The 72,089-nt window shown below is 35.1% G+C and overlaps 1 protein-coding gene across 2 annotated transcripts; it reads left to right on the plus strand.

Annotated features, from left to right (window-relative positions):
• The first annotated feature begins 1,709 nt into the window (after positions 1-1,709).
• Positions 1,710-39,180, plus strand: LOC145975978 (uncharacterized). Of its 2 annotated transcripts, XR_014440144.1 has the most exons (4): positions 1,710-3,670; positions 18,134-18,353; positions 35,345-36,576; positions 36,661-39,180. XR_014440144.1 is itself a non-coding variant. In XM_083106769.1 (3 exons), the coding sequence occupies exons 1-3, from the start codon at positions 3,193-3,195 to the stop codon at positions 36,231-36,233; spliced, it is 1,587 nt and encodes a 528-aa protein (XP_082962895.1). In that variant the 5' UTR covers positions 1,710-3,192; the 3' UTR covers positions 36,234-39,180. The 2 variants fall into 2 exon arrangements, 1 of the variants encoding a protein (XP_082962895.1); XM_083106769.1 differs by having other exon boundaries at positions 35,345-39,180.
• Positions 39,181-72,089: the final 32,909 nt, after the last annotated feature.

Here is a 72,089-nt window from a genome sequence, read left to right on the forward strand (position 1 = left end):
CATATTATATAATTATTATACAAATATATACTATAAAAATTAAGTTACATTCTGCTACTCAACTATAAAACTTATATTGCAAAATGTTTAATAATCTGGTATTTAAATTTATAGTACATCATATAGGAACAACATATGTAAGCACAGTCTTCTATAATTAAATGATGTCATCACACACATTCTTAATTTCTATACTTTTATTATTTTTGTATTTGTATGTGCGTACCAACTCGTCATATCTAATTCTTTATTTCGATTCGATTTTGCTAATATCAGAATAATTGTTCGTTTCAATGTACTATCAGAAATTACATTTGTATTATAGGCAGTTTTTTCTAAACTTAATACTTCTGAAAAACTTTTGTATTGTAATTTTACATATTTTCGCCAAAATAGTTTTTTGTTAATATTTAGGAGAATTGAAAAGATATAATTCAGACCGTTTCGAATAAAGCAAATAGCTCTTTTTTTATTTTCAATCTATTAGTTTTTAATTGAGCCAATTTAACTGAAAAAAGATAATTTTAGGTTTGCTAATAATTATTTATTATATAAAAACGTAATGTTATTTCTTTAATGTAAATTCCTTTATTTGTTCATAAGCATAAGATTGTAAACACTTAAAGTAAAACTCTTTAAGATAAACTGCTCTTTAAGAATCACAGCGATATTGTTTTTTATATCGATATTTTTTTATAGATTTAAAATAGTTATTGTATATGTCATGCAAATTTATTCAAATCAATTACATGTTATGCTATCAATTACAATGATTATCATTTATGAATCATAAAAATTTTACAATACTTATTATAAAAGTAGTTATCATTTCTCATTAGATAATAATTGTTACTATCAGGTTTAACCATTCAAAAATATTCTAATGTCACAATTATTCTGATTGACCCTATCATGACACAATTTAACGCTCAACGTCACTCTGCGACGACATTGGTAACACAGGCAAGTTAATCAACGCGTTTCTTTGATATGCTTAACGAGCCTCTTCTTGAGTCTCGACGACAGGGGAGGAAAGAAAAAGTTCACGTAGCAAAAAACTCACTCGCTCGCTCGCTTGCTCGCCCAGACTTCCAAGCTCTGCTCGTCGCTTCGTCTCCTGAATTCGTAAATTTGCGGAGTAACTTCGTCGGAGCTGGAACCACCCTTCTCCGTTTCGATGGCACTTCACCCCTTCCAGATGGTCTCGCCGGACCTTCTGTCCCCCCTTCCCCTCTTATTCTGCACGCTCCGCGATGATCCATCGCTGTTCCATCTCTCGAAGAGAGCTCTCGGAGGAGAGCAAACTGGAAGTGGGAGTATCATCGCCCGCTCCACCCTTCGCTCTTGCTCTATCCTTCCTTCTACTTTATCCAATCTCCCACCGTTGCTCCCACCATCGTCGTCTTTCGCGCGAGGAACCTGGACACCCCCTATTCCCCTTCACCCACCCGGACTATAATGAAAGATATTAACTACAATTTTATATCGAATTACCGCTGAAACACATTTCAAATTACTTGGGCGTAGCCGAGCCACGTAACGGAGGCGCCGTGGTTGCTTTAGTTGGGATTGGCGGGATGCTTAACGGCGACATGCAGGATTGGCCCGGATTGATCGGTGGTGGGGTGATTACGGGGCGTGCCAGACTGGCGATATGGCCGCCCAGGAATGAGCAGAGGTGCCCGTCGTCCTCAGTACAGACAGACCAGTCGTGGCAATTCGATGCACACGCACGCACGCACGCACACCTCGCGTCAGGACTACGTTTCCATTTGAAACAGACCGATCGGAGCGGTTCTTCTTCCACCAAAGTGTCACTCGCGCAACAGATTGATCTCTATATCGAAATTGCACGTTCGCGAAGCTGAACCGCGAAATTGCTATTGATCGATCAATCAAATTGCTTCTTAATAAGCTTTGTATATAGTTCGTCATAAATTGATCCAGAAATTAAAGCAGACTAATAGAAATCTTTGTCAAAATTTGACTCGAATAATCGAAATGATTTAACGCGACAACCAAGTGACAGTGCGACTTAAAAAAAAACAGTGTAAATAGGCTGACGATATATTGACAATTCAAAATTAGTAAAACGCTAATAAAAATCTCGTCGCGAAAGTGATCAATTATGCAACGTGTGACGGGCAATCGCAATAAGCCTATTTAAAGACAAACTTTTGGAACAAACACGAATCGAAACGGACCAATCGAGTGAATGATTATTGAACTGATAGTGAGTTGATAAATGTGATTACTTGTGGTCGTTTATGCGACATGTAATTGTGATAGGATAAAGGTGGAGGTGCGTGCCAATGTCTGGGAATTCTTCCTTAAAACTTTCGTCACATCGTTTTATTGAACGACCAATCAGCAAAAAATATAAGTTTTCAAGATTATTTGTTCAAACTCAAAGTCTTCAAACTCATTTCAACGAATAATTCATCAATTTACCATCGCATATTTGTGCAAAAGTGAGAGGGACGGAATCTTATATAAAAATAATTACTAATTAAAGGTGCAAAAAGAAAAGGAAAAAAAGGAAAGCGGAAGTGGTCGGCGGCTTCGCTCTTACGCGCGGCAATTATGTTAAGTGGCCAATTAGCAATTAACCGGGGAGCCGAGCCGAGCGGCCCCTTAATTGCTTGGGAAGAAGGTGGAGCGACCGAGTAAACGGGAGGAAGTGCAAGGTGTACACGCATCTCGACGCGAATATCGGTTTCACGTACCATTTATGCCAGATTTTCCCGGGATGATTTTCGCTAGTCGATTCTCTAAATTGTAAATTTAAACGTTTGCGCGATTTAAAGGTTCCAATGCCTTTGTAAATTGAATGAACCTTTGAAATCTGGTTTATTAAAACGATAAGCGTATTCATGTCCTGGACACGAACGAGCGAAGTTTCTTGACATTATCAACGAAAACTCAACATAGTGGATTCAAGATAAACGTCAAGAATGTTAGGCAACAACGTATTCGTTGCACATGTAGAAGAGGAAAAGTGATCCAGAAATCGAGTCTATCTGGAATTACAGTGAAGTGAAATTGAATTAGTAAGGGCACGATCTTTTTGGCGTAGACTACGTCGTCATCGTCGGCAAGATTCTGTCTCCCAGGTACCGGGCAAGTCCTGGGGTGGCGACAGAGGCACCTACAGGTGCCCGTAGCCCGAAGGAACCACCTGCGTCTAGCGTGATGACGGTCCATCACCAGCAGAACCACCACGTGGCCGCTCTCAGTGGCGTTGCCGTGGCCAATAACGGCCTGAATCTTAGTAGGATGTCTGGCCTGGAGGCGCATCGGCTGGAAAACATGGTCGATCGAAACGGCATTGGCATCGAACGTCTCTCCAATGGACTGGACTCGCGCAATAATAATCTAAACAACAATAATAACAATCTAAACAACAACGATAACAATAACGGGTTGGAAAGAGGCGACGCCTCGACAACGATGCCACAAAGATCGAGATTTATGATCACTGACATTCTGGGCGGCGCGTCCAGCAAGATGCATCAGTCCGGTCTGCCTAGCCAGGAGCCACCCGGAAGTCCACCCTCGACTCCGCGAGATCTCAGTGTCAGGCATCAGTCCAGAACGTCCTTGAGCACCAGTAATCTAGATGAGGACAGCGACGCTAGCCATCACGACGGTGCTTCCGTTACGTCCAATGGTAAATCACAGTTTATTACATGCACTGAAAAAAAGGCTTGGTTATAATAATCCAAACTTGATAAATGTTACCCACCGCTGTGGTGAAATAGTTTCAACTAAACGTATAGGTGATTAAGACGAAATTATTTAATTATTTTTAATATTTAGTGAACTCAATTAAACGTAAAATATTTATAACTATTTTTGGAAAATGTTTATAACTATTACTAAATATTTTGTTATTATTATCATACTTGATGATAAAAACTAAATATTTCAAAAAATGCATTACTAAATGCATCTCATAGATTTACCCAGAATTTTTTTTTCAGTGTGCTTTCAAAACTGCTCGTCGTTTGCTACAACTAATATAAAGCTACAACAATATCGGTATATATGGCCTTTTCTAACGATATTTACATATCAGTAATAGAATCTTTTAAGCAGAAAAAAAGATGATATTTTCGATACAGTTATATCAGAAACGTGTTGGCTAAATTCTTGAAAAATAGTCATAGAGTCATAAAAGAAATAAAGTACAATACACAAGCCAATTGATTCAAGTTGCGTATTTTTGTAACGCATTTTAGATAAAATTTAACACGTCCAACAATTACTTTAGGAGATTTTCTATTAAGCATTAGTTATTTAGTTTTATTTCTGATTCTTTACTGAATTTTTTACATTTCTCACAAAATTAAACTTTGCATGTCTATCCAATAGTTTGATAAACTTAATTTTCTTTTCTCATAGATAATGGAAAAATAGTAAAAATATTACAATGATTTTCAACCTCTAAAATAATTATTTGGATAGTTTAAATATTAGTTTGATTGAAGGAGACGCTCAAATGAATCAAGAGATGCTCTTTTACGAAAATAAAAATATGCGAACATTGTGTTTTGAAATTTCATCTATTTGTCTGATCGCTTGCGTGGACTTTTACGAAAGTATCAAGGATATTTACGGGGTACATGGTCCTTCTCGCGACCGGATGTCCTAATCGGTGAGATCACGTCGACCGTCGCTGATTGTGATTGTATAGAGTGCCTCTCTTTCGAGAATCAGATACATCTTTCTCTGCGTAGAAAGGTAAACGTTTCTCTTTTTCTCTCTCTCTTTCTCATCTCAAGTTGTTGGGTCTATTCGATCGACAACGTTTAGGAATTCTAATGGTTCTAAATTGGAGCTCGGCATTTTCGAAAGCTTTAATTATGTTACCCTCATTTGCTTCATTCATCTTTTCTACCTGTGCCGTTGTATCCTCCAGCTGAACAAGTGCTAAGTCGTCATTAACTTCTCTAATCGGATGACGCCGAATTTCGTAAGATGTCGAGAATACTCGTATTATGCAGAAATTCGTACATACATGATAAAAATGCAATGAAACGAATAAAACTGATTCTTTATCATGGATCAATTACATTATTAATTCCTCGAAGAAAGTAAATATGCAAATTATTAGCCTTACGATATACGTAAAACTAAACACAAATATAACAATTGCCTGGAAAATGAAACTTGAATGAAACAAAAACTTGCTACTCGATTTTTATTACGTTCACATTTCAACAACAAAAATGTTGCGTTACTACGAATCAAGTAGCCATCATAAAAGTCGTATTTATCCGACGAAGATGCTATTAAGATGACTTATACCAAGCGTATCACAATCTCTGTTAATTCACAGTTTCTCTTGCAAATCCGTCCTTCTTTTCGCCCGAAATGGTTGTTTTTAAATGCGAAGCCGCTGGCTACAACGGCTGTTTGTTTCGTAATTGGCTTATTTCTTCAAAGAAGCGCATTATCAACAATTATGCGGATGATGGCAATGTGATTAGAAGCGGTGATACTAATACTGCTTCTCGCTCTCGGTGCTAAATTTGATGCTGCTTCGTTGCAAATACGAAAACAAGCCGTTTCGGTCGCGAAGACGCCAATTTTTCCACGACATTGACTCGTCGCGACGGCTCGCACCTTGCGCCGCATCGCTATTTATAACGCCCCTTAAGTGTTTCACGAACAAGACCAATGACCAAAGCCCCGGCGCAACGACAGTGTGGCGTTTGAAAATCTCAAGTCACGTCATGGTAATCGATAATCGTCGTCCTTGTCTCGGCTACGGTGACACGAGAAATAAAAAAAAGTGCCTGCGCGTGCGATAAAGAGACATAGTATGCTGAGCTAAAATCGACACGATCGCATATTTTATTACATTTTCGTTATAAACTTGAACTAAATATGCAATAACTTGTAAAAAATATCAAGTAAAAAGATGTTATAAATAAAATTTAAAAATATATATATATATTTCAAAATTTTATTTATAACTTACCTTTAGATTATTGTTTGAATTACAGTTTGGAAAGTAGCATTCCATATTTATAAGATACTATTAACACTACATATTTTTTTGTAAAATATCTATATTAATATTGTTATTTTATTTATTTTAATTTTTTAAATATAATTCACATACAAATAACTTTTTATATAAGCTCCACATTGATATGTTTATCAACATATTATTAGCACATTATATTTAATCATACTTACAGATGTGAAGAATATATATCGGTAAAAGGTATTTTTATGATATCGATAAGAAAAAAATTAAAAACAAGATATTCAAGCATTTCAAAAATCACATAAAATTCATTAAAAAGTCAATTATTATAGTGTGCTATACATATATTAAATGTTTAAATGTTTACATGCTCAAAATGCACCTTTCATTTGTATACACATATTAGCTCTGCAAGTAAGATTTTCTTGTGCTCGTTGGAGCATTTCCAATGTGACAGTTGCCATTGCACAATGAAGTTGTTCCTCCAAATCTCTTCTAATGTTTCTATAGGATTTCGATAAATAAAGATAAAATAGCATACACGCTCAAACGTCACACATGCCGTGCGCGCGCCGCCCCTGATTGAAGCATAATCTAAGATAATATCACATAAATCATAAGACGCTTATTCGTTAGCTTAAAGTTGCTCTCACTTAAAAAGTAATACTCAGACGCAATTTTGCCAGAGGGAAAAGTTGTTTGTTTTGATATGAACAATCGCACTGTGGAGTCCGTATCCGCGAATTCTGAAACACCCTGTATACTCATTATATTATACATTATATTTTACAAGTTTGCCCCATTTTCAAACAATGAAACGATTTCGTAAAATTCCTTACATTGCAATCGAGAGTCAATTCCTTATAGATAAACGGAGCTCTAATTCACATCGCGAGTTATATTAAGGCAGAGATATTTTGTAAAAGTTTGTAACGCTTCTAATTAAAAAAAGCGCGAGGACAAATGATATTAAAATTTTTTTTTCATTTAAGCTAATAACATTCATTACTGGTGTTATCAGACAATGGCTGACGCGCGCGACCATAAGCGTAAATGGTAGCCACCTTCCGTAGTACGCCATCCATGCAGCGGAAGATCGCGGAATTATTAATGAAGGACAATTAGGAGGAGTAACGCCGATGTAATTGCCGCGCCGCACGCTTTCACGTAGATTGGCCCAGGCGATTTTTTTCTTTTTTTTTTTACAGAGGGACGTTCATTCCAATTTCCCGTCTAGATTATTACATTCCGCTATCATCGTAGCCAGCAGCAGAGCGTCACGGTACAAATACGATCGATTCTTCACGCGGCGTTGATTAGAAAATTATTAACGTCGGACTAACAGCTAGATGTAATTGTCGACGGATTTACGCATCAATCATATACGCAGTTGATCGCTCGTTAGCTGTTTACTTCTCGCTGAGATCTCGAACCCCTAATTATCGTATCCCCAAGTATGTCCTTATGAAAATTATACCGGGTGTTGATGAGCGAGGAAATATTAGCGCAATAAGGGCAATTTAATGTAGTGACGCCATTCTAATCACAGAGCGGAACACATATATGTGCGTATAAAGAAAGATATTTTAAATTCAATTTTATTTTTACATTTGTGTGTGTGTGTGTGTGTGTATTATATATACACGTGTGCCTTACAATATCACGATAAAATTAGAATTTCTTTTGATTGTTTTCTTTAATCACGTATATAATTGATTTTTTCTACGCATTATTATTTATTTACAGCATAGGACTCAAAACTTGAATTAAAAATGTGGATTAAAAACTTATGTGACAGTTGTATATATTACTACTTAACATCAATTAATTTTTTTATGAGTCAAGAGAGAAAATAAGGTTGTAAGAAAGAAATTTCTTAATCCGATAAGTTTCTCCAAATTTAACAGAATCTGAAATTCCAATCATTTCAGAAAAAATATTAAAATTATGAATAAAAATATTAAAATTATGAATAAAAATATTAAAATTATGAATAAAAATATTAAAATTATGAATAAAAATATTAAAATTATGAATAAAAATATTGAATATAAAATTATGAATTTATATATTTATATCATTGCTTATATATTTCTGTGTATGTGTATGTGTGTTGAATTCAAAATTAAACATGTACATATGTTTGAAACACAATTGATGGGAATTTACCTGTAAATTATAATAGTCTGCACACACATAAACAATGTAAACTATGTTTACATGTCATTTATAACGATAATGAGTAATCAATGAAATATGGCTTATCGAAGATATTTCGTTTACGTTGTAGATGGTGTAAATATACGAATAAACAAATTTTAATACCTTATTTTGTCACAAAAAATCAATAAATTTCAACGATTCAACGAACTGGATTTCATATTGATAAAAAAATAAATATTATATAAAACATTAATACTAGTTTATAATATAGTTATTGTCTTTTGTATTTTAAAATTTAATTTATAATAGTTTAAGTGAAATGTGTTTACACAGAAAAGTCCATGTAAACACGATATAAACGATGTAAACAATTCATGCAAGTGTAATTTTGAAATCTACGTCACAATCCTGATAATAGATATTTCTCATTTCTACTTTCAATTTCTAATTTCTACATGTACTTCTCTTTTTAATACGAATCTTACCATCGGATCAATGCACTGGCGTTCTATCCAATTGAAAAAGGTGTGAAAAAAAGTGTCTTTCTCCACGCGAGAATATCATTTCTCGGACGCGTGTGCGAGTCGTTTGTAATCCGCTTAAGAAGCCGACATTCGTCCCCACGGATCCACATTGTTGTCATCTCCGTATCATGGGTCTCCGGAAAGTTCTGGCAGAAGCCGTTTCACGCCCTTACGGACGAGCTCGCTGACTTTTCGACGCGCGACTAATCCGAGAACCGGAAATGATTGGCAACCGTTTAGATCCCGGCGGATTAGCAGTTCTATCCGAGGGACTTTCGCGAGACGAAAGCAATTTCGGATGCCGAAGGTGCCTTTTTACGAGCCGGCTGTCGGACTTTTTGACGATACAATCTACGTGGAATTAATCCCGCGATCTGAATATCAAGCTCAGAAGAAAGATTCAACGGTGACAATGTCGACAGCGAGGACTTTGAATGACTCGTACATAAAGAAGACCGATTATCTGAATATCAAATAAGAAACGATAATACAAATTTACAAAATGAATGCGCATTGAATGAATCTTGTGCGAAAATATTTCTCGAAATGGAAATTAAAGAGCTATTTTATTTAAGAAGTAAAAATATATAAGGTGTTCTTAAAAGTGACTGTCTATTTTGTAAAATAATAAAAATTGTAAAAAAATATCTTTAAGACGTGAAAATATATGTATATATTTAAACAAAATACTTTTTATGAGCATAATTTAATTATTCTTGCACATTCATAAACAACATAAGTTTATAAAGAGAAAATAAAAAAATTAACTGAAGATCGTGTAAAGCAATTGAACTTTTATAAATACTAGAATTTACGCAATAATAGACATTGCCACATTTTGCCCCAGTATAACAATTTTTTAAAATACCTCCAATTTCACCAAAATAGATAGTCACCTTAGGAACACCTTATAGATTATATAAAAATATAAAATAATTTCATAAATAAAATATAAAATAGAATAATTTTACAAAAAAATTCTTTTGAAAATATGAGGCTTTTAAAATATAAAAGATTCAATCACATCTCGCAACGTATTGATAAATGTTTATGTAAATTATTTTACACGTCTTCAACATATTTAAGATTTGGCAATTATGATTTGGTTCTACACAGAATATCGTGATAAATCTAATCGCAAACAGTGATCGCGAGATTAGCTCACAACGCGTAGGAAGGGTATATCGTGTTTACAAAGCGGGTGATCTTAGATTACGCGCAGGTGATTAATTATTCCGTCGGAGGCAAACGTTTACGTAGGTAACAATGCGCAGAAGCGTATTGTCTGTATGATGATGAAGAATTTCGCGATATCCAAAACGAAGCAATCATTTAAACTTCGCAACAATCATTTTCAAATTTGCTCCACATTAAAGCGGCTCAATCGATCAAATTAATCATTCTCGCTATAATTCTTGATAATTGCCTGTCGGAGATACCGTGATTTCGAAGTCGGTATCGATTTCGAGAAAGCGAGGTCAAGTCTGTCAACGCGGATGTATTGGGCGCTTAAGAGGATTTGAAAATCTCGTTAGGCGAACACTGGAAAACAACCGCGCGAATCCCGACAATGACGGTAAACATCTGTCGGCGAGGAAGTTTTTAGTGAAGTCCGACCGTATAATGTGACTCGAATCGTGTTCGCTCAAAATAACAAGGCAATTATTGCTAATACTTACTGCAGTCGATCCAAAACTTTCCAATTATGTCAGTAATTGTAACATTCTTTCGTTCTAAAGGAAATTGGTCAAAACTGCTCCTCATCAATTTTAATTTTTTTAACTTATATAAATACTAACATCATTCAAGAGAGAGAAAAACGCACATTCGCTCTCTCTCTACAAACTTTCACTAATATTTTAACAAATGCAAAATTCTGTAAATAATTAAGAATAAAAAATTGATAGAATTCACAAACAATATGAACATGATATTAGTCATAATTATACAATAAATAAATAAATATACATAATTAAATAGTTTCTTAATTATTACAGTCATTAAGAGTTTTAAATTATTTCAGATTATTTAACTATTTAAGGCAAAAGGTTACAAAACAGGTATAATATATTTAAAAAATAAATATTAATATTTATAGATAGAGTTACATGGCAATAATCTTAATTTTAAATTACCCAACAAGCTTGATCGATCTATATAAAACGGAGAACTCACATTCGTAATTTCGCAAGTAACCGTGAGTTGTTGTAACCGTTGCATTTCTATTCGCCGCATGCGCGGAATGCGCTCGTGAAATTCGAGAAACACGGGCGTTACGCACCCCGTGGAAACCTTAGGCTCAAGTATAATATGATCTGACAGTAACACTCGATTGCATTTTTCCCTATAATGTTTCCGTGCTGCGATAGTTGGTATCGTGTAAACCGACACCTCGCAATCCTTATTCTGCTATGAGATCCTTAAACAAATTACGAAGCGATAGCTATCGAAGAATTATTACGATCGCGCAAGATAATGCAGATCTTATAACATCATGATAGGAAAACTATATCATTTATGTATGACGTAATGATGCTATTATTGTGTTTTCCGCAAATATTACATAATATATATTTTTATGTACAAGTTCCTTATTTACATATTTTTTACGTTTTATCCGCACAAATGTTACATAATATCTATAAATTCCTTTTTTATATATTTTTTTACGTTCTGTATAATTTGATAATATTTTATTTGTTTGTTTCGCACACGAAATTAAAGCGTTAATAAGAATATTGAAAATATAATATAGTTTTAAAGAATACAATATCAAAAGTCGACTATGCAATGTATGGGATACTAATTTGGTTCAATCCCGTAAGTTTGTTTTTAAAATTCTCGCCGACAGTTTGTCCCCCGTGGGATCGTTGCAAATAGAGTGGGCAGGCAATAAAACGTTGCCCCCATAACATTATCCCTAGTGTTTTCTCCCCCAAAGGTGGCGACGCGGTAACACAATACAGAAGAGGGTCAGATTCTGTCCCGTCGAGGGCCACCGCCTTTGTATACGATACGAGGGGTTGTAGGTGGTGATGGTAAGAGAACATCCCGTACGACACGGGGCCAAGCGAAGAGGTGTGACTCGCATTTGTAAGCAAAATTCCACAGCAGCTTCCCTAAATGTTTTTTATGGAAAAATACCCTCAAAACTTTACCACTAATTTCGCTGACAAATTTAATTTTAACTCGTACAAAAGATAGATGCAATATAAGAGTCCGATATTGTTTATTGAAACAAATAATTTTATTGTTTAAGGAAATTAGAGATTATACAATATGAATAAAACTTTTGTATAATTTTGTATATTGTAGATCTATACCTGAGAAATATTTCTTATTGTTAGTAAAAAATTATTTGTGTGTACGGCATAATGTAATTTTAGGGATTGTCGCGATGAATATTTGAAGAAGAAAGCATTATTAGAAGCTCATTAACTCTATAATTAAGAAATAAGAAATCCATGCATCTTTATGTTTGTTTCAATTCGTCTTTTTCAATTTTTTTTAATAATTACATAATTCACGTATCAAGATATCATCGTATGATTCACATTTATATTTCTCTTATGTATTAATAAAAATTTCATATATAAAAATGTAAATGTGCAGCTTCTTAACTCTCTTCCGCAAATTACTTACGCGACGTACTCGGCGTGAAATAAAACAATAAGCAAATAAAATCGCGCAACACACAATGGAAACTCCGGGCTTTTTCCCGCTCCCTCTCTTTCCCATTCTCATCTAGCAAGATCATAAAGTGCGAGAGGCAACGTTTCGCGAAAGTTTTATTATTCTCATTTTTACGATCCATCCGGCTGATTCTTCCTCTTTAGCTGCAGCTACTAGCGCTGCACTTTCCGCATCCTTCGTCGCAGTGTCTGCGAGTTTTGCATAGAGTCCTTGGCCCAGTAACAATATCGAAGAGCGCGATTGCTTGGGAAGTTGCATTCAATGTATGATATAGTTCCTTTGTGAAAGAAAATCTATACGAATTACGCTTACGCGAGACATCTATTGTCAATAATCACTCGAGTATTTATTAAAAATAAAAGCCATTGCTTTCGATATGTTGTATATTGAATTTGATAAAAATGTGCATCATTAAGGATTTTTAAAAATATGTAGTAATAGTAAAGGAGGACTGTCCAAAGGGAAGGGGGTAGCGATATCGCAGAAAATTTTTATGCTGTATCGTGACTTGGACCCGAGATTCTTTAATATGGCAAGCAATCACTTTGCCACCTCAGCCATTCGCTGCTCTAAAAATATGTAACTATTCATTACAAATTCATATTTTTTTTCTCAAAAACATTATATGTTTTCTTTGTATCAATCTCGTAAACTATTCAATTTTTGGTTATAATTTTTCATATATATAACTTTTCTAAATGACCTTAATTAAAATTTAAAATTATCAACCTTTCCTTTTTTCAAAACCCTATTTTGTTTTGTACGATGTCAAGTTTCGAACAGAATACTTTATAATTATGTGAAACACGTGTGTATTATTAATTTCAATTTGGTTACATATTATTTAGATTTGAAAGTTATAAGAAAAATAAATGCAATTTTTTAAATAATTTTTCAAGATTTGATTTTTTATTTGAATTTGATTATTCCATTAAAATTTGCGGACCTTTCGTTTATATAATAAATCCCACAATATTGCGGAGACTATTACCATTAATGACGTGAACGATTTGACCGCGACGTGGACGACGGCAACATGCTGGCACTAATTGCAGCGGCGCATAATTGCTCGATAAACATCCTGTTAATCTCACTTTTATGTGCCATACATTGTACCGCGGCGATGCTTGCAGCACGCAAGTCGTCCCTTCCTCTTCACTCATTTCCTCCCTCTTCCTCTGTTTTTCTCCCTCGTTCTTTCTCCTTAATACGACGTAATACGACTTGAGAACACGTCATGATTTTCACTGGCGCGTATATGCGACGCATCCGTTGCGGTCGCTATGTTTGCGAGCTCACTTTTAAAATACATTTTGCCCCCTGGACAATGGAAACGAAATCCTTATCATCGTGACTTATGGAAATACACTTTAGCGTTAGTGTCATTCATGTAAAAATAAGAACGGGAAAACGCGTGTTTAAAACATTAATTTTTCACCTGAAAGATTAAGACTCGAAAACGTTAATTATAATCTTGATACCATAAGTATGGGAAAATACATTAAATATTAATTGTTTTGTTTTTCGTTACGGAAAAAATAAAAATTACCTTTATTATGTGTTTTACACATCAAAATTTTCGAAATTATGTCAATTTCAAAATATGCTTAGGAATTTTTGGAATCGATACTGAAATCTAGGACAAGGAAGAAGAAATTATTAACAATCCATGATTAATGTGTATAAATAAAAAGATACTTAAAAATTGACTTTATGAACTAAAAATAAAGAAAGCTAAAAAGTTATATTTAAAGTATTATTTTATAATCACGCAGACGAGGCTATAAACCCGGTAATTATCTAATTATTGGCCTTATTGACGAAAACTAGGGAGATACAGGAAAAACCTGATTTTAAATGCCAAAAAAAAGCTGCTCAAGTTCCTTTAACATCCAGATAAATTATCTTCTCGCTAACTTTCTTGAAAGTATATTTTGAGAACTTTTTTTTATCGAAATTTCAGAGAGAAAAATTTTTTGTGAGAGAAAAATCTACCGAGTAGATGTATCCGAGTAGACTGCTCTGCCTATTGTGTAAAACAAATTCATTTCAAACTTTTGTTTAAGCGATTATAGGCGCACGATTTGAGCGTATGATGCATTTCATCATGAATTGCAATTTACATTGGCAAAGGTTTATTCTGATGAACCCATGCATAATAATGCTGCATTAATGATATTGATGAACATCTGAATAATATTGAAAGTATCAATAAATAGTTGGTTTTATAGCTATAAAGCGTAATAAATAATGTGGAATTTATAACGTTAAAAGAGATAAAGAGAGAGGGCGGAACAAATTATTGTTGCAGAAAAAAATATGAATCGTGATAAAGAGAATCATTGAATTGCAAAATCGAGTAGAATAACAATGAATCACTAAATGAATGGCAATGTTAAAAAATAAATTACTAGATGACTTGGAAGAATTTTTTCCAATTTCACACTTTCTAATTTTTGCTTCCTAAACGAATAGCATTAAATTTTCTCTTAATCCTCAAACATATAGTTGCGGCAGTCGTACATTTATGATAGATTTTGAATCAATTTTGATTTCCGTCGCAAAATTTCTTTTGTAGATATCTGGGAATATTTTTTTTATATTAAATTTTAATTTTTTTATATTAAATTTTAATTTATTGTATTTTAAAATTATTTTTTCTCTTTAAAAAAATGCTATTAATTATAATAATAAAAAAAAATAAAAAGTAATGATGTGTCTTTATTTCATTATTATTCTAATTCTGTGCATATACATGACATATCTGTTTTTCATAATTTTTTGTATGATCTTTTTATAAAATAATAGATGTATAGATTAATGAGTGTCTCCTGACAAAATTTCCTTTGTAAATATCTCAGAATAAATCTCTTTAATATTAAAAATTTTAATTTTATTATATTCTTAAATTATTATTTTTTCAAAAAAATACTGTTTATATATAATAATTATAAGAAAATATTGTAATTAATGACATTTTTATTCTAGTTCTGTGTAATATGTACATATGACACATCTGTTTTTTTATTCTTGTATAAACTTTATAAAATAATATATAAATTAAAATATGTGTGAAAGTCTGGGCGGAAGGTTAATATTACTCGTGACGTATTATTTGCGAAACATACATATTTCCACAGATTATGGCTTTCACCGTACTTTACGGTTAATTTCGAAGCATTTTCAGATTGATATACGTTATATTTTAATCCCTTTTCTGAAACGTTGATATATAATGCGCAAGGATCGAAACACAGGATCGTGACTTCAACTCCGGAATGGAAACCACTTTGCGCAAAGCTGATCACCATGGGCGTCGCCATTTCGCATCAAAGTGAAAACGCGGGGTAAAGAGTGGCGCGTGAACACGCTCGTAAGAGACAAACATAGATAAGCCCCGCTCCGGGGTTACGTGCCACGCGCAGACGAACATAGTGCGAAGAAAAAGAGATGGATTTCTCGCGGATGGTTCTCGACTTTCGCTACGCGAAATGCGGATAGCATGGGTCAGGAGGATCGAGCGGGGGAGAAAAGTTCCGCCTAACGTCTTGGAAGTGTCTTTCAAAAGTAGAGAACTATTCGATCGGTCGGTCGGAGGGATCCCCCTCTCCCTCTTCCGCCCTGGGCTCTAAGTATATCACATAGTAAATTTAGTTTTCCAACCTCCGTTTCCACAATTCCACTCTTTCCCCACCCCCTCTCCTTTTTTCCCTCTTGCTTTCCTTCTCGCAAACCACCCCTTTCCTCCACCGCTTTCGCGGACGAGTCTCGGGAGTCGAGCTGCGATGCCGATGCGGTGTCAGAACGAGATTCCTTGTTCGAATTTCCGAAAGCAGAGGGAAGAAGGGGGAGAGAGGAGAGAGGGAAACGGGGGAATTGGGTGCGCGCGCGCCATGTTAGCCAACATGGCGCAGCAGCCTCTGGACCCGTTCGAGCGAATTTGGCCGATCAAACGGGGGCTAAGAGCCGCGCTTTCGTCCGGGTTAACTCAATCCATGAGCTTTCTATCTTCCCGACCTCTCCTCTCTCTCTCTCTCTCTCGCCTTTCTTCCGGTTCCATATTATTCCCTGGCTATGTGTATCCCACACACCCCCGGGTTTTCTCCCACCTCGAGCAGAATGCTTCTCCCGCGACATCCACGACCGTTCCAATCGATGAGCTCGCGACAACGGGCCTTTAGATACTTTCAGAAGCCTGTACGGACCTCCGTTCCCTCGGGAGATTAAGTCTTGATGGTTTTCTGATCGAGACTTCTCAGGAGGTTGCTCGATTTACTCGCGACAAGACACACCCTCCTGTTGCGGGATAAATTCGAGTAGGGTTGGACAGTCTATTTGACGAAGCATTTCTATATTTAGAAAGAGAAAAATGTTTGAAACACTCTCTTTTTATATCTAAACAAATATTCGAAATGCTTACGACTTGAAAATTATATCTCTATGAAATGTGCATATTTGTAGGAGAATTAAGTTATCCATGTGTAAAAATATCATGATCATTATTGACGTCAAAAAGCTTGCATACTCTTGCATTACAATAAATATACGAAGCACTTTTAATTTCTAAAGCACAAAATTGATCTTTAATTCTCCAAAATAAATACTCCCATTTACAAACAATATACTATGTAATAATCCTCTCGCAATCATGCAACTTTTGTATGTAACAATTTTTCCTATAATGCATAACTTATAAGTTGTTCTTGATGTTTAAGTTACCGTTATATTTTTTTGTTGCTTTGATTAAGGGTCGATAATTTCCGAAGGTAATCAAGTTTTTCATAACACGTCCTTCTCACCGCATTATTGATGCATATATTACTCATTGGTCTCTAATAACGATCCTTAATTTTCCGCTTCATCAAAATGATGCGTAAAGTGGAAAATCACGTGTTCCCCACTATCCTTCTATGACAAGAACAGGGGTGATGGGGTGTGATGAAGTTTGAGAGGGGTGAAATGAGAACGAGCGGGCGATTGTATGCCGCGTGTGAGCGTGACTCGTATCCTAGTGGTGTAATCGGTTTCCTCAGGGAATCCTATATCCCCCTCTCCTTCTCTCTGTCTCTTTCCGGATACGGCTATGTATCGGGGGAATAATTTGCGGCGTCTCAACGCGACTGCGTGGTCCAATCCGCGATATCAGCCAATCGGCTCTCGGCTGCGCGGAGAGTCGAACCGAGAACAAAAGGATCATTTTCTCTCTCTCTCTCCCCCCCCTCTCTTACTCTCTCTCAGTCTCACTCTCTCTCTCTTTCTTTCTCCTCCCTCCTCTCTTTCTCTTTCGTCGATAGAGAGGCAACTGCAATCGCCATGCAAGCAAAAACGATCACAGCGTATAATCCACGCGCATCGATTCTACCCTCCGCGAAAACAAAAGCCACTCGGCCTTTTATAGCCTTTTCCTAGGCCCGATGACAGGCCGACAATTCTTTATAGCGATCTTTTTGGCAAAACGATCGTACCAGTACTCATCTCCGTGATATATGAATACCGAAATTCAAGATTTCGGTGTAAATATTAAATAAAAAATTAATTAAAATTTAAAATTTACTTGAAATTAGACAAAAAAATTAAATAATAACTAAAATAATAATTGTTAAATTTCGTATATTTAAATAATTTTTGCTAATGTATGCTCGATGATTTAAAATAGTTGCCTTTTCTTCTAACTTTATAGCTAATTGTAAATCGCGTGCGATGAGACGGTAGGAAAGCGAGAAGACATTCAATATCAACAGTTTTGCAATTTCAGGCGGGAAAGAGGATGATCCTAAAAGCTCCTCGAGTTCCCTGGGCTCCGCACAAAGTAAGAAGCAACGTAAAGCGCGCACGGCATTCACGGATCACCAACTTCAAACTCTCGAGAAGAGTTTCGAGCGGCAAAAGTACCTAAGCGTGCAAGACAGAATGGAGTTGGCGGCGAAACTGCAGCTGACGGACACGCAAGTGAAAACATGGTACCAAAACAGAAGGTAAGCGAAACACGAAGTAGAGGCGCGTTACTAATTTTCAAAAATAAGATACGAAGCGTGACATATGCGGACAATAATTAATTTTGTGGTCGCCATGAACGATCACAATATGACGTGCGCGTGCAATATACATATATATATCCCTCTAAAAAAACCTTACAAAGGTAAAAAAAGTACGCCAAGTACATAAAAAAATATTCCTTGTATGCAACAAAACGTTTAATAAAAAAATACCGCTAAAAATAATTTATAAAAATTTTCCCTAAAAAATATATATAATTTTTCTAAAAAGAAAATCAAAACTAAATATGAAATCAATAATTAACTAGCCAAGTACATTGAAGCAATTGATAGGATTTGTGATTTGAAATAAATTTATCACAAATTCTATCTTGCATTTATGTATTATAGATTCTCGACAAAATGAAAATGATTTTCAAAATAAGTTCAATACTTTGTATGATACATAAAAATACATTATTACGTGTGATCCAAATAAATATTTGTACAAAATATGAAATAGCACTAATATATTGCAGCTTTTATATTAGATTACAAATAGTAAGTCATGAAACTATTTAACACTTACTGCAATAACGTTGACTGTATTAATCGCCAATTTTGAATTTAAAAGAGAAAAACTAATTGATTTGTTTTAAGATCATAAGTTTTACTAAGTAGACCTGGAATTAAAGGATTTAAGAAAAGTTACATACAAAAATTTTACCCGAGTTGTATTACAATTTACACATTTTTATTATTATGAAATATTTAATTTTGAAATTAATCATTAGCTTTGCCAAGTAAATTCGGAACTAAAAAAATTAAGACCAAAGCGACTTACAAAAACTTGGCGTATATATATATATATATATATATATATATATATATATATATAAAATTGTACATGTAGGGAATATTTCTGCGTAACTATATTTGTGTCTACGCAGGCAAATGTAATAAATGTCTATGTAACTATGATTATAGTTGCGCAGTCAAATATGTAAATTTCTACATACACACACACACACACACACACACACACACACACACACACACACACACACACACACACATATATATATAATTATAAATTACATAATAATTATATTCCACAAAATGATAACTGTCTATTCTCTTTATTAAGATTAATATATAATATGTCAAAATATATTATGTCTAAACAGAAATGAGAAAAATTTCACAATATTTACCTTTTGATTGATGAATATTACAAAATTCACAGTCCACTTGATTGTCGTTAAGTGTCACAAGTGTCTGTGTTTTTATATAATACTAATAAATGTACTTGGCGTCGCGACGCTGCTGCGTCGCTTGACAATAACTTTTAATATGTCACTTCCTTGATACATTATTACACACTACTTCTCTTCCTTGTTCTACACTATACTTTTATTTATTTACTCTTATTTATTTCTTATAATCTGTATTTTTAAACAAATAATCTGACTGCTTAACCTGTCACTTCCTTGTTTTACACTATTCCGCACTATACTTCAATAAATTAATCTCTCACACGTACGTACACACATACATATACACATCACACGTATGCACGCACATGATTTTCTGTCTTAAAGCATTGTACATATCGAAGCAATAATCGTATACGCATGCTGTGAACGCCGCTTGAGGGACAAACTCGCTTTGCGTGTGTGCGTGCGAGCATATGTACGTGAGTCTGAACCTGGAGAAAACCGAAAAATGTCACAATTGTGATATTCGATCATCATTTCTCAGGATTGACTGCACCGATTTTATCCAAACTGGTCGCAATCGAAAGCTTATATTCACATTACATAATAAAAGTGTCGTTAGATTTTTGATTACGGCTTTAGTTTCTGAAATATTTCAATCGAAAGTTTATGTGACGTCATTCAAACGTAAAATTCCGAATAAGCTACTTGGTAGCGCCGCGTCGATCGAGAGCAGTGACTCTCAATGCTCGGACCTGTTTTTTATGTACTTGGCTACCGCGTCGCTTGATAAGTTTTAAATATATTCTTAAAAATTTTAAGTTGGCGCAATACAATCAATTACGAAAAAAAATATATACTATTAAATTTTTGAAATTTTTATCGTATTAAAAGAGCAAACAAACAATCAAAAGAGCGAACAAGTGATGAAAAGAACGAACAAGATTTCCTTTCGAGGAAGAAAATTCGAAAAGAAATATTCAATATTGCGCTCAATTTTTTTTATGCAATTTAGCATTAAAAATATATAATATATTAAGATTTTTATTGGAAGATAATTATTGCCTTTCCACGCAATTGAGGTTGCGCACGCGTAAAAAAATTTGAATAACCGTTAAAAGTTTGAGAGACTTTAAAGAGACAAAGCATGACGATCGATCGACCCTTCGCATTACACTGTTGAATATCGGATAGAAAACTCTGCATCACGATCCTCCGGTCTCGGAAGCATGGCGGCGCGGTCCTTTGTGCCGGCGCGTGTCGAATTCGTAAATGGAAATCGCGGCGGTCAACAAAGGCGTTGTTTACGTGGTTAAACGCGAGGATCGTCGGCCAAAACTCGAGCAAACATTTCGAGATTCATGCGCCTCTATTACTGGGTTTGCAACTTAGAATATATACATATATGTATATAAATTAAAAATAAGTTTCTATAAATTTTTTCTAAACTGCATTTATCATCATTTAATTTCTATCAATCACATGTGATTTTCTCGAAAATAAGTTTTCATGAAATAAAAAAAAAGTACCCTTTCTCAGAAAAAAGATGTTTCTAAAAAAAAGAAAGAATTTAAAAACAAGAGATATTTAAAAATAAAAGAAACTTACCTGCTTCAAAATTTTATAAATTAGAATTAGAAAACTTATAGATGATCCGTTCTTGGTTCTGTGACGTAGTATCAAGAAATCTATCATGTTATATTTGAAAGATCTCTACTTAACGTAAAAATAATTATTACAAATTATTAAAATCTGCAAAGTGATATAAAAGTTATTTAAGAAAAATATTTCTCACATTTTAACTTTAAAAACAATAATATTTCGGTAGAGATACATAGAAAAAAATTTTATAGGAACTTATAAGAATATTTTTATTTATTCTATCTACGATTTTTTGCCCTTTTTACGGAAACACTTTATATACATTATCTAAACTAAAAATAATATTGGTTATTATAATAGATTTCTATCTGAAAAAGAGATTACATTGTGTAATTAAAAATTGTATAACATATTTCAATAAGTATTTGAAAATAATCTTTAAAAAATTTTTAAACAGAAACTAGAAAATATATAAATGTACGTGATTTATTTTCATTTTCTGGATTTGTTCATGTTATCAAAAAGAATTATTGTTCAAATAAATATGTAAATTTGATATAATGGGCCATTTTTGTCAAATTTATTAAAACTTATTGAAATACATTGATATTAAAAAAGAGATAGAATTTAACCTGAAAGTATTAGAGACGCCATTTTGTATATGGTACCAATGATTCATTGCGTTAGCGCTTTAAATCCGTCGTCGGTTCCTTTACGAAAGTAAGATTACGCTGTTGGAGTCGATTTCCAAATCCTCCGCGGCATCCTTTGTAAATGCGATTTTGTAAAGTCATCCACTGGCGCCTGTAGTAGTTTCGTGCTTCTGATTTTTCATGGGCTATCTACCTCCTTCCACAATTTAATCATCAAGTGTGTCCTGTTGGTCGGATTTCTATCAATCGCATGTCGAAAATTTACTAAATTAAAATCGTGCGCGGAATAGATTTTCGGGGAAGAGTTTCCCTTTCAGGAACAAATAATACAGGATGCGCGCATTTTGATATTACTTATCATGCATTATTAAATCTCTTATAGCATGCAATTTTTTTACTGTTTTATTCATAAATTAAAAATAAGAATAATTTTGCGTTATTTTTCTTTTATAAAAATAATAAAACTTTTTTAGATAATGTAAAAAAGTTTAAAAATTCCACACCTTCGTGCGTTTCTCTCCTCTTATGTCTAATCTAATGAGACTCTCGACTAAAATTCTCACTCGCCGTTTGAAGTTTCAATTTTAATTTCGATGTGCAAAATCCTCGCTTCATTAATTTCGCTATATACTAATTATCGCTGTTCTCTCGTCGAACGCGCGATGATTAGCAAGGGAACACCCACAAGTCATGACTTGGCGATTTTCTGCCGGCGGCCGTTTAACTTAGACAAGCGGCCGATCGTGCACAAAGAAGGCGAATCATTAATGAGAATCCCCGTACGATCGTGATGTACGAAAAGACGAGGCGAGCGGCAGACTCTCTAGACTGTGTCATTAGACTGTCAATTACCGGTGGAGAGCGAATGGCGTAATGACAGGCAGCGAGCGCTGCCAAGCGTTGCGCCGTTCGTTGAAAAAAAGACTACTATGTACCTGCATTTCGGTGGTTGTTCAATTTTTCAAGCGTAATTGTGCGCTATTTACGACTTTTTTTTCAAAGACGCCTCGTTTCCCATATCATGACACGGCGGCCTCGCTCGGCTGTATATACGTTGTAATCGTTACGACTATTTACTTTTACAGTCCAGTTTGTTAGCTCATTATGTTGACTCGGTGTAGATAATGGACAACAGGGACTAAAAGATGATTTCTGAACGCTTTAAAGCGCGCGAATTATTGTTTTATATACAGGGTATTTCTTAATAAGTGCGAAAAATTTTAGGATGATTAGATGAATCTTTGTCGAAAATTAAGGCAAGTTTTTCATATAAACATTAAAAAGTTCTAATTAAAAATTTAATAGGGTGATTGCTAGTTTCATCCTCTTATAACAAAACGGGAGGCTGAAAAAAAATATTAATAAATAACCTTTTTAGTAGAAAATATCCACTTAATTTCATTTCTTTAACTTGTTCCAAATTTGAGAAAAAAGTAAAATCTAATTTTTACTCCCATTTTTGGAGGAGTGTAACTTCACAGAGAGGGATGTAGGAGTATATGTTTATATGAAAAACCTCCCCTTAATTTTCGACAAAGAATCATCTCCTAAAATTTTTCGCACTTATCAAGAAACACCTTGTATACATATGTATATACAGAGTGTTTCAGTAAAGATGGGCAATCTTTCAAAGACATGAGGAGCAGGTAGAAATAATTTCGTAAATTCCAATAAAATTTTTTTCTACAATCTACGTATCTATACCGAATATTTGTCTCAAGTTAAAATTTGAAAAATATTTTTCTTAAATAATTTTTTTATTATTCTGTAGGTTTCAATAATTTGTAATAATTATTTTTATGTAAAAATCTTTAAAAAATATACAGCATGATGGACCTACAAGCTTTCTAATTTACGAAACTTCGGAACCAGTAAGTTTTTTTTATTTTTAAATATGTTTTTGGTAATTATACATAAAAGGGACCTCCTCTCCGATTTGCTTTATTTTTAAATATGTTATAGGGGAGATCTTCCCGAGTAATTTCGTATATAAGGGTCGGACTCAAATAATTTTGGAGATATAGGCTGAAAAAGGATAAAAATAATAAATTCAAAAATAATTTTAATAGAATATATGTATTTGTAAACTTTGCTTTGTCTTGCAAAGTACATGCGGGAACACCGCAAGTTCCGCCCCCCCTACGGGGGGGCTCCACTTTCGGAAGATATAACCTAATCCAACCCGTGTCTGAAGTGTGGAATATATCTGGCTTCGCATAGAAAGTTAAAATAGAAATCGGAAAGGATGCCCCTTTTATGCATAATTACCATGTTTTTAAATTTTCTATCCTTTTTCTAAAAAAAAAGTGCTCCTTTTTTCATTTCGTCAAAACTGTTTTCGAGAAAAATATATTTGATAGAAAGTAAATGATGAGATAATAAAATGATGTTAATAAAAGATGCGTTGTAGGAAAACATTTTATAGAATTTTATTAAAGTTATTTTTACCTGCCCACCCTTACCGAAATACCCTGTATATTTCTCATTAATCTAGCTTATGCTTGTATGTGTCATTGTATCTAAAGGAAGAAATAACTGTGTATCATTGTGTTTATACGTGTCTCGAATCTCTGAAACATTCGGTTGAGCGAGCTGTCATAATATCGATCGATTATTACAAAAATAGTTTGGAAAAAAAGCGGAAACAATTTTCGCGCACAATTTTGTCGCTTCAAAATGAATTAGTTCTCGCACAAATTTGAAAAATTTTTATAACAGACTTTCAGTCATGTACATGTGTGCGAATTAAGTACGTATCGAAAAATAATTTAAACAATAAATTCTTATACTACCTTACATCATCCGAGAAATAATATAAATTACAATCGGATCAATAAGATCAACGTGCTTCGGCTTTTAAAATTCTACCTACCTTTTTGGACTCATGAAATCGAGCCCGAGGACATAGTGTTAATTAATTATCTCTATGTTGATATTCAGCCGCGCTTAATTAATAAGGACGAAAATGACGGATATCCGAAGCGGGCACGTGTGCCCGCGTGAAAGGACGCGAGAGAAAGAGAGGGAGAAGAGGGGGGAGGAGGGCGCACTCGACAAAAAGGCCGGGAAAATTAGTGACGCTCCTGACTGACAGGCGGCTTCTTAAGTGCCCGCTTAAAGTTTTGCTGTTCGTCGCATCGTCCCGATTGTGACTCGGCGCTTCTTCGCGGAGGCGCCGGCCACACCTCGACGGGCGCCAGGTCGACGGGAGAGAGAGCCTCTGCTCCCTTTTTCTCGAATCACACGCTTGAAAACAGAAGCTCAAGTCTCTTCGATGTATCGTAATATTTAGCTACATCGAATCAATTCTTACACTTTGCTTCTTCGAATTCGACGGATTTTTCAAATTTGTGACTCGATCTGTGGCGAGTTTTTCGAAATATTATCCGAGAGATGATGTAAGATGATATTGAGATGATAATTTTCCGGATTTTTTAATTGTTATTATTTGAGCCAATTTTTTATTTTAATTTTGAGTTTTCCAGACAGCATCAACTTGCTTCTAAGAGAGAGAGAGAAAAAGAGGGAGAAGATAAATATAGATAGAGGTATTCTGTGATGGATAATTCATAGATGTCGTAATTGGCAATTATCACAGTAATCTCCTTGAAAATGTATAGATTTATCTCTAATGAATATTCTTTTCTATATTTTTTTATAACTATTCTTATAACCATCTTATTTAACCATTGATCAACCCGCGCGTGCGTCATCAATTGTACATTAATTATGCTCAATGTATCTAAACAACTAACGCGCGATGTCTTCATTTTTTCGCCTTATGAATATTACATCAATTCTCTCTTTAAGAGAAATCAGATTTTTTTATCAAACCATGTAAAAATCAATTTGCTTGAAAAATCTCATGTATTTATTTAAATACACACATACAAGATGAATAGTTTAAAAACGTTATGTTTATTTCCATTAGCTGATCTCAGTCATCTCAGCAGTGAGTCACCTGAACACGATTGTAGACACCAGGATGTCTACTCTCTGGAAAAACATAGAAAATTTGAAATTCTTGGGAATTTTTTTTACGCTTGAAAAAATCATTTTCATGGAACCTTAGTGGAAATTAATAAATTAAAAAAGAAATCTTTGTTTGATAATTTTGCTATTATATTGTATCGGCAATCCGATAACTCGAGTCGTGAATTATGTGTGTGTTTAAAATATATCATAAATATATGTCTATCTTTGTTTATATTTATTCAATATCTTATCGAAATATTGAATGTACAGTACATATTTTTTTCGTTATAACTTTTAATAAAAAAATAAAAATGTTATGCAAATTGAAAAATGTTTATCTTTACTATAAACCTATTCAATTTTTAGTACGTTTACAAAAAATCTAGCACTTGAAGTTTAAGTGGCTCTGTGATTTTTTCTTTATATAAGTACAAATTCGAACACGCATATATTTAAAAAATTTATTTTAGAAAGTTGTAAAAAAATCTCTAAAATATTCTCTTTACCTGAAATTTTGAACAAAAGTATCTAAAAATCAGCGGATTCAGGAAATTCTTTTTACAAGATTTGAGTAGACACCCCCCGAATACACACTCATCGCACATTAATTACGACGATGTAATCGACCGCAATGTTTTTCCGCGCAAAACTTTCCGTGAAAATTGACGCTGGGAAGCTAAACGCGCAGCGATTTGCCTGCAAAGTGCTTTTCCAACAATTACACTCCCCTCGTTTTTCCACGACGTATGCCTGGAACACACACAGTCGTTGGGTTGTTTAGAAGTCATTAGGACTCGTTACGTTATTCGCGGCAAATCGCTTCTACTTATCGGCTAATTACGCTTCGGCCATAAGTGAACCGTGGTAAGTACACGCTAACGTTGACGAAGCGTGCGTGCCTCTCGATCTTTAATATCGGAGTGGTTATCTCAGCCCGCAGAAAGTGCATTTTAATAACAAATACCAACGAGACTCGGCACGCTTGCACATTCGTAACACACGTCGAGTTTTATCCGCTCGGACGCGCGACTTATCCTGGATCCTCCGCAAAAAATTAGCAGAGGATGCTTATCACTACTATCTTGTAATAATTAGCGAAAAGTACGATCTAAACACATTTAATGTTGTTTTATCATCTACAATATATTACTCCTTAACAAATATTTATTATTTTCTATTTTAAAACAAACTGTATAATGTAAATTTTTAAATTTTTCTTATAAAGATTAACCTTATTTCCTTAAAAAAAAATACGATTTGATAAATATAATAATTATTTAGTTTTACAAAAGAGACAAATTAAATAATTGGTTTTTAGTCTGACATGTAATTCAATGTGTATAATAATTAAAGAGACGTTGAAGATAAAACTTGGGATTGTAATATTGAGGATAAAAGAATAATATGTAATAAATGATTTGATAAATATAATTATTTAAGGGAAACAAAGTAAACCATTCGTTTTTAATCTGATGTGTATAATTGAAGCGATGTTAAAGAGATAAAATTTAGGATTGTAAATCGAGGACATGATGTGCAAAAAAGACTTTTTGAACCAACTTTTTTGCGTTTTCGAGATAATTTACGAAAAGGTCGAGGAAAAAGTGCAATATTAGTTGGTGGCTAGTTTGCTTTTACGTCGTAGTTCGTCTTTTTACACGCATATGTGCGCTTATATGGTCCCCGTGTATACGTTGTTTCACCTTTTGCAAGTCTCGCGGGAGAGTGGATCCTGCCCTCGGGACGTGATTCGTAATTTTAGAGTACTATTATGCGGTGGCTCGCATTTTTTTTGTTGAGATTATTACCGTGCGTCTCCATCGTTCGTGTTTCCCGCGTTGTCGCGTAATTCGTTGCAGTTAGCAGATGGATCGTGAAAAAAATATATAAAAAAAATAGAGAATACTGAAAAAATAATAGAATATTTTCGCGCTCACAAAGGCTCGTATTTAATAGTAAACTCGTAAATTTGCAATGATAGATTCATTGCTCGATCTTTTCACCACATCATCAGCCAACACGTGTTAAGCTAACGAGAGATAGAAAGAAACTCATTTGAGCTTGAAATTACATTGTAGGTATGCGGCTGTAAATATAGGTTTAAGAATCGATGATTTATTTAACGAGCAATACGAGTCTCGAAATCGCAATTACTCCGATACCTTAAAAAAGTGTGGAAAAAATTAGGTCGCACGCGACGCAGTTGTCTTATCCCGTGAGATTTTACTCGGTTCTGAAAGATCCTCGGAGCGCAATTTAAACTATGCCGAGACGAGAAGCAAGTGGACCTCGGCGTGGATGGATGAGAGGTTGAATCCTTCACACGGTTTTATGCTCGTTATATACCATCAAGTATTACATCGTAAATGCGCACAGCGGTATTTTACTGTAGCCAGGAAGAAACGATAACTCGCGTCCGCGAAGAATGCAAATGCAGGATTATCTATAACGGGATAACGGCGCCGAAATGCGCCGCGAATGACTAATGACAACGTAACGTGTCCCCGTGATAAAGCTGCGCGAACTGAAATTCTGAAAATGAAAGAGAAGAATTATTCGCGTTTTACACTCGGGCGACAGCCCCGCTTCAAGATTAATGATAATATATACGAGCGATAAATCTGACGCAAAAACGCGAACACACATTACTGTTAACTCATACACGGGCAATCAAGGTATCGCAAATATCTGTCTCGATTCGTTTTTTCATATATGTTGACACGCGCAATAGAGAATTTAAAAAGAAATAAAGAAACGATCAATGTCAGACTCGAGACGAGCGTCTGAAACTCTTCGACAAACAGGATGTCCTTGAGAAAACATGGAATATCTGGATTTCTTTTGCGCTTAAGAAAATTGGGAAATTAAAACTCAGAGAATTTTTTAAAAATTTTCTCTTTGATCATTTTTTTCTTGTATTGTAAATAGTTACAAATCAATCGATAAATAAAGTTGTGAATTATGTGTTTAAAATACATTATAAATATCTATCTCTATTTATATACATTCAATGTCTTAATAAAAAAAATATTGAATATATATTCTTTATTATAATTTTTAGTGATAAATGATGCAAGTGAAAAATATTTATCTTAAGCATTTAATTATGTTTTTCTCCGTTATGTTTTTCTCATTATTTAAAACTTAACTGACTCTGTTTTTCATATAAAGGAAAAATATACAATAAACAATAAAATATAAAAAGCAATAAACAATAAAAAAACTTTATTATAAGAAAGTTGCACTAAAAATCATTAAAATAAGTTCCTTGCATGGAATTTTCAGGAAATCTAGGAATTTTTTAATAAGATATGGGTTTAAACATCCTGATCAATACTCTCATCCGACGACAATCGGATGACATGATGTCGTGATGTCACGATGGTGATATTTCACCGGTGCGTTACATACATATACGTTGCGATCGTGAGAGAATTCGTTTCTCTCTCTCTCTTTCTCTGTCTTTCTCTCTTCAAGAGTTCTCTGTGTTTCTGCGCCGCCACCGGAAGAGCGGGCTTCCCACGCCTCCGGTAAACCGCTTCATAACGGGTCGCCTTGATTTCGCGGATACTTGTGTCGAATGCGCTCGTTTCGATCGCGTTCTTGCGTCACGCGTAGCAATACCATTTCGTGCCATGCGGGATTTCATGAAATACCTGCTAGAAAAACGGGGCTAATCGGGTGGCGCGCGATAACAACAGTCAGGCTGTACCACCCCTTCGGTAACGACGTATTTGCATGCGCGTTTTGTCGGTCCCTCTCTCGCCTACCTGGCGATATATAATCACCTGATTAACTCTTTTATCCCGCAGGATACGCTCAACCGCGGTTTAATTAACGCGCGCGTTCTCATTTCAAATGAGGTCGTTTGTTTTTCGGTAATTTTTTGTCGCGAATAATTTCTGATTCTTCATGCTTTTTATCGAGCTAATCGGATCGTGCAATCTATTTATTCAGTATTTGATATAATGAAAATATTTTATGTAAAAGAAAAAAAGGAAATAATAAAAGTACGATTAATAAAATGTTTTTGGAAATTAAATTTCTTAAACCTTTTTTTTTGTAACTAATTTACAAAGATAATTAAGTTGCAATCGCAAAAAGATTTTTATACTTTATCTTATTAACATGATGGGTGCTGAATATAAAAAAAGCGAAAAAAGCGGAAGCAATAACAATTTATTAATTAGAAAATTCATTATTATATAAAAATATAATATTATATAAATATAAAATATTACATAAATATTATATAAATATAACATAAATATTATATATAAATATCATATATATTATATAATATTATATAAATATCTCACAGAATTCATGTATAAAAAAATTGCAAAATAACCATATTAGTAATTATAATAAAAATTGTCATCTGCGATTTTTCATAAAGTGACATACAAGCTAAGTAACATACCAATTGTGAAACATGTGTCTCGTAATCATTGAAGTGAATAATAATTTGAAAATATGTTACCCTTTCTCTCTCTCTCTCTCTTTCTTTTTTTCTTTTGGTTTCGCTGTCGCCACTATTATTACAAAGCGAGTCAACGGCTTCGGCACATTAGTATCGCACGGGCATGTAACCGCAAAAGCAACCAACAGACCCAACCACCATTATAAATGCATTAACTCTCCCCTTAGTTTCGCCCTCTTCTTCTTACCAACGTGCCATTTTTTTGCCTCCAACTGTTCCAGCTGGACGTTTCTGATATTCGTCTTTGCTGAATCGCTCTTCGACTCGCTAATCGTTCTACTTTCCTCGTTACCTGCTTGAGAAATGCCAATAAATAATCGAATGATGGTTAAGATTTAATTTTTAAAAGCGAAAATGAAAAGTAAAAATAACTACATTAATATTATACGATTAATATTATATAGAATTATTTTCTTTTATGATATGTGATAGATGACTATTTTCTTATTTGTGGAAAATTTTGTATAACGTTTAATGAAAAACAATACTTGTTACTAAGTGTTGTCCTTTTCGTTTTTCAATTATTAAATATTAAAAAATGTATATATAATATATAATTATTAAATATTAAAATGAGTGTGTATATAAAAGAAGGTACAGAAAGTGTTACAAAAATAATAATAAACTGCATGAATCATCATAAGAGCAATTTTCGAGTCGATTAGTGTCTTGACGTGTTCCACATCTTTCGTGTCGCATAAGTCACCCCAAGATTTTCAAGCAACATGTCACTTTGACACTCAATGATGACGATCGAGGAAAGGCGTTATTCGGGACGAGGCGATCGATTCGCAGGAGTTTGTCACCGGAAGGAAGGGAACTTTTTCCACCACGATCCGAAGAATTGCACCATCATTAGAAATGCAATGGAAGCAATCATTATACTTCTTTGCTACTCTCTTTCTTTTTTCTCTCTCTCTCTTTCCCTATTTCCAACCCTCTCTTCATTCTCTTTCCGTTTAAATCGAGCGAGATCAAGCAGCACCCTCGAGCACCTCAAGAAGATAAATCAATGACTCTTCTTCACTCTCCTTTTTTCTTCCCCGTTTGTTCCCTGGCAGCTCCCCTTTGCCTCTAGCAGATAATCGTAAAAAGCCAACAGGCAATTAAGGGTGTTTTAGAGTGGCTGCACTCGAAAATCGCCGGACAACCCCAGCCAAAAGTGGGAGAATTAAAAAACATTACTCATCATATAATCGCACGAGCGGCTCTCGGTGCTGTCTGTATTGTTACACACATTTTCTTTCTTTCTCCCTCCCTTCCTTCCTCTCTCTCTCTCTCTCTCTCTCGCTCTCTCTCTTTGAATCTCGCGCTTGGACACGCTCGTCCTTCTTACACCTCCGACATGTCGGCAGAAAAATGAGAAATGATCGTGGCTCGATTCAGAGAGGTGCCTGTTTAAAATTCATGAACGATTTTACTGCAACCTCCCCTATCGCAACCCGTCACAAAAGGGCGAACAGGAACTATATTGAGGGAAAGAAGAAAGAGAGAGAAAGATTGTGTGGCCTACATTCGCACTCAGTGCAGAATCGGGAGAGAAAGAGGGGGAGAGAGGGAGAAAGGTAGGTTTGCGACCCCACGAAATATATTAATTGTCGAATTTTCCGTGCGAGTTGCATATCCGTTAGAATCGCTTTGTCCTTTGCCAGGCGCGGATCTCCTGATTATTAATTACTATAACCAAGTGCACCCCGCACTCCACTCTCCCTCCGTGGCTATTACCCTGTAACATTCGCGACTGCATTTCGAAGATACGGCTTTTTCATTTTTTATTGCAGCCGCAGTTTTAACAAAAAAAAATGTAAAACAAATGTATACACTGGCTGCGCCCGTTAATTATCGCTCGAATTTCGTTAGCGCAAATTGTCGAATTTTTATCGAGGCACGGGTGGGAAACAGTTTGATTTATTATCACGAATAAAAGCGCGAAGATCTCATGGGCGATATGTCGATAAATATTGTGACATTCAATTCAGAAAATAAAGTTCCAATAATTATTGATTAATTCTTAAAGAATTCTGAAGAAATGCTAATTATTTTAATCAAGTTTTTCAGCAATTACCATTATATCATCTTTTTTTCTTTAACTAAATCGATAATTTTGACAACTTTTTTGCATTTTTAATTCAAATGGAGACATTTAGATACAACCAGATAGCGGAAACCGTTTACGAATATTCAAAGAGCTTCGTTTCATTCATCAAGAATCACGTTGTCGCGGTAATACATTTGTATCATAATTACGGCTGAATTAATCGAGCTAAGAGAAACGAACATACAAGAAGAACATACACATATTTTTTTTTCGTAGAGTGATGCTAGAGCGAGAAGAGGGGATGGAGGAGTGGCAAAAACTACACTTGCACTTATCGAGCAAAAATGTCGGATGTAATTCACGCCTTACTGCCACGGAAGGGTTGTAATTTTCTTGATATTATTCATGAACGTTATGGCAGATTGGCTCATGTAATATAATAGCCCTTCACAGTCGTTTTCTCTTTACGTACATTTTTCTCTGTCTTATCCACCGTATTTTGAATTAAGCCGCTCGCGATGCGGGGTTTTAATATATTTCTCTCTTATAAAGGGCGAGGTGTTCCCCTAATCGCGTGAGCACGCGTACTCATATAATATTTATCAAAAAAATTCATAACGTTTTTGATTTTGTACGAAGGTTACACAAGAGTTTAATAATATACATTCATGCAATTTGGATTTTTAATATTTTTCTTCCCATTTCTACATCTTTCGCCTTCGCTTCTTATTGACAAATTTTAAACAATATTGAAAAAAAATGTTTTAAATGTGTTTTATCTAGATTCTATTATGATATTAAACAATTAAGATATTTACAAACATAATTTTTTCGATTATAATATTTTTAGCAATTTTCATTTATTTTTTATTTTATTCATTTATTTTTTTTCAAAAAAATTTTTTTAAATTTAATTTTGCAAATTAATAGTTGTATATTCTTAAACGGTAATTGCATAATCGGTAATTATGCACTTTACGGACGACCTCACCGATTTCAATGATCTTGACATATGTTGTCAAGCTCACTCTCCTGAGTAAGTATCAAAAGGTTTTAAGTATCGCTCACTATTTATTAAAAAGTTATTAACGAAAAAAGTTTTACGAATTATGTGCAATTTTTAGACATTATGTACGTTTTAAGAGTCAAGGTGAAATGTACATGCGTGGATACAGTGTGTTTCGCCCCCCCTACGGGGGAGGCTCCACTTTCGGAAGATATAACCTAACCCAAATCTATTTCTGATTTGAAACTAAAATTTGGTTTGAGATGAACCTTGCTTCGCGTGAAAAGTTGCAAACCCATGTGAACTTCATTTTATCTTGCAAAGTACATGCTTGGAGACAGTAGGTTCCGCCCCTCCAACGGGGGGGCTCCACTTCCGGAAGATATAATCTAACCCAAACCTATTCTGATTTAAACCAAATTTTAAGCAAGGTTCATCTCAAACCAAATTTTAGTTTTAAATCAGAAATAGGTTTGGGTTAGGTTATATCTTCCGAAGGAGGGGGGCGGAACCCATTGTCTCCAAGCATGTACTTTGCAACACAAAACAAAGTTTACTCTACATTTAATGATGACCTTCGCTATATATTAAACATATATTCCATCAAATATTCCTTCTTAAATGTACATACTGTGGCAAAATCATATTATATTCATTAAATTTTTTTCGTCAATAACTTTTTAATAAATAGTAAGCGACACTTTTGATGACCTTACTCAGGAGAGTGAGCTTGACAACATGTGAAGATCGTTGAAATGTCGGACCTCGGTGAGGTCGTCCGTAAAGTACATAATTATCGCATAATCTTGTATACTATTTTTATATTTATTTTTGATATCTTTCTCTTTTTGTCGCATGTTTTCTACCGCACATACGTTACGTTCTTCTCTTAATACGTTCTTCAACTACTTACGTTTCATGCACGCCATTTAAAGGTTCCGTTGGGCATAATCTTTTTCACTGCACAGTGTTAGACGATCGATTGTAACTCGCGCCTCGATTTTGTGGAAAGTATCGTGATTTTCGCGGTATAATTCGCAGCATTACGAGCAGTAATGGTTTAGTTAATGCCATGGCCTTCAGAAATTTTGCCTCGTGTCTCCCTTCGTGTTCCATCGCGTTCAACCCCCGGCCTGTTGATATATCTCTGTCTCGCGCGCGTCTAAGGGCGCTTTTACGTTCGCAGGCACAAATATATGTATGTATTAATGTGTTTGTGTGCGTGCGTGCCATGATACGCGATGATTAGGCACTGAAACTCCACGGGCTATTTGTTAGTATAATAAGCTCCCGGTAGTGTGGCCAACGTAACCACTTGGCGGCACGCCACCCCGTTTTAGCGTAATTGTCCCAGATCGAGATTTACATATATGGATGTGGAGGACGAAGAGGGCGGGTATGCCTGGTCGCGGGGAGAAATTGCAGAAAGCCCGTGATTGCTTTAGGTGGTGGCCTCGAAAGTTTACTCGATCCTTATGCAGCAACCTCGCGCTATACGAACAAATACTTGGAACGGATCTTATCGTTGACCGTTAGAATCTGGAAAAGTACCGTGGAACTACGCCATGCTCGCACGTGTTTCCGGCGATCAAGCCTTCTTATCGTAATATCATGGCTCGCACGAGCTTGCCGGGTTTGACATTAGTCAAACTTTAGATCTATTTTGTCGATATTATATGTTATGAGAATAACATCGATCGCTTGGTTCGATGTGCAAATATTTTGAATAACCGGTCATTATCGAAAGATAAATGGTACATTCTAATCAACATGAAATATATATAATTATAATAAATAAGTTATCAGGCAATTTTTTTTTAATGTTTATAAATTATTCGATATTTTATAATTCATTTCTAAATAATTATAATATAGAAATTATACGTCTATATCTTAAAGAAATCTTCTAATACGAACCTTACTCAAGAACTTAGATCTTTCCATACAAACAAATCGTAAAACAATCGTTTCACGCCGATTGTTGTCATTTATCCATCCGCTTCCTTTATATTTTCAGAACGAAATGGAAGCGACAAACGATTGTGGGCTTCGAGATCATGGCTGAGAACAATTTCGCCGTCGCCGCTTTCCAGCAATTGTACGGCAGCGGCGCCGCGACCATCCCCGCGCATCCCACAGCAGGACGTTACTGGCAGTACGCTCCTAGTGCGCACACATTACCCGCGAACGGATTCTTCTATCAGCAAGCGTCGGCGGCGGCGACTCTGCAAAAACCGCTCCCTTATCGCTTGTATCCGCCCACAATGATTCTCGCTGGGCCGAGCAATCCCCTTGGCTCTTTGACAGCAAGCTCTAGCCTGTCGTCCCTTAGCAACTATTACAGGGATAGCCCGGAGATAGTTGACGGCCGGGAGTCGACGAGAAAGAGGGATAGAAGTAAAAGCCCGGAGTCGAGAGACCGATCGCCGCCCAGAAAACAAGCAAGATTGTATCCGCTGTCGATGATGCAGGCAGGTCCCAGCAATCCTCTCAGCACGCTCACGGCAACGTCCAGTCTCCCTAACATGAACAACTACTATAGGGGCAGCCCAGAGGAACTAGTGGAGGCTAGAGAAAACGTGGACAGGTCGAGGAAGCAAGAGAGGAGCAAGAGCCCAGAATCTGTCAGGGACAGATCACCTCTGAGAAAAGATACCAGAGCTTATCCCCCCGCCATGATTCAGGCGGGTCCCAGCAATCCGCTCGGTCCTCTCGCGACCGGTTCAAATTTATCGAATCTGAATAACTATTATCGAGATAGTCCGGAGATGGACGGAAGAGAAGGTATAAACCGGACGCGACAGCGAGACAGAAGTCAGAGCCAAGATAGATCGCCCGTCCCGAGAGAGGACAGTCCTCGGAGCGTGAGGGCCGACAGCGATGATGAGAGCATACACGATATCTAGGACATGGAGATCCCTGATATCGACAATGATAAGGCAAGAATGCTGCATGTCGGCGACGGGAAAGAGGACGAGTGTATCTTAGGGAATAACTAGAAAATGAAGCTACATAATTTCCCTACAAAGGACTCTGAAAGGGTCACCCGGTGAGAAGAATCGAAGAGCTGTTGAGAGATGTACGTAATTTGGTGATTTAAACAGCTAATAAAATCTACAAAAGAATTTGAAAAAAATGACTTTTTAGTACTTAGCCATTGAAATCGCGCAGCTATCATGAATTACAATCGAATGCAGCCAACATAACAAGATTGTTTAGAGAAAGGCTTTCTGTCAAGATATAACTAAGGTATTAAGCTTCGAGGGAGAAGAGAGAGATCATGTATAAAAATTATTCGACATCATATTATCGCAATCATTTTCAAATTTGAAGGAGGCAACATCCGAAGATGATCTTTGGATTCGCCAAAATCTTCAAGTCAAATTGATGCAAACGAAACACACGGCGGACAATTATTTCGTGAGGTAGAACAGGAAGTGACATGGCACGGGACGTCCGGGATTTTGTAGATAATGAGAGCGAACAGGAAATATCGTGCGGTTAACCGAACTTCGATTTGAGCGTTCAGTGAATGGCGAGTTTTTTTGTGAAAAACAATTTTTTTTCAATATCAATGTGCATGATTAGCGTGTAAAACGAGCGAAAGTCCCGAAATGCTGTTCTTCGAACAAATAAAGACTCATTATCCTCATTCATTACATATTTGTTCATTATTTTATTCCTCCATATGGAATATACAATTGTCGGAAGTGGGGGAGGTTTTAAAATATATTTATTTTCCAATACTTTTATAAAGTGAAATTATTTATGTTTACGTGTTTTATATTTTGATCACACAATTATCGTTGATTATACTGTGATAATTATTATTTAATTCGGAAAGAGAAATACATTGATTAATTTTATTGTAAATTGTTCTCTTTAAAATGTTCATAATTAAGTTACGTGTCCTCGTCTCGCGATAATTACACGCATGTTTCAAACATCAGTGCGTTACTGATAAAGTTTCCTTACGAAATATTATTAAGGAGTTTAATATACGAGCAAATAATATATATCAAATCATTTTGCTAATAAATCTGCCTAATTGTTTGATAATTTTATAATTTTAAGTTAAATCTTTTCTAAATTCTCGCATCCGCAAGAATAAAAGAACTTAATCACCTGGAAAGAAACTGATCGATATTCACAATCGCGACAAAATTCGGCTCTTCAAATTTATTAGGTATATATTTGATCCCAATGTGCCGTTATCGCAAAACGTAGAATTAAATACCTAGGTTACAGAGAAAGCCGGATTGGTTTCATTGGATGGTTTCATGCCATCGAGGACGGTTATGGTCGCGCCAGGAAACGGGCCAATCGTGGTCGAACGCGAATCTACAATTAATATGACATTAGAGGGGACCTGGCCGCGGGGGAAGAAATCTAAAATGACATGAAATTACACTCGATCGCCGTAAACGACAAAAAAACGGGACAAGAAGGGGGCGACATCAAACGCGAAGGACCAGGAGGGGGAGGACATCTCAACTATTCAAATAATCGGCGTTCTTATGTCGGCGAAGCGAAACCGGCATTTTGGTCGCCGTTCCTCCTCCGGAACGAGCCGGGGAATCGGGGCCCGGTTAATTAATATCGACGAGACGATGAGATGCGAGAGTGACGGTTTCGAAAATTGCACGACCGCCGACCGATGATTTGTAAGCGACGTGGACAAGAGAAAAAAGAGAGAGAGAGAGAGAGATTTTTACGGGAGTAGATCTCGGGAAGAGAAGGCCGATATTTTGTACGAGTGTCGATCGAGTTGCGAGTAATAAAATTGACATTTTGCGCAACATGTGCAAAAGAGACTTAATAGGCCCCTACTGTCATTAAACGGCACGCACATAATATGCGGTTCGCAGGGATAAACGACAATGACGATGCGACATTTGCGTCAAATGAAAATTACGTGTTTTCTCCGTAAAGAAACAATTGTACGAAGCGACACGGATCCTCCTTAGATCTATCATATTTCGAATCTCGTGCTGAAAATTGCTAGAATTGTGCCGCAAGGAAACTAGTTTGTTAAAACTAGACTAAAACGCAACCTCACACGCAACAAGAACTCTGAGAAACAAACTATTTTTAAAGCGTGGCAATTTTCATTGATTCGATTGATTAAATTGATCAGGGATTCCAAGATGTTAGGATCAAGTCGTCAAGTATTTCTTAATGAGTGGGAAAGTTTAATTTTTTATACACAAAAAATATCGAATTAGTTCGTCTGATGTAGGCGATTCTGCAACTTTGGATTAACGAGAGTGAATTGCGCCATTCTGTTTTGTAAATAAAATACTGAAGTACGATCTATACGCGGAAGAGAGAGAGAGAGAGAGAGAGAGAGAGAGAGAGAGAGAGAGAGAGAGAGAGAGAGAGGGAGAGGGAGAGAGAGAGTACGGGCTGTAAATATAAAGAAAAAAGATGAATCGCAGATACAAGTGGAAAGGTCGCGAGCCAAGGTATGAGAGATACGAGATATTTCAAAGTATTTTTCAGATTTTAATAGATGTAGTAGAACGCGAGGCATGTTTTCGAGATGTCGTTCTTTCTGTTATCTCGTAGCGCTCCGATCCTGGTAAAAAGCGCGCTTCGATGACGTTTCGATGACGCAGCGCGTTCGATAAAGACATACCAGTATTATAAATGTATAAAATTAGGCTGTATGCGAGATAAAATATCGTCGTACGAAAATACGAGATGCGTCGTCGAGAATCGCACGGCGCGTCTAGTAGTTAAGTAATGCAGCATAAAGTACTTAAAGTATACATAATTATAGTATATATATAAATCATGCTTTGTAAAATAATGTCTGTATAGCGAGAATTATTATATGGAAAATATATTATACTGAATTTAATGTCTTCTGCGTCTTTCTTTCAGTCTTTTTCATCACCCCAAAACCCTACAAATGATTGCCAAACTCGAAATTACTTTAGTCACGAAAGGATCTCTTCGTTTAATCGATCGATTTGCAATCTTATGCATAATACAAGACAAGATCAGATTGACGAACCGCACTCGGAAAATTTTCACGCGATGATACATATTGTAACGATTCGAGACTCTAGGGCTCTTGATGAACATGAGATAGGTGTTCATGTTATGTGTGATTACTACCGTAAAACTGCATTGACTGAAGAGGTAAAAGTATACGAAAATAATTTTAGCAGATTAATAACTCGATTCACTTTATCTTTTTCTTCAAAGCTCCTCAAGCATAATAATTGAATGATTTAAAATGTTTTATTTTTTTTTAATGAAACTAAATGTGCAATTATTTGACTCGCAAAGTTTTTGTCAGTATTTGTACTCTTATATCGCATGTTTCTGAGCTTATTTATCAATAACAGCTAATTAAACAGATTAATATTTTCTCACATCATCTTTGGTGCGATGTTTGGAATGATAACAAAACTCTCAAAACAGCCATTACTCGAAATATTCCTTAATAACGGCTAATTTTATTAATAACATGATGATGATTTTGCGCCACGAAGTAGAAACTTCGAAGCAATTAAAGCTTTACTTTCTACAGCATTACGTGTATCTCTGCTAGGCCTCGGTGAGTTTCATTTTGCTACATCATTATTCCCGCTTTACAATTTCCGTTGAGTATATAAATGTGCGTAGAATAGAAAAGCTTATAATGTCGGTGAATGTCGATTAAAATCCAGAATACGCATCGTAAAATCCAAGATTTAATTATCAAATTTTGTAAGCATAATATAAAGTCAATTACATTTTAAATAACAAAAAACAAGCTCTTAATTACTTCAATGATGATAATCGATACATCGAATCTAACGAAGGAACATTACCACACTGTTATTCCTGTCTCACTCGTATGCGATTACCCACGGATCTCTCATCTTAGATTTTATCTCTGTACGCAACTCGCCGAATAAACTTTCTAAAATATTTCCTTACCACTACTTTACGATTGTTCTTCTTTTTGAAAGAAAAAAAAAGAACAAAAGAAGAAAGAAAACATCCGTTGATTATATTTCGACGACAAATTTCACGGAAGAACGGATAGACATTCTCCGGGTCCCATCAAGTCGAAATTTCGGCGACGTATAATTTGACGAAGGCGAAACCCGACGAGCGTGACAGTGTGCTTAATCGGGTTTGCTTATTTCCGCCGGTGCAATTATATGGCAGCGCGCGCGCGCGCACTCCCTCTGCGCGCATAAGGGCTTATTTTATTCCTATTAGGGTAAAACGGGTAGCCGGGGACGGGAACGGAACACATACTACCGTGTACCCACAATTACGTGAAATTAATTTGGGCCCCATTAGCGGTCGGCCGGGGCACTAACGATTTTCCCCAGCGGCGGACACGGTCGGACGAAGCGGCCTCTCTCGTGACCACACACACACACACACACACACATATATATGTATATATATATATATATATATATATATATATATATATATATACACAATATACTTTTACCATAATAGTGCACCTTCCTTCGCGAAATATACGTCGTGCGTGAAAAGAACTTATGGAAATTCTTAATCGCACCTCGGCATCGTTAAGCTACGATTTCCACCGCGATATACTAAAGTTCTGCTACTACCGCTTATGCGATTCGTCGTCGCAATTAAGGATGCAAGAGTATGTAATTATTTCCATTAAGGAACCATAAATTGCTCTTGCTTTTTGATACTGTGTGTTTGATACTGAAAAAAATATCCATCTCTTTGCAGATTCTTTCTATCTCTGTATTAGTTAGTATGTATTTTTTTTATAAGGTCGTGGATAAAAAATTAAATCGGAAGACAATTATACACGATTGGAATAAACGTCTTTTTGTTATGGAAGATTTAATTGATTTATGTAAAGATTAATGTTGCATTATATTGTGTAATTCCTAAAATAGCTAACCTTGGCCACGCAAAGGTCTCTCGATATAATCGCAATTTTGCAACTACCTATACATGTATATAATTGTAAAGAAACTCGTCCAACGAAAAGATCCTAAACGATCAACGATGTTATGCGTGTGATAATAATAGTTATTACACTGTTTTATCTCGGAGGGAGTTTTACTTGAAAATAACGAGTGTACTAAATGCAAAATTATAACAGTACGCGTTCATGAACGAGATACAGGACATGTGCAACTTTGTATAATTGCAAGTTGCACTGACGAGCGGATGAGCTGAATAGGAAAAGAGTCGGTAGGAAATCACAGTTTTAGTATTCTCTTTTTTTTTCGCGAATTTGTTCCGTTATGGTTCCACACGTGGAACGCTCGCTTTCCAAACCGATGGAAACCGAAGAAGAAAGGAAGGAGGGTCGAGAGAGAGGATGTGGTTAACCCGACAGTTAAATCGAACTTTTGCCAGGCTTCTCCTGAGCATCCTGAAACGCGCGCGGTAACAAAAGAGAATTGTGTCTGTCCAGTCTCCTGAGAGTACCGTCATCCTGTTCCTGTTCTTTGGTCTCTATCATTCTGCAACTTTGTTTCTTCGATTGTTCGAAAATCGTTTGCAATGTATCTTCGAGTTACGCGGAGAAGCGGAGAGAGAAACAGAGAGAGAGAGAGAGAGAACATATGAATTTGCTGCGGAAAGGCTTTGAATGATCTGAGAATGTGTCATGTCACGACTAAAGAATTTCTCGAAAATGATAGGAAAAAACAGATTGCGTGAAGCATTTTGATTCGAAACTTGATGGAATATGTAAAATGTAAAGAAAAAAATAGTACGAAAAGAGAGACTTTGGAACAAACTAGGGATACATGCATATATTTATTTTGTGAATAGTTTACAAGTCTCGAAAATTCTTAAAACTGAATTAAAAGAATAATGAACAAAAAAATTGAAGTACTTAAAATATAATAAACAAAAATCCGAGACTTCTCAGACGTTCCGCCTCTCGACTGGACTTTTTTGAGTAAAAAATATGGGCGTTGATATTAGATGATCAAGAATAAAATTGTAATGGATCAAAGAAAAAGAAATAAATCAGTGGGTCTCGAGTGAAATATTTATTCCAGACGAAAATGTCCGTCTCCCTCATTTTTTCACAATAAAGAAATTAGCGAAACATTACAACGCGGTCAATAAACTATGCGGACGAAATATATTCGTCCGACGCGTAATTCGCGCATGAATAAATATAATTGATCGTGTCAAGCGATCGACATCGGCGCGATCACACGTGATTCCAATTACGCAGGGGGAAGGGGGCGAGGAAGGGGAAGATGTCCGCACGATATTAAAAGGCCGGTTATGTTCGTTCAAAAAAATGACCGCGGTCTCGGACCTCATTATTATCACCATTTTTGATAAAATGCAAATAACGAGCGAGGGAATTAAAGCGCGCTCGTTCCGCAAAAATAAAGTTATTATATTCGTAGACACTGTGTTTCTCTCTCAGGCTCTCTCTCTCTCTCTCTCTCTCTCTCTCTCTCTCTCTATCTATCTTGCGCACGCGCACGTCGAAAAGTGGAAGAAAACGAAAAGATGAGCAAGAACGTATAATGTGTCGAAAAGGCACCTGCCTCTTTCTCGAGGCTCGTTATCTTTCTCCATCGCAGGAGCGGTCGCAAGAAAAGAAGCAGCTAGACGCGACGGCCGATCTTATCTCGCGTCCCGAGACCAGCGAACCACTTATATCGTTAATTGCTCCCACTTCCGGCCTGCCGCCTCCTCCTCTCTCTCCCCTTTTGTTTCTTGTAAGTAACGTGCGCGTGTAAAGAGCACGCAGTTATGCCTCGGGGCAAGTTTTGCGAACGCTTGCGTTGCAGCGGTAACTTTATGCCCTTTTAAGCGATCTCGCCCAGAAGGCGCAAACATAGCGCTTAAACGGCCGACACATCAGTGTCAAGCTGCGCTTTATTTAGTGGTGCGTGAACGTGAGCCTTTAATTTAATCTGCCCACCCGCGAAAAACGGAGGATTTAAAAAAATTTCGCTTTCGACGGACTTATGCGATCCCCTTCGATGTATTAAATCAAACAAAAATTTGGTTCGACATATTGCATAAATAATTAGGCGACAGAATATTATTTATGTTAACAATATAACTTTGCGGTATTATTAATGCCATTATGCAGCGGATTACGCGTAATAATGTGATTGCCGTTAATTATACAATATCGTATCGCTGACATAAATTTTGCGAATGACATGTGACAGAATATAAAATGAGTTTTATGAATGACAAGTGGCAATAACATGCGCATTATACATCATATAATTATGTGTATACTGTTTTAAACATTATTCGTCCAATCAACAGAGATCATAGCGCGTAATAACATTGGATCACGACAAGGAAATTGGCAATTTTACTGACGTATCTTATTGTTGAGCGTGAGAATAAGAAATAAAAACTCAATTATCTAACTTGATTATATCGCCCGTCTAATTATATTTTTTTTACACACTTACGCCTTCTTATTTACTTCTATAGTAAAACAGAAAACAGTGATACAATATTATATATATATATATATATATATATATATATATATATATATATATATATATAATATTATCTCACTGTTTTCTGTTTTACTATAGAAGTAAATAAGAAGGCGTAAGTGTGTAAAAAAATATATAAATAATATAAATATTATATAAATATTATATATATATATATATATATATATATATATATATATATATATGAATATTATATAAATATTATCATATATATACAGGGTGTATTTGAAATGATGCACTAAATTTTAGGAGCGTATTTTAGAGGTTAAAATAAGACTTTTTTTTCCTATAAACATGGGTCCGCAAATGAACCCTCCTCCGAGCTAGAGGCCCCTAAAGTTTGGGGAAAAAATTAAAAATTGGCTGTATTTCAGAAAAAAAAGGTTTTGACGTTACCTATCACCCTCTCTTGAGAGGTAAATAAATTTGCGTTGCGGGTGTTTGGTCAATTTCACATATTTTCGAATTTTAGCTCGGAGGGGGGTTTATTTGCGAACCCATGTTCATAAGAAAAAAAAGTCTTATTTTGACCTCTAGAATACGCTCTTAAAGTTTAGTGCATCATTTCAGATACACCCATGTGTGTGTATATATATATACAGGGTATCCCAGGTATCTTCCGTCCAAAAAAAGGCAGATTCTCTGGTCAATTTAAAAACGATTTTTCCTCAGCGAAAATGTCGAGGGAGATCATTATTTTTTGCATATTCCCAATTTTTGTCATCATGTATCTTTCTAACTAAACCTTAAATTAAAATTCTATTAAAGTAAACTCTACCTAAAATTAACTAAAGAATGTGACTTTATTAATATTTTATTCCCATAAGTCTTAGTTTGCGAAAAACCCTTTATTTTCAATCGTTTATAACTCGAAAACTATTAGTGCCGCGACATTTTCACTGAGGAAAAATCGTTTTTAAATTGGCCAGAGAATCTGCCTTTTTTTTGGACGGAAGATACCTGGGACACCCTGTGTATATATATTGTGACGTTGCCGTTCCGACGCGCATCCATCCGTCCCGGAAATCCTAACGAGGCGCGAGCCGAGCGGTCGCCAGACAGGATTGCGAGAGCCATACCGAAATCTCCGGAGAGACGGGCAATAATTTTTAATATCGCGTCTTCAATAATGTTTTCTTTTTACTATTTTTGTAATTTTGCGACTTGGGCATCTCGTCGGAGCGGCTTTTTTGGACGGAGATCGAAGAGGACGAGGAGAAACCTTTTCCGACGATCGAAAACAGCGCTTTAATTCCGTTAACGACAGCAGTTTCAAGCGCCGAGATAACGCCCGAAGATCCCTGAGTCAGAACAACGAAGGATCAAGGGTGGTGTGCGCCCTACCGACGGGAGAACGAGCATCCATACACTCGTTTTCCGGGTCCCAGATTATAGGGCCCGTGTCGCCGCTACCTTCTGGGACGCCAATAAAAGATCGGCCGGACGATGGCTGCATTAAGAGGATCGCCCAGAAATTGTCAAAAGTTAAATTCTCGGAGTCGTTACGACCCCTGATACGGCGTTGTCGCGGGGCGCCGCGAAATCTATCGTGTAGCGGCGCGATTGGCCGCGCATCTCCAAGTAGAAATTTTGTCAAGCATGCCTGCTGTCATATAAGGTCCGAATTAGGTTCAGAACCGGTATCCTTAAATAGGGCTAAATTAATAGTAAAATAACCTTATCAGGACCGCATAAGGATGCCTGAATACGGTATACTTATTATATATGTATGAATGCCGTAATTTTATCTGATTAGGTCCATATCAGATTTAGATATGAATATCCATTATAAATATGTCGGAATTTTACCTGATCGGATTCTTATAAGGTTTACGTATGGTATTTGTATCTGATCTTTTTTAATCTAAATAATTGAAAAATCAAAAATAGAAAATATATTTGAACAGCTTGATCACAATATTGTAATCTTTTCTATTTACTGCTAATTTTCTGTGAAAGTATTAGATGAAGAAATAGCTCGAGTCCCTCATACAACTGAGGGACTTTAGCAATTAGAACTTTTTGACACCTTTGTCTTGATTATATTATGTATTATCCTTATACTTGTACTAATTAAAAATTATAAAGAAACTATAAGGATCACATAAGATATTCCTCACTTGGTCCGTATTAGGTAACCTTCTCAGGATCTTGTACGATTAAGATTCTCAGGTCCTGATCATGCACTGCGTTACGTTCGGATCAGGTCCATATTAAGATTGCCTGACTCGGACCTGACAAAAAATTCAGGCATTCTTATTTGGACCTGATCATTGCCTTGTCAAAATTTCTACTCGGGTCCGCGCACCCCTGCGCGCAGGATTGACGCCGTTATCGACCCTGAGGATCGCGAGATCCAGGGATTCACTCTGGTGAGGTCGCTCGCAAAGTATAGTCTTTTCGTTGTCGTTTGTCGTGGTGAGATTGTCATGTGCTACCGCCAAAGAACGGAGAGGACGGAGCCGAGGATCATCCCCTGGCCACAGGAGCGAGTGTGTCGGTCAAGTTGCCTATCTTTAATTTGTGATCCACGTACGTGATTCCAACCGTTCTGTCGCCGTCGCCATTTTCGTGTTTCGTTTTCGCGAGGGCTAATATTTCTCTAGCCCTAATATTTCGATTTTGGTGAGTCTCGGGCGACCGGAGACAAGCGACCGAGACACCGAGGATGATCGTAAATCGTCGGCGTAAATCGATAGGGGACTGTTCGTCTCTCTGGGATTCGGGGTGTCGCGAAATACGTATAATTGTATGATTCGTGATATTTGTCGTATGTGTGAGTGTATCGCGGTGTGTAGTAAATTATGGCAAGATACGAAAGTGCCGAATTTCGAAAGATTCGCGTAAGTTAGGAACGTAATATCGAAAAGTAAAATGAGAGCGGTATAAGCGGCGTCCGACGGCTATCGATTTTATCGATCGCATTGTCCGTGCTCGTCGCAAGCGAGCCCTCTCGTCTTCGCGATGATTACTATCACCGCCGCCGAATTGTTATTGGTTTTTAATTCCGCGGAGATTATTCCCTTTAATTGTTAATATTTCCTTTACTTTAAATATTCTATATTTTATGTGATTATTATATTTCTTTATTTTATTAATTCCTTTACTTTTTTTCTCTCTTTGAATAAACTTGTTATCTTTCATTATAATACGTTCGCGTAAATTATTTGAGTGTCGGCCTTGTTCGTGATTGTTAAATTCTGTTGTGTTTGTCGAATTTTCCATTTTCGTGAAACCTCGTATAAAATAACTATAACACCCTTTTCCACAGATCCTGTCCCTATATCGTTAAGCGAGCTAGTCGGCCCGTGGCGAATAAGGCAAGCGTTTGTCGCGTTATTTTGGCGTTTAGCGAATTGATACGTGAAAGACCGTATCTGGCGCTCACTTTTCAGATTTCGATACGACCTTCGCTTCGCGGCGGCTCGCGCAAAACACCTTCCATCCCTGTTCCTCCGAGCGCAAGTATTCTTTTCGTTTCTTGTGTTTTGACGACGTTCCGCTCCCTCTCATCCTCTCCACCACCCCGAGGACCCCGAAATAATTACGTCACAATATAATTATGATTTCTCATTAAGAATCACTTGTAACACTAATTTAACTTGTATATAAATTACATGCTTTTTAATTAAGCAAATCTTTTTTAAATGAAATTCTGTTCACCTAAATTATATTCTAAAAATTTATGAACCAGGTAACAAGCTAAATTTTTCCCAGAACTAAACGTTTAAAGTTTCTAGATTTTATCAAAGATATAATAATGTATTGCGTAATGGTGTACAAGATTGAAATATTTGATTTTATATACTGAAAGTATTATGGTAATTACACGCATGATGATTGTATATGTCGTGCCTCGATACGCAAGTCGTGCGTTAAAATTGCATAGTAGAAACATTCCTCGCAGTATGTCGCATTTCTTCGTTTTTTTTTTCATTTTTTCACGACGCTATAAGAAGAGAGAGAAAGGGAGTGAGAGAAAGATTTATCGAAGAAGATTAAGACGAAACCAGTCCGTCGACTCGCGGAACAGGAAAGTGAATGTGGAAAAGAGAAAAGAGGGGAAAGAGGGTGATCGAGCATAATCAGCGCGAGCATGCAAATGCTCGTGGTCTTCGATCAACAAAGCTTCGCTGCGTGTATTTCTTTCACGCAGTATATCACGAAGTCCGCTTGATAAAGCAATTATTTAATGACAAACTTGGAGAGAAATTAAATCCTTCTGCGGATCTGCGCGCACCTTTTTTTCTTAATAAAATTTTCCAGTTTATTTCTTTGAAATTATCTGAGACTATCTTTCAAGCATAATTTTCCTATTAAAATATTGATAGACGACGAATTAAACTAGCCGCAGACAAAAATTTCGCGGACAAGCATTAAATTGATATCATATGCGCAATTTATTATTAATCGACCATCTTATTTGTGCAATCAATTTCAAGGGGGACATTACGCAGGTGCGTTAACGGGGCTGATATAATCGACGGTACTCCGTCATTATTCTGTATCGTATTATCGATGCTCGTCAATGTGCCACACGAGCGAGATTTGTCGCTCGCATGGTTGCCCCTCACGGCGACAAATCATCATCGACGTGGACCGGATCGTTTCAATACTAATAGCGTCATTTTAACGAGCGCACTTCTGGGCCGTAAAACTCACATCGATCAATCGCTCGATAAACGGATCCGTTTTCTTTTCTGATCGACATTGTCTTTAAAATAAGGATTCGTAGGAGCCACGTGTTTGACGTTATCACTATTTACGGTCCATAATTTTAATCTATAACGATCTTTGAATTAATTCGGATTGTAATTAATTCAACCGATTACTTTATCCCCAGCTTCTTGAGAACGATTTGTTTCTTTATCGGTTAAATCTATAAAGTGATAAATTAATTCGTGGAATAATTAAGAAAAAAACATATATAAAAGTGTGCGTGAATATAAATATTTATATCTTATTTTGAAATTTAAAATCTCTCTTCTTTTTAACTAATTTTTCAATCTCGAAACATTGCTTGTTTTTGTTTTGTATCTTTAAGGGATCAATAATAATAATAATAAATAAAAGAGAGAAAACTTACTTACTTAGGAATATTTACATCTTCTTGAGATATGTCCATCCAAATTTTTCGAAAAACTTTTTCACAATATATTATTAATAACAATAATTTGACATATAAGGTTATGTCTATTATTATTCTCACTACCACTTCGAGATGTCTTAACTCCAACTCAAATTACTATAATTCCCTATACAAATGCTTAGAATGAATCTTATTGATGAATCATTTTGCTTCTTAGATTCACTCGCAGCCAATGAGAGAACGAATAGACAAAATAATATTATTTTTCCGCTTTTTATTAATAGAATAAATAATGATAATTATATACTAGAAACCTTCCTTGGTTAAAAAGAAACTAATGTGCAAGAGATGGTATCGAACTACGTTATAGTTATCGAGAATACCCGTTACAATCAATCCAAGCTCGGTGAAACGCATACTCCCTCTGTCTTTTGTCAATCGTAGGTTAAAAATCGTGAAGAGACTGAAATGGTAAACGATTGGTGAGCGATCATTTAGTTCTCTAATCGCTCAAAATTTGTCGGCGTTAAGAACGCATCGTTTCAAGTACAAATATCCTAGAGATAGCAATCGGGAACGATCCGGACACCGACACATTGTAATTCGCGCAAGTGGCGCGTATCTGATCCGGTCGAGTAATGAATTATCGGCGCAGCCGATCAAATGTTTAGCCAACAACCTCCCTTCCGCGTCGTAATTTTCGTACGTAAAATGCGTCGCGTTCGCTTGCACGCGTGTGCGTGTCGACGGCCGATTGGCTCCGAGCACATGTCGGGTCAAATTTAAATATTGTAATTAGAACGAGAGCGTAATCGCGATAAGCGAGATCGAGATGAGAGAGACTCTTTACCGGCGTTTCGGTGGGCGAGCTCGAAGCGCAAGCATATGGCTAGTCAATTACCGGCGCGAAACTCCGAAAACACGAACGATCACATGGGCAAGCACGACAGGCTTTATCTGCGATCACGATTCCGCGGCCATTTTCGTCGTCCGTTGAAAAAGTCAGACCGAAAACGTTGTGTTGTGTTTGCCCTTCATGTGTAACGTACCTTCCGGAACACCTTAATGCATAATGTACAATTATGGAACTTGTAGAAAGAGTGGTAATCTGGATTGCTTTTTTATTTTAAACAAAATATTTTTAATTTGAAATATAATCATTCATTATTAATTAAGAATCTTTCAGACGCTGCAGAAGCAGATATAATACCGTGACCCTGAAGACTATTTTTATGGTAATAATATCGATATAGAGTATATGTTATGTAATGATGAAATAATTCCAGACATGCAGCATTCTTTTATTCAAGACAAATAATATGTGCGGATGCGATAAAATAATGGACCCGATTGCGCGCATTCGATCTGAATCGGTTTTATGGTTGACATAAAAACAGATTTAATTCGATACGCCGCATATCAGTACACGGCGTGCGCATACGTGAATCTAAGGTCTCCAGCGGTGGTAAATTGATAAAGTGGGTGACAAGTCGTTAAATCACCTGCAGGAACGGTCATCGAGATGCGATTGCATGTGCAGTTGCAGTTTAGCGTGTGCGCAACCATCTCGGAACAGAACAGCTATCAAGAGCGAGCGAGGAAAGAAATGATGGAACTGTCAGATTTTGTGGGAAGATGACATGGGAAATGAAAATATTAAAAATATCACATTTATATTTTACATTTGAATGTAATGTAATTGTTCAATATTAGATAAAAATTGTTAATAAAATCAAGACAAGGTAATACAAGATGAGATTTTTGCTATAAAGATTTACTCAAGACCAAGACAAGAAATTTTCGAAAATTTTCAATAGCAATACGATATTTTTTCACGAATATTGTTTCATCTTGAATTTTGTACAATCTAACTCGAATGATAGAATTTTTCAATAATTAAAGTATAAATTAATGTAATTACATTAATTTATACTTTAATTATACATTAATTTATACTTTAATGTAATTACATTAATTTATACTTTAATTATTGAAAAATTCTATCATTCGAGTTAGATTCTACAAAATTCAAGATGAAACAATATTCGTGAAAAAATATCGTATTGGTATTGAAAATTTTCGAAAATTTCTTGTCTTGGTCTTGAGTAAATCTTTATAGCAAAAATCTCATCTTGTATTACCTTGTCTTGATTTTATTAACAATTTTTATCTAATATTGAACAATTGTTCAAAATAATATTAAACATAATCTTTATAATATACCTGACAATCAAATAATCGCATACATATGCCGTATGCAAAGTTTTGTACAACTGAATAATTGTGTAAAATTTTAAATTGTATATTTTATTTATTTTATTGTCTTTAAATTTGTTAAAATACAAATTTTTATTTATTAAATGAAATTAGGAAATAAAATTTTCAAGTTCGTATGATATAATGATGTCTTCTCATTTAGTTTACAAATATATATATTTTAGTTTTTTTAAAAACAAAATAATATCAAGATTAATCTTGATGATATCTCGTTTAAACCTAAATCTAGTAGTATATGATTCACGATTTAGTTAAATGAAATTACTAACAAAGCATACGCATTGTTCCTTTGTATAGAAACAGAAAGAAAAAAACCAGAGTAAATATATGTACTATGCGATCGAATTAATTCTTCAATTTTTTAGTAAATTTCTTTCTTTTTTATGGAACACGGTTACTTTATTTTCGCGGCACATTTTCCGGACACTGTTTCCATTCAAGGCGTGGAAAAAGAAAAGCACCGAAGAAACGAAAGAATGAAATTTTACATTTACAAGACATACGGAAAGCCGACACGTATATTCCCATGAAAACAGAAATTGGGCGTTATGTGAGAATGCGATCGAAATTGGATGAGAACCACTGAGAATTGTTTCACTCGGTATCCTTCCTACACGGACGTCGCAATTGGTACGGTAAATCTCTAAATTGTACCTACCATATTACTGAGCAACTCTCCTCTGGCAACTTACACTAATTCTGACGCCAACCGTGCACTTTCTCTTTTATCGTACGTTCTCAACGAATTCAGATCGCAATCAAATCACCAGAGTCATGTAAAAAAAGCGGAAGTTCCGGCGAAACCCGGGGGAACGATTGCGCAGATTAGGCACGTGAATCTCTCGACGGTAGCGAATTTAAACCACAGAATTCAATATTGTAGTCTTTCTTTTTATAATTGAAATCTTTTCCTCCTCCTTTTTCTTTTTTATTATATAGAAATCTTAATAATTATAATAACAGAAAGATTTTATATTATGTGTGTGTGTGTGTGTGTGTGTGTGTGTGTGTTTGTGTAGAGTCTCGAAATTCTCAAAATACCATAGCAAATAAGTTCTCGAAAAATTAAATAAAAAATTTGTGAGTTTTTATTCTACCCAGTAATTTTTTAGATAGAAAGGTATAAAAAAATTGATCTCAATCACAAACTACAGTTGCCTAGTTGTGAATTGCATCTGCGCTAGTATTAATATATGTATAATGTGAGTTTTTTAAATGTATTCTGCGATTGACTTTAAATTTTTATATCTCAGAAACTATTGTTTGGATAAAAGATCATAAATATTTTTATACTACTTGACTTTTCGAGAAATTTTCTGTTATAATCCCTAATAATAGCACGTATTCGTTTAAAAAACATTTTACAAATGTTTCTTCGAAACATTTTATAACCGTTTCATAATTCTTGGAAATGTTTCTGATTGATTAAAATATCTACACGAAAAAACGTTAAGAGACACGTTTTTGACAAAAAAAAGTTTAAAAATCGGCCAAAATACATTAAAAAACATTGGATACGTTTAAGAAATGTATATAAAAATACGTGTATGAAAAAACATATATAATGAACGTGTGCTACTTGGGATATTTTAATTCGCGATTTTTGAAATCTTGTTACATGCATATATTTATATCTTTTTATTATTGATTTCGATAAGACATCAATTTGAAAATTAGTTTAAAAAATCTGCTGTTAAAAGAATATAAAATGTTGCAAAAACTTCTTTTTTTAAAATAACATTCTGTAACCAATTAATTTCTTGAGTTCATAATTTTTTGTGAATTTCCAATTCTCTCCATCATCTTTGCAACTAAGCCTCAAATTAAAATTCTATTAAGTAAATTTAAATTTTATTTAAATTAATTTAAAAAATATTAAATAGTTTTCTTAATCTTTTAATTTGACAAAAGCTTATCTTTTTCCATCGCTTATAACTTGAAAATTGGTATCTCGATATTTTTAGTATGGATCTGCAAATTAATTAGAGAATCTATTGAAATAACATCAGATAATTTTGAAATATTTATAAATGCATAACATATATTTTTCTTTCTTATACTCTTCAATATTTAAATATAACTAAGACATTAAAACAGAACCTCTTTAGGTTGTGTATTGCTAACAATAAGAATCTGTCATTAGTTACCTCATGGCCAATACATGTATTAATTTATTAGCAATACAAAGATAGCAAAGCTCTTTGCCCATGAAAAATAGAAAATCTTAAGTCTAAAGTCTGACATCCATTTTTGCATTTTTTATGCGCGAGAAAAAGAAAGGCATTATTGCTATCATGTGAATTAACAAACAATTACCATTATTTTGTGAGATGACTGCGCATCGAAGATTATTTATCGAAACGGCTTTCGAATCGTCAGGTTAATGCGATCCGCGGTCGACGTTTCAAAAGAACGGCCGATGAAAAGCGTATCGGGACGAAAGTGGCGTTCGCAAGGACAATTGTGAAATTTCGGCCAGTCGAGAGAATTGACGCAGGAAAATGATTTCTCCCGTCCGGAACAATTGCTACCATTCCCAGGTGGGGACGACGATGACTCGAACACGTTACTTTCGAGCGATGGGAAGCGGATTCTGGGAAATCGAAGCGCCGAAGAGGCAGCCAAAGACTAGGACCCACGATGATGGATGAAGAATCATTTAAGGAAGGTAAGAACTATCGTGCGGGAAGGAACTATTAATTATGACAAAAGGGACCGCGGTTCCTCGCATCGGGCGCATAAGCGGCGAGCCCGAAAAGGAGCGAGCGATTAGTTACTTTAACCAAATTATCTCGCGGACAATGGCCCCAACAGGTGAGAAGTCTTCTTTTGCTTCGTGTTTCTGCTCCGGAAGAAGAGGATCGTTGCCCTCGCAACACGCTGATTGGCGAAAAGAGGATGCGGATGAACCTCAGACCTGATCTTGCGAATCTTCAAGATGAACTAAAATAACTGCATAGTTGAAAAAAAATTCCGATATTTATAGAGATTACAATTTTTGTTATTTCATTTATATTTTACAGTATTTTGTTAAAATAAAATAATTTCACATTCAATCTTACAATCAGACATATATAATTGCTAAATTTCTGCCTCTCACTGTTACTCGTCTCTTACTTGCTCATCCGAAAAATCAATCCACCAACATCTCGCTTTCGTCCTTTTCATTCCAATATATTTTAGTTTCCGAAAATCAATCACCGAAAACGCGTTCGTCGAGCATCTCGCCAAGAGGCGTGCAATAATACTTCGCGCGCAATTACGTCAATAACATCAAACTTGGTAGCTAAATTGGACGTGCACGCATACAGAGACATACGAGCGGAGTAACGGCCGGTTATCCAATACTCAGGACACTGTGACGGTGATGGTTTCAGGTCGTCGTTTCCATTGTGCCCCGAGTGGACAAGATGATCGTCGCTCATTTGTTTCCTGGCGGGGCGGCAGCAACAGCAGCAGCCAGCATCAGCCAGCATCAGCATCAGCAGCAGCCACAACAACAACGCGACGAACGGCCAGTGCGGCTGACAAGACTGCCTGTAATTTCGTACGTCAGCGCCGAATATTAATTCGAATTCCTACCTCTGGTCTGCCGTGACCAGACCAGGTGAGTAGGAGATACACGAAGGAAAAGTGAGGGAGAAGGGAGAGGATAGTTTTTGTCCGGTAAATGAAATATCTTCAGTAGCTGGGCGTCCCGCGGCGATCGAGTTCGCTTCCATCAGCTTTTGTACCCGACGACTTGGATTCTTCGGCGACTCCCCGTAGCGGATAAGTGGAATCATTTCAATGATCGTCTACGAAGATCGAGATGGCCGGAGTCCTACGGGCAGTTAATACAGTGCTCTCGAATCGCACCCGAGCTAAACCGGATCGGGCCGGTCCTTTCTCTCATGACTGCATCAAACAAGTACTTCATAGAAACATGGTAAGTTTCGGATATTAAGCAATTGGATTGGCGCACTATTCGCATAAAAAATAAGTTCAAAATGATATATAAGCCATATTATAAGCCATTATATAAGTCAAAAAAAACGTAAGTTATATTAATGCTCTGTTGAGATGTGAAAAAATTCAAAAGCATCATGTGTATTGCAATACATGTAATTGAAAATTACGAAAGAAATTTTGTATAATAATAAAGAAAGCTCAAGGAACTATTTGGTACAGAGAAGACTAATTAGCAAACATGGTAAATCTTATGAATATAGATGGAATTTATGTTAAGGTTTTTAATACTGTATATATGTATCATCCTCTCTTCACGTAAAACACGAAATTTAGCGCAGCTGATGATGATTGGAAATTAAATACCGATCGTTCGATACAATAATTCACCGCTAATTGACGGGATTTACATTCTAACGGATGCACCATACACTTTATTTTCTTTCGCTGAGAATCGCGGAACCGTGAATTAATCGCTTATCAGCGGGAATGCATTTGCTCGATAAAGTGCGCCAACAGCTGCAGTCACACTTAATTTTATACGATGGCAGTATCGGTTTTAGATGACTGCGACGAGCAATCATTTGAGAAAAACTCCAAGAGCTTTTAGAATTTTTAAATTAATTTTACACTAATTTTTTTAATAAATAATGGGATAAAACGTAATAATACTTCTTTTGCTTAAATGAATATAAAATACACTTATGATGAACAGATTTATTAGTAGTTTAAATTTACAAAAATTTATTAATATTACCTAGGGTATTTTTGCATTAAAAAAAAATACGTCCTACATAAAATATATCTCGCAATACACATAATGTTTTTGAATTTTTTCACATCTCAATGGAGCATTAATATTATCCAATAAAAAAACATTTGTGCACGGTTTCAGTTATATTTTATATGTTACATCTTCAGAAATACAAAGCATATAAACATGTATATAAACATAATAACAATTATTTTTGGAATTAAAAATAATTACATAAACCTGCGAAATTTTAAGTTTGGTTAGATACGAAAAGCAGAGTAGGTGAATCTGATAGATTTTTTGACGCTGAAAACAAATCTGGCCGCAGAATTTCCCCAGCACGTCAGGCTTTTGAGTAATTTGTGATTAAATAGTCCAAAAATGGCTATTTCGGCAAATTTAATGAATTTATTATGAGAGAACCTAATTTTTTGGAATATTTCTGCCAATGGCATCGTATAACATTAGTCTTCATCTTTCAAATTCATTTTTGATTGCTGTCGCACGATTATTTTATGCTGAGATATACAAGTTATTACTGGTCATGCATAGTGGTCCGATAAGCCATTCCAATTCAACCGTGTTACCTCTTTGTTTTATCACGAATCAAAATTTGAATAAAAACATAAATTTTTATACCTGTCATTTTTTTAAATTAAAAATGGTGCATCCAATATGGCGGACAGAATCACAATAAAAAGGTATAAAATTTAGAAAAATTTATCAAAATGTGTATAAAAACTATATTAGATATATTTTTAAAGGACTTTTTTGGACAATCGAACCTGATATATGTAAACCTTTTCAAATTTCAAAATGGTGGATCTGCTCTCTCTCTCTCTCTCTCTCTCTCTCTCTCTCTCTCTCTCTCTCTATATATATATATATATATATATATATATATATATATATATATATATATATATACAGGGTGATTCATATAAAGTGACTGATGTGAATATTAGCTAAAGTTGAAGAGCTATGAAAAAATTTTTATACCAAAAGATGTTTGACACAGAGGGGGACATCATATGGTACAAACGATATTTTTATAGATGAAGGCATTAAGGAGATTTCAAGATCAACTTAATTTTTTTAAGTGGTACCCCCTATTTTTTATTACATATTTTTCTAGCTCATCTCGAGAGCTTTCTAAAACACTATTTAATTAAGTTAGTTTTTATTAAGTACTTTCCGAGTTATGAGGCTTGAAATCATTTCTTAATTTTACATAAACCGTTTAAACATAACACATAATTATTTTTAAGAAAAAATATGTAATTGTTAATTATAAATTACATATTTTATCTTCGAAACAACTATATGTTTTCTTTACACCAATTGATTCCTCTCATTATTTTGTACGTAAAAGTATTAAGGTAAGATAATCGAAAAATAAATATTTTACAAGATATTTTACGGTTTATGTAAAATTAAGAAATTATTTCAAGCCTCATAACTCGGAAAGTACTTAATTATAATACTAAAACTAACTTAATTATAGTGTTTTAGAGAGCTCTCGAGATGAGCTACAAGAATATGTAATAAAAAATAGGGGGTTTTATTTAAAAAAATTAAGTTGATCTTGAAATCTCCTTAATGCCTTCATCTATAAAAATATCGTTTATACCATACGATGTCCCCCTCTGTATCAAACATCTTATGGTATAAAAATTTTTTCATAGCTCTTCAACTTTAGCTAATATTCACATCGGTCACTTTATATGAATCACCCTGTATATTGATGGCAATGTATATAAATTTTCTTTAACGTAAATTTTCTTATAACTTGATACTCGTGTATCTCTCAGGGCATATTTTCCCTGATGCATTCTTTTACATTATATTATATCATCCTACTCTATTTTACATTACGCTAAAATTCTAGATCATTTTATAAATGACTTTTGAGTACAGCGAATATTTTTCAGAAATCTAATACAAATCTCTTCTATAACATGCAAATTGAATTTTTGTACAATATTTTTCTATAATATTTTACGTAATATTTTTTATAATATTTTTTCCGCGAGAATATTAGAGATAGAGCAGATAAAGAACGTGTCGAAAAAAGTTTGAAGGGTCGATACCCTCAAAGTCGGCAATCGTAGAACGAACAAGTCGATCGCGGCAAGTATCAGAAGAGTTGGAGCATCCTCCCGAAGTATCCTAGCCGCGCCAAAAGGAAAGACGGCAGCATAATTAAGGCGCTACATAGTAAACGCCGATCTCTGTGTGCGCATATTGTGCGCGTATCGGGTCGAGTACATAACTCTGTGACACATATTGATGATGGTAGCACTGCCATCTTTTAATATTCTCTTTGATACTCTCGCCTCTTCTCTTTGTTTCCTGCTGACGCGCACGGTGGCAGATAAGAATCTTGCCATGCGCAAAATTTGATGGGATCACAAAATTGATGCCTATATAAAAGTCAATGAATTTTGTAAAGTAATCTGAGGAAAGAATATTACGATTATTTATTATTAAAAATTTTTCAAATTCTTATTTATTTTTATTAACGAACAATTGAAAGCATGTAAAAATTGGATTAAAAATCATTCTTATAAGCTTCCCGTAAGTTGCTGATATCATAAACATTCTGTACGGAAGAAGATAAATGCATTCGCTGCTAAGAATTGCTAAAACGGCAAGAATCATTAAAACTAGTGTTACAAGGAATTCTCATTAAGGTGATGTTTCGATATAACTATAATATCACATGTCCATTACATAATGTAGAAATGAAGAGAAAGAAGCTCGTGCACATAAATCGGCGACACATATTGATGATGGTAGCACTGTCGTCTTTTAACTACCGCTCGTTTCTACCCGTCCCACCTCTCTCAGCGGCGGCTGCATTGCTAAGAGAGATCGGACGAAGACCGGATGACGCGCGGATGAAACGGGAGGTGGATACATTAGCGGGCTAATTTGGCAGCGTGCCGGTTGTTAATTTTAATTGCAAAAATAATATGGCAAAAAACTTTTGCGCCCGAACTGACTTTGTGCTCGGGCTGTTACAAACGAGCTTGGATGGCACGGCGAATCGCAAATTTCTTTTTGGAATATCGTGTACGATATCGTATGTGTATATGATCAAGCGAAGTGCCAGATATAAAGACTGAAAATATATTTTTCGCAGATATGGTCACATATATCAAAAGCGTTGATATTTTGTCAGGATGAATAAAATTCGATTCTGCGATTTTTAATGAAAATCTATTGATTCTGTGCTCAGCTAATAAAACAAATAACTACATTTCTGTAATTCATCCCCACTTTAGACGATCTATAATTCGAAACAAAGTTCAAAATAGAAATCTATAATTTTATGTATATTTTGTATATAGAGTAAACCATGAAACATAGTACTATTGAAAATGAGATGATTTCTTGTACACAAAACTCAATATTAAATAATAAATAAAACTAAATATTAAATAAAACCTTTTCGTACGAGTAAATTTTTATCTCTCGTATATAATTGAAATTTTAAAAAATTAGAAATATGTTTATAATTTTATATATAAATTTAAGTGAATATGTAGGAGACAATATTCTTTATTTAATAAAATAATTTAAAATAAATTAAATTATCAAAATAGAGAGAGAAATAATTATAAAGATATAAAGTATCAAGATAACTACTTTTTTCAATAGAAAGAATACGTTTTTATTTATATCTTTTTATATATTTTTAATAGCCATTAGTGAAATAAATTCAATAATGTATAAGATTATTAAAGATAATTTAAGCTTAAGACAGATAAAAAAATATATTGTCGATTTTTTAAATTTCAACATCTTGTCTTATATGAAAACAATTTCTACGTAAAAATTTTATTTTACATTTTTGGGACTTACTTTTGCGTAAGAAAAATCATCACTTTTTCGATTATGTTTCTCGCGTGCATGATCCACCTTATACAGGATCTATCCACCGAAGTTTCTCCTACATATTCAGGTACATCCTGTATATGTATTTTACTTTTCTAAATGTACTATACTATACTAAATTATAAAGAGAATTCTACCTATTGCTCCAAAGAGAGTTTAAAACGATTGAAAATTCAGGAAAAAAATGATGAGTTTATACAAAGTGATATAAAAGTTTAGAAATTCACAATAATAAAGGATCTAGAAATTCACAATATAATTTATTTTACATTTAAGAGATATTTTTATTGCACGCACAAAAACACTGATGACTTTTTTATATTTATTATAAATGACCTTTTCGAAATTATCGAAAGCAAATTACAGTTACTTTAGTATGGTGAAAAATAAAGACAAATTAGACACTATACTTCATTCTTTTATTACTCTGTTTTTTTCCCTACATACAATACATCATTCTTGTAAAAGGATGTATGACTTATACATGTTCTTTATTATTATATGATAATTATACACAATCCGCAAGACACTCGGCAAAATCATCTTTATACCGACGTCCATCCCCGCGTAATGCAAAAGTCTGATTCCCATCGTGGATCCTTTCCCTCAACCGACGCGAGGACGTCGCAGACTACGCAGCCTGCGACGGAATAATTTGTCAAACTTGTCAGGGAGACAGGCAGCGCGACCGTGGCTCGGCCTAATAAAGCGTCACGAAATTCCTCTGCGAAACATGTTGACGATTTATCCGGCCCATTGCACCCCGAGTTAGCTCTCACCATGAGAACGGTCTTATTTCACGGGACGTTACGGCGCCTTCGCTCTCCGCGCTCTTCGCATTTTACGAGCGCGGTACGTCCGGCAAAAACGCTCGCGAACGAAGAAATCGCGGGAACGCAATCCGCGCGCCAAGGCGAATCGTAAAACGTGCCAATCCGGCTGCAGCTGTAAAGCTGTACACGTAGGTGTGTGCCGATCGTGGATCGTGATGACTCCATCTTCGACGGCGTAAACGCCGTGAGACATCGTCCTGATTCTAAATGATCGCGATGTGCGCGATGATTACATGTACGACAAACTAAAAAGGTATAATCCTTTAATACACAATGTCCTATATACGTAGGGTAGCAAGATACCAAGACTGATTTTGATATTGTCTTGCCTTGTCTCGAAGTTTGAGACAAGATCAAGACAAAATTTTTAATTAGTTAATCAAGATAACCACAAAATTAAGATTGTCAAGATTATCAATTTTTAAAAAAAGCTAAAATGTGTGTGTTTATAAATTAGATGAGAAAAAATGAACTATGTTATATACGAACTTAAAAAACTTTATTTAATAAATAAATAGAAACATTTATATTAAATTTAGAAACAATACAATAAATTAAATAATATAAAAATTTACTCAATTATTTAACTATAAAATTTTGTGTACAGGAGAGATACACGATTATTTGCGTATGAGCCGCGTCTGCAGTCAAGCATCATTGCATACAACTGCTTTTCATAAAAACAACAAATATGTATAAATAATAATATATTAAATTATATTATAAATATTATATATATGTTAAATACACTATTTGAAACAAGTTTGTTTAGTATTAGATAAGATAAAAATTATTATTAAAATTGAAACGAGACAATATACAAGATGAGATTTTTATTACAAAAATTGAAGACTCAAAACTAAAACAAGAAATTTTGGAAAATTTTCAATATCAACAATATCAAAAAAATTTTTATGAATATTGTCTTATTTTGAGTCATGTGTAATCCTACATACATGCAACATCTGTTTTTTTTTTGTAATATTTCACGCATTTCATAATCGTTTTGTAATATATTTGATATCTTTATATTTCCGAGACATGTACATACATAAATGTACTATTATTTTGCATTAGCAATAAATTATGAACAAAATATTAGCAAAAATTAGGAATTTAAAATTGTTCAAAATAAAAAGAGATCGTTTCCGAAACATGATATTATATAATATTATGTTTTCAAGCAATATATTCGATAAAAATCGAGATGTTTGTTTATAAAAAAATCTTTATTCGAAAATTTTTAAGAGCAAAGTATCTCCACTTTTATGCTTTTTCAAAAAATTTTCAAAATTTAGTTACAAAATTTGCATTTCCAGTTAATGAGAGAGAGAATAAAATGTTTCTTTAAAATATCCAGTTTTAATGTAATATATTAAATTTAAAAAATTTTCTTCCCAGAACTCGCTAAAATTTCAATATAAAAAATAAAACTTTTACAATTTCATAATTTTTCATCAAGTTATAGGTATATATTGCTAATAATAAGAATTGAAGGATTTTCGGCAAGAAAACCCCTTTTTTTCTTTTTTAAATTCTTGTTTTCTTTTTTATGAAGGTATAATGAGACATATATTATATATCACGCTCGTGTTTCAGTTTATGAATGAACAAAGAAAACACTACCTATACACTTATTAAAGTATTACAGATGCGTTCGAGATTTAATGAAGCGAACAACTGCTCGGAATTCTTCAATCTTTCCCGTAAGTACATAGCTTTCACGCCTCAAGATGGCTCGCGAAGACACCGAAACATCAATGCGTGCTGAAGAAAGGCGTTAATAAAAATTATGCAATAAAAAGTATGTAACTCGAGGTTGAGCAGCTGGGCCGGTTAAGTGAAATTAATCGGCGCCAATAAGTTAGCGTACAGATAGCCGGGACGGGACCCAATCGTATCTCGCATAAACGTGTGAGAGCTCTTGGTGCCTCGTCGCGTGTATCAGTGTCGCACCAATTGAGATGCATGTGCATGCATGTCGTTGTATGCATATCTCCTCGTGCACGGCCGCCTGCATGAAAGGCCGGGGCTTGCACATCGCCTTTATGATGCAAAGAAGGCTTGCATTAGCCGGCAACAATGCATCGACCGCGGTCTCCACCCTCCCCCTCCCTCTGCCCCCGACCACTGTCCCCGACCCTCTGCCCCTATTCTCTCCCCCTCTTCCATCCCTCCCTTTGTCGCTGTCGTTCCCCCTCTTTTCTTTCCACCAACCTTCTCGAGCCCCGCGCACAGTTCCTCTTCTCCTCCGGTAACAGGCTTGTTAAGGTAATAACTCTAATTATATACCGTCCCGATACACCTTCTCACCTTTTTCAATGAGCCAGGCGAGAACGCATTCCCGTCTCGTTTTCTTCCGCTGCGCGTTTTCTTCTTCGTCCTACACCTTATTCACTGACGCCTTAGCCTTTTCTACCATGCCTTTTCAGTTCTTCTTTCTTCTTTCCTTGGTTCCGGTTAGATTGCATCCGGTGCAAAATGGGGTTGAATCTGATGCGTGGCTATATGCATAATTATACCGTCGGAGAAAAAGAATATAACCTCGAAAATTTCTGATGACTTGGGTCTTTTGATCAGCTGGTTGGCTGATAATGAACAATATTTTTTTCAATTCGCTTTCGCGAATTCTATAAATGCAAAACAGACAAATGTAAATCTATTAATAGTATATAAATATAATATACATTGTATGCTTGATATGTATTTCGCAAATATTATGAATAAATTTCTATTTTCGTCCTATTCAGGAAAACTTATCTTGGAAAACTTTTCACGTGGCTAAGTGATTTAGCACATCAGAAACTATAAGAAAATATGCATAAGAAAGGTTTCATCGTCACGGCCAAAATCCTTTGTAAAATGTGTGTATTATATTTCGTACCTACTAGGTATATCTTGAAAAATGACCAAATACCGTGTGTTTAAACAAAGATGCTATTAGATACAAAATAACTTATTGTTAGCGAAAAAATCTCTCTGTTTGTCTACTGTGATAGGGTTAATACTAATCAATCGAGGAATTCTTTTTCCTGAGACTGATTCGATAACCCGATGCACACACAATCACAATATAGGAAACTCGCCGAATGGCGGAAGCTTATCAGTGAAAATTGCCCGGTAAAGTTGAGATGCGTCTCCCTCTCTTTCGCAGCCCGGGGACACAGCAAATAGTAAAGGAAGGCAAGCATCGTTGGTCCTCTTACGACGGAGGAGAGGAAGAGAACGTGCCTCTGTAGGTGCCCGAACAATTCGCTTTTAAATCCAATTAACTCGAGTCTCGGGTCGGTCGGCGGTCGTAACAATAACACTTTGCCCTTTACAATGCGGTGGCGCGGTTGCTTAATACCACGTTCGCCACGCCCCCGCGCTCAAGCCCCCCCTCCCTCCTTTGACGCAGTCTCCCACCGCTGGACAGCCACCCCTTCGGGCTGTCCGCATGTGCCCTTTTGTTTCGCGGTTCATTTGTCTTTCTTCCCATCTCTCTCTACGCTGCCTTTTCTCGTCCTTTCCTCACTCGTCTCCTCTTCTTTCTTTCTTCACCGATCTCGTGTCGGTTCCTTTTCTTTTCTCTCCGTCTCTCTCGATCTATTGCGACGGCGGTTTATCTTCTTCTCGCTTCCTCTGTTCGGCCCACCAAACTCGATGGGGTCCTGCAACCGCATCATGGAGAATTGAGAATCGTCAGCCTCCGAACAGACCAGAAAGCGGTAAAAAAAAAAAACCACAATGAGAACACAACCTTAAAGACATCATTCATATCATATTGCACATTATTGTCAATGAGGACATCACCCGCTGAGACTAGGTGGCCGTAAGCGATTTCTTCCGACAAATATATTTCTATTGAAAGTAGTCACAAATAAGAAAACTTGGCAAGCGAAGAATAATGATTGTATAAAGTAGTATATATCGATGTGTTCAAAGAAATTCAATTACGTGGTTACCTCCCGCTCCTTCCCCCCTCTCACCCTCTCTCTCTTTTTTTCTTATATTTTTCAAATAAAACTAGTGTTGTTATATGAACACACCACTGTTTTGAAAAAAATAAATAATCAAAACAACGAGAAAAGTTTCTTCAACAATCGATTAAGAACAACATGTAATAGCTGATTTTTCACAAAAAGAGCTAATCATATCTTTAATTAATTTATTTTATATTTGTATGTGTTTTTTTTTATTTATATGTTACTGCTTCATTAAACTTAATCTTACAAAAAAGTCATGCAACGCGTCAAATTTATTTTCTAAAGAAGACTAAAAAAAATGTGCATGTCATATCGTATTGTACCAGGCGTGAAACGGTTAGATTGACTAGAAGAGATTATTTCATAGTTGTGTATATGCACAAAGTCACCACAACTCATCTATTGTATTCTTTATATATAAGTTTTGACATCTATAAAGAAACTTTAAGAAAAATTTCCATTTAAAATTTCTAACACATATTAAAATTGTTAATAATCTTTTTGCGCTATTTTAATGACTGGCAGGACTTAACTCTTTCTGTAGTTTGTTGGCAAAATTATTACCTTTGTACATAAATGCCGTACATCACCGATAAATTTAAGGCAAACTTTTAGTTTTTTCTTAATCGAGATGCTATACATTGGCTCTAAACGTACGTTTCTTTTAGGTTCATTACTTTCTCGCTTACAATCATTAGATATGTCAATGGCAAATTTCTTAAATCATTTTATTGTATGTGCATTTATAGATATTGTCTTAAACTTTTGTCTTAACTCATGTCATTTTATTATCTGTGCATATTGTACAATTATGTTTCTTTTGTGTATTTTTAATCTTGATCTTTTTGATTTGTATGCACTAACGATTAATAAATATTAACCGATTATTTTTAATTTATTATTAACAATAATTTATGTAAACTGTAATTCTTCCCTTGTAAAGTTTTTGTTATTATCCTTGAGGATATTTTATTTTAAAGCGCTAAGTAAATAATGATCTCTCTCTCTCTCTCTCTCCTCCCCTCTCCCCCTCTCCCCCTCTTTTTATATTTATTTCTTATATGTTCGTATAAAAATTATGAGATTTAATTAATATGTTCCTTTATGCTCTATTTTACAAGTTATACAATATTCATCGACTGTAAGACTGTAAGACTTTTTATTCGATTTTTCTTGGCTTATTTAACTTAATTATTTGATTACTAGTCTATTCAGACCAGGAAATTGCAAAGAATTATTAATTAACGCGCTCTTAATGCAAGTTAGAAAGAAGCGTTAATTAATTACCGCGCTATTTAATATAGAGAATTATATAAAGACAATTATGAGAAAAGTTTTCTCTAAGGCTAACAAAAAAGAAAAATAAATAGTAGAATAATATTGTACAATAATAATAATAACTGCAATTTTAATAATAATTTAATATCAATAACTCGGCCCACTAATAATAATGGCAAATTATACGAATATTTCTGCTGCAATCGATCGTTAGAAATCGCTCATCGTGGTCGATCATTTCGCAAATAGTCGGCAAGAGCAACATCCATCCTGCCGTAACAATGCGATTCCTTTCGATTCCATTATAAGGATAATTGATAAAAGTCTAATATTTCACCATAATAACCGGCACGAACTCGCGCGGGCATTTAATTCCCAACGATTCACCTCCCACTTCCTACATTCTGCACCGCAACGATTTGTAAGCGATCTTTCTGGAGATGATAATATAAGAACTCGTTATAATAAGGGTCACATACACACACACATTTGGAGGTTTCGTGATTGGTCACGATCAATTCGCCGGCGACATTGTCGTTCAACAATAATCAGAAAGAGCTTTTTTCGCGAATCCAAGTTCCATCACTGGGAATTGTTCTCTTTCCTCCACCTCTCCACTGTTCCTTACCCCTTTATCCTAGATAATAACGGAACGATCTCGAGCATTTAATTTCCAGGTCTCTCCTGGTATCCTCGGTGCGAGGGAGGACTCTCCTCTTCGCCCGAGTGGGGGCGAGTCCGTTCAAATGACAGTAATATCGTTGCCTTGTGGTTTTGTGCACCACGGTCTGATTATAGTCTACTTCTATCACGTAAACAACGGTCTCGGACAAACCTTTCTTAATGGCCTCCACCCTCTGCGACTGCGGGGGCAACTGTGGGGTGCATCGTCTCCGCATTGCCACGTCCGCGCGTTTCTTCTCCCCCCTCACCTCCCTAATTTCACGAGGGTAGCGCTGTCGTAAATAAAAGCTCTTCGAGTCCCAATAAAATTTCACAAGAAAAAAATTGCTTGATATTTTTATATCTCTTTTACACAAAAGAAATCTCTGAGAATTTCATATTTTTTGTTCTTCCTTGGAACAGATATTCTAGATTACACTGTCGAAGAGAACGAAATAAAACAAAATTCAGCAAAATATTAAATATGTATTATTTTAAAGAGATATTCGCGTTCTCTTTATTTACTTCTACTATTAGTACTATTTTATTTTTAATGCGTCAACTTTACTAAAATTATTGTAATTTTTTATTTTGTAAAATTTCTTCAATAAGATTAGCCGTTGATAAGAATTGTCGATTGCTTAAGAATATACTACATGCGTTTTCCTCCATCCTTTTATAATTGATGATTATGTTTCCGCAAAATGTTACAGAAAAATCGACAGATTACGGTTCACCGAGCTCGCAGCTTTGACACACATATATCTGCGATACAGCTGCCGGCGCGCTGAAATTCTAAGGGCCAATTATACCGTATTCCGACGTAGAAGGTGGAGATGGTTGAGCGGGTCACGGGCGCATCTCTCTCTCTCTCTTTCCCTCCCCCCTCCCTGCGGGTGCAACGAGCTTCAAGGTACGGGACAGGGTAATGAATTGTGTTTCATTTCAGTTGCTCCGAAACGTGTAATTTCGTCTTCTCCGAGTCCGCCTAATTAGGCGGGGACATCTGTGCCCAAAAGAGGCTCTCATACAGGCTAGTACAGCGTGCGTGTTTGCGCTGTCATAATTCGTGCTGAAGCGGCTTTACCTCTCGTACTATAAATTGTAAAGTACAATAAAAGAATTACTCAAATCTTATAAAAAATTCCCTGAAAATTACCTAATTTTCCAAGTATTTTTGTTCAAAATTTTAGATAGAAAAATAAGTTTTCTTACTGTATGCGTTATTTAATATTTTTCACACGAAGAAAAACATAGAACTATTTAAGTTTCAATTTCACCAATCATTAGATTTATAAATGAAAAAAATAGCTTTTGTAAAATAAACATTTTCATATTTTTGTCACTAAAAATTACAATGAAAATATATATTGTATATTCATTATTTTATTAAAACATTGAATAAATAAATAGAAATATAGATATACATTTATAATATTTTTTAAACACATTCATAACTTGCTTATAATAAAAACAAAATTATCAAAGATTTTTTTTTAATTTTTTGAACTTTAATAAAATTCCATAGATTTCCTGGTTTTCGAAGAGATTTTCCCTGTTTTTCTTTAGGGAGTAGAACCTTGGATTATATTTTCGAGAGAAACGAAAAAGTCAAATTTTTAAACACAATTTCCAAAATAAAGCCATGTGTTTTTGGATTAGGTCGTTTTGTAAACTGATCAATTGCGCGTCGTTTCATCTCGGATAATCGAATCGGCTTCGAAGCCGGTAATTTTTTATCTTGTTTTCTTTTATGTAAGTTTCTCGTTCACGCATTTATTGCGCGATAATGAAATGTCTGATTGAATTATAAGTTGTCCGCGTCGGGGTAAGATCCGCTTTCGAGAACCGTTCGCAAAAGGCGATTCCCCGGGCACGTCTCTCTCTATCCCTATAATTTCGCGCTAATCCCACTCGCGCAGAGGAAAATGTTATACCGCGTGCCAATCGCAACGTAATCTTTCTATCTATTACAGACGACCCGGACTACGTACACACGTACCCACATAGGCCACGAACTTTTGATCTTATCAGCGCGATATATTACTTCATATACGGAAACGCGTGCAGACGTATCTCTTATTGAAGATCCCCGTAAACGTCTAATCTCGAACGCAATAAATTGCAAACGACCGTTCTCTTGGCCGAGTCGTCAAATTCATTTCAGAGTACCGTTTATTAATAAATAACAATTTCTTCCGTATGATTCATAAGACACTATGAACTAACAATAAATCAATAAGTTGAAAGAGAACGAAAGATTCATGGCGCGATACTCTTGTAATAAAAAGATGTATTATTTTACGTAATGCGACAAACAGATTTTATATGTGTAAAGATACAAAAGTATGACGAACTAAAATCGAAGATGACACATTTAGAAAAATAATAGCTTCGGTGGTTATGGAATAATCGATTGTACATTTCGCCACCATTATGGTAGCGAGTTACATCGTATCCGTGAATTATTTGTGAAATGCTATTTTTGCAGCAATCGGAATCTTCCATCTAACACAAACGATCCATTCGCCTCGCACTTCCGCGAGATAGGAACCTCCGATTTTATTGCCATAATATTATATAGGTACATCGCGATCGAAAACGTCCAAACGTCGTTATCGGGGAAATCGTACATCCGTCCGTGCGTGATTCGTATCTGGATTCAAATTGCATTTTTAAATTCAACGACACCCAATCTTTGGACACAGGTCTCCCCATCGCGTAATTTGTAAACTGCTATCTACTGCTATCCACCGTGCCGATCGCAAACCTGGACCTCTACCAATCGTAGAATCGAAGTGAGAAGATGCACTTTCGATCTTATCGCTCCGTTACATTGCAGCGCGTACAGGTGTCCGTTGGCATTGTTCGTATCTCGTCTCCATCGATAATGATTGAAACATAAATACTTCTTTTTACGCAATGCCAGCTGCAATTTTATTTTAAAAAGAAATATATATTTGAAACTGAAACCTTGTTGCATCTTTAATCGACGAGTGAAAGCTAACTTAAAAATTTTTAACATTTATTTGATGTGTCACAGAACGTTAACTTTAACGGATAATGATTTTCTTTGAAATATATTAAAATAATTGTGTTGGCTTACTTGTGTAAATAGAGAAAAAAAATGCCAGTATTGTTATTTCCTCGTAATTTCTTTTCGTGATTTTTTTTACAAGCTTTGGAAAAATATTCTCTAAAAGTTCTTTGAGCTTCCACATATTTTTGTTCAAAATTTTAAGTAAAAAGTATATTTTACAGATATTTTGACGTAACTTTTTAAAATGAGTTTTTTATTATATGCGTGAATAGCTTACGTAAGATAAATATTTTTCACTTACATAACATTTTCACTTTTTCATTAAAAATTACAATAAAGAAATGTCTGTCATATTCAATATTTTATTAATTATAATATATTAAATTATATATATATATATATATATATATATATATTTATTTATTTGTGTTTATTTATTTATATTATAAAACATTATTTTTTTTAAGTTTCCTGTGTGAATTTTTCAATAAAATTCCATGAGAAAATTCTCTAATTTTCCTAGATACAAAAGAAATCGCTGAGAACTTTAGGTTTTCTATCATTTTTCCAGGAATATCCTGATTGAAATTTTCAGTCGAGCGCGCTCGTTGAGAAACTTTCTTTTCTTGAAAGTATTTTTCGCTAACGAAAATAGCGAAACTAATTAATTTTCACTGTCTGTTACTCGGCTAAATATTTCTAAATGAATACCATAAATTGTTTATTTCGTAATGCAATGAGTTTACGAAATCTGCTTTAAGAAAATATAATTGTTATAACCGAAGAAAAATATTTATATGATATTGCATAGCAAAATTATTACATAAAAAATTCATATCAAGAAAAATGCATGACTCTCACATGCTTCGTCCCCCTTGACATCTGTCTAAAGATTTCATTCCATCATCTAAAAATTTCAGATTTACATTGGTATTAGAATCGCGCTAGTATAATATATTTAGGATACAGATATTCATCTCGACGATGTGTAATCAACGATGGAAACAGCTGTTTAGAATCGTTTAACTGAACCAAAGTTGCGGGACTCAGTTATAAGCTGGTGTGACAAATCGGCGATCGTTAGCCAGACAAATGCACGATCCTGTGGCCATTGGGAAAATTTGCAATCCTTTATTTAGTTAACAAAGGGAAAATTCCCGATTCTTTGTCGGTGAAACACTTTTCGTTAGATCCTTATGGACTCCCTAGTCGGCTTGCCTTCCAAGGAAAGATTTTTGCGGTTAATTTTGTTGAATTTGTCGACCATTCGCAACGCTTAAGATAACAAACGACTTTTGTCTTTTTGAAGGAAACTTTTCTCATTAGTACGTTATTAATCATTTGCTCTATCCCACATTTCGAGTTTTTTTTTTCACAAAATAAAAGTAATATTTTAAATTTATACTTTATTGTTGTCAAAAGACAAAGTTTTCTCACGCCGAATCAGTGATTACTGCTGATACAATTATTTATTAAGTTAGACAAAATTATACGATATCTGTTTTTATTTTTGTGTCGCATATTTCTAACATAAATGTCTGCATTTGCAATATAATAGCGAATTGTAAAAAAATACTAGGAAAAGTATTAAAAGAAGATATATCATAAAGCCAGTAAAATCTAAAGATTGTATTTATATCACATTTAAAGTGCTAAATATAGGCCATTTGATTTTCAATTCATGATTGCAATTTTGCGCATGCAATCTCCATATAAAACAAATAAAAACTAACAGTAACTAGTAGATTTATATTGTGTCATAGTTGCATATGTATCGGTAAAGACAAATTTATATAATTTATATAATAATTTATATAATAATTTATATAAATTTATATAATAATTTATATAATAATTTAACAATGTATATAATAATTATATAATAATTATATAATTATATAATAATTTAACAATTTATATAATAATTTATTTATAATTATCAAATTTAAAGACATGTCGATCTTTCTCTGGATATCTTAAACTATATATTTGAAGATTTCTACAACGTACACAAGCGTGTTGCTATATTTTATATAAATTGCTTTATTTATAAGATATCATTTAGCAAATGTGTAATATGTTGAGCAACATTTTAAAATATATTTATAAATATATTAATAAATAAATACATATATATAAGAAAATATATTTATAAATATATTAATTTTTGACATTACAAGATTGTATTTTATCGTAATTTCACTAATTTATTTTTGTTTTTTGTTACATTAATTGAGTTGACCAAGCTTCCTTCGTGATATGGAGTAACCGATATAGGCTATTAAGTCTAAGTAATAATTCGGATTCGGTATCTCGCATTATGTTAATGCGCTAATCGTTCGAGACAGCTCGACACTTATCTCGTTTCTCGCGAGATGAGCAATGCCGGTTTCTAGTGACGTTCTCGTGTCATGATTTCACATGTCTTGTCCGGATCATCAAAGCGATCGTGCTGCACCGATCATGTTACGGTGTCTTTTCCAGTTCGTTCGGCAGATCTTTTGCGTGATCACACTGGAATTCGTCCATGGACATCCTCCGCA

Source organism: Camponotus vicinus, unplaced genomic scaffold, assembly GCF_025532165.1.
Source record: "Camponotus vicinus isolate PSW18456_S1 unplaced genomic scaffold, iyCamVici1.0 SCAF_1, whole genome shotgun sequence".
NCBI classification, from domain to species: Eukaryota; Metazoa; Arthropoda; class Insecta; order Hymenoptera; family Formicidae; genus Camponotus; species Camponotus vicinus.

Excerpts from the sequence above, each read along its gene's own strand:
- LOC145975978 (XM_083106769.1), top strand. The coding sequence starts at position 3,193 with ATGACGGTCCATCACCAGCAGAACCACCACGTGGCCGCTCTCAGTGGC. Across the intron at positions 3,671-18,133 it reads TGCTTCCGTTACGTCCAATG|GCGGGAAAGAGGATGATCCT; the intron begins GTAAATCACAGT and ends TTGCAATTTCAG. Across the intron at positions 18,354-35,344 it reads ACATGGTACCAAAACAGAAG|AACGAAATGGAAGCGACAAA; the intron begins GTAAGCGAAACA and ends TTATATTTTCAG.